The 72,089-nt window shown below is 42.2% G+C and overlaps 1 protein-coding gene and 1 long non-coding RNA gene across 2 annotated transcripts; both read right to left on the reverse strand.

Moving 5' to 3' along the window:
• Positions 1-9,383: 9,383 nt before the first annotated feature.
• On the reverse strand, positions 9,384-44,583 carry LOC146315200 (uncharacterized). The gene is made up of 3 exons (XR_014771847.1): positions 44,103-44,583; positions 10,154-10,279; positions 9,384-9,919 (listed from the first exon to the last, which is right to left on the reverse strand). It is a non-coding gene; the product is annotated as an uncharacterized LOC146315200 (long non-coding RNA).
• A 23,170-nt stretch (positions 44,584-67,753) lies between these two features.
• irf2bp2a (interferon regulatory factor 2 binding protein 2a) lies at positions 67,754-70,270 on the reverse strand. The gene is made up of 2 exons (XM_084735751.1): positions 69,160-70,270; positions 67,754-68,875 (listed from the first exon to the last, which is right to left on the reverse strand). Exons 1-2 carry the CDS (start codon positions 69,998-70,000, stop codon positions 68,157-68,159), a joined length of 1,560 nt encoding a protein of 519 aa, XP_084591877.1. The 5' UTR covers positions 70,001-70,270; the 3' UTR covers positions 67,754-68,156.
• Positions 70,271-72,089: the final 1,819 nt, after the last annotated feature.

Raw genomic sequence — 72,089 nt, forward strand, 5'->3', positions numbered from 1 at the left:
GAGTGTGCTAGCTTGAGAGATGCTAGCCACTGCATTGGTCTTTGCTGGAGCCGGGCCAATGTCATTTCACAGCGCTAAGCCTTGTAAGATAAGATGGGGGACATCAGACCCTGACCAGCTCAAATGAATGGAATGTCACTTCTGCTTAGAACCACAAGCCTTGTCCTCTACACCGGTGAGTGTGTGTGTGTGTTGTGTGCAGACTCTAAACAGAGAGGACATATCCAATCCTAAGGAAAGGGTTCCACTGTCCGTACCCCGCCTGGTGAGATGTAATAAGACGCCCCTCCCTCGCCCCCCGTGCTTGCAGAAAGAGCCAGGACATCTGCTCAATGATAGTTGATTTTTAATCTGGCCGGGGTAATTGCCCTGAAACAATGGTGCTGCCTTGCGTCCTGCAGGATTTCTGCTGCCTCGGGCGGCCGCGGGAACAGGTGGGTACGCTCTTGTGCCTTCAGAAATTGAGCGCTTCTCATTTTAGTTTTCCACAAATACATACAACTCGTTCTCTGCAGATATTTTTCTTTTTTTCCGACATCTTTTTTTATTTACAAGAAGTGTACCAAACCAGCAGCAATGCGTAAACATACAATCACAATAGAGTTTCCTTATGTCCATCATCCCTTCCCTCCAACCCCACACCAAAGTAAACAAAGGACAACAGAAAGTTTACTTAAAACTGCACTAAACAAAGAAAAGAAAAGAAGAGGAAAGAAGAGAACAAAAGCGCCAACAGAATTATACAAAGGCTCTGGGCCATAGAAGTCCAGGTCCAAAAAGTCCAGAAAAAGTCTGCAAAGCAGGAAGGTATTTGTTTTTTTCCAAAATAAAAGTATGTATTTCTCTGCAAAGTGTGTTATGGTAATTAATATTCTGGGTTTTTTTTCTTTTAGATCTAACTGGAGGTCTGGTATATTATGTAATAAATTCAAAAATGGATTTAAATTCATTCTATTTCCAGAAACTTTTCAACAGATGACACAACACACGCATGAATGTTCTTTCCTCAGCTTTGCATCTCAGACAGCATAATGTGAATTATCTTTGGGAACTTTAAATTAGTTTCCTTGACGTATAAATGGAACATGTTTACCAGGTATTTTCATCTAAAACAATCCCCGCATCTTTAAGAGAGTTGGGAAAAATTAATAGACTTCTTTGGCTAAAAATAAACACACTATTTTTAAGGGTGGTTTGATTTTCACTTTTTAATTATGCTGGAAAAATATATCTTAGAGAATCAAACTCTTGGCTATTAAACCTTATGATGAGCCAATCTCTTGGTGATTTATTTTTTTCTTAAATGTCAGCTCCATTAGTTTGAGAATCTGATGGAGTTAATGTCTTACAAATTTTTCACAGCATAGTTGTAGCAAGTAGTCATTTTATTTTCTTAAATTGCTAAGATTTCTGTTAAACTGAATCAAAATACAAATTTTTAAACCATTATTCTTATTTAGCTTTGATTTAGAAGGGTTACAGCATTCTCATATTATGGTTATACATATTATGGCACATCTGAGCATGAAAAGTACAAAGTTCACCTGTGCTTGAACAGTTTTCCCGACTTTTTAAAACCAGGAAGTGAGGCAGGGCTCCCTTGGGTACAGCTAAACCTTTTTTATGCCTGACAGAGATGACAGCTTTAAAGGCCAACATTTAAAAAAAGAATCGATTTTTAAACAAAGATGATTGCGATATCACATATTTATAACATGTTATCAGTAGGTGTTGTTAGTTTTAGATCTTTAAGACTTTAAACACATTTTTAAATTGGTTGAAGTTGTGAATTTCTGTCTGGCACATGGGGGTTTTCAGGCACAGAGCATGTTTATAAATTAAAAAATTAAAGCAGACTGAAACATGTCATAAATTAGAAAAATCCATACAGAATAGCTAAATTTTCCCCCAAAAAATTTAATTACAGTATTGGTATTAATCTTTTTTTTTTTTTTTTGATAGGACATGGTTTTGTCCCAGTTCTCAAGAGCGGGCGACAAACATTAAATAATGTGACGTGTTGTCAGAGACGTAATTAGTCATGTCGGTGGTGCCAGCTCAACCTCAGCCTGGCCACAGATCATCTAAAGGTTACCCTCCTCAGACGAGGTTGAAAGGTTGTTTATTTCAGACTGTGGGCCAGGGGTGTTGCCATGGCAACCTTTCATGGGCCTGGCACCGGCGGGCGCTGGGGCGGAGCTTGGCGTCGGCCTGGGAGGCAGCAGGCACACAGGTGCCCCGGCCCGAGCAGCTGCCTCCCCTGTCAGATAAAGAGCGGTTTGTTGTTTTCTCCCTTTTCCCCCACTCAACACGCACGTCAATCTCCTTCGCCCTTTTCACTTCTCTGTCTCCTCTCTCTTCTCTTCCCCTTTTTTCTCCTTGGCCTTTGATCAGGGATTGGATTTGCTGGTAGAATGACAGAGGCAGGAAGTGCTCCGAGGCACAGGCGGGGCCGGCGGGGGCCCCAGGGCCGGGGCCAGGGCCGTCCACAGTGCTCTCTGTTTCCCTGGGCCTGCGTCATCCATGGCCTGGCCTGGCCCCGCAGTCACAGAGCCTGGCTTTCAGCCTTGACTCTCATCATGGTCTATCTGTCAGACCGGCCCAGTCACAACAGCACAGGCCCGCTGATCACAGGGAGGACGGGGGGTGGGGGGGGTGTCGGCTGCAGATTGAAGTCCTGCCTGGATACACCCCAGGACACAATGGCATCATGCATTTACCCACAAATCACAAAGGTGACCTTATCTGTGTCCTCAGGCTGGATCGTGACCTCTGACCCCGTCCATTCTGTCCAGTGGGATCACAGGATTTCACTTCTCTGACCTCCTCTTCAACTGTCCACACCTGCCGACACAAAAACAATAAGAGGCTCTAAAATAAACACTAACAGCAGCTCGACTCGACTGTAACAGCCAGTGGCTGAACCCAAAATACTCACCAACAATTTCTGTTCTGTAAATAACTAGCAACGTCTTCCTCGATGGTCCTCTAAAAGACGTTTACAGGGATAAACTGTAATCAGGACTCTGAAAATGAGCAGCTAATCATCACATGATATTTTAAGCTAACTGCAATGAGACAGACTAAATTGCCTACTAAGTCTAGACTTTGTTGACTTGGGCGGCATGTGAGCACACACACACACACACACACACACACACACACACACCATTTCTCCTAACGTTACAGAATCTTAATTTCTTATATTCCTGCGTTTAATTGCTTTATTTAAAAGATAAAGTCTTGCCAATCACAACACAACAATTTGCTTAAAAATGCAATGATGGCATTTTGCAAAGTTGCTCCTTTTAACATTGCTAGCTGAAACCACTCACTAGAAATGGTTGTATGATATTGCTATGTAATATATACTGACATCTGGGGAATACTTTCAGTTCCTGGATGCATGCTGGGATGTGTAGTTTATGGAGATTATAATCGTTGTACCAGGGCCTTGAGTTTGACACATATGTGCTAAACAGTATAATTATTCCTTTCTGATTGAAAGAAAGTAGTTCCTACATTTAACTGTTCACAACATGGTCTGTGCATTATCTTGAGTAACCGGGTCATGACATTTTATTTTTATTTTTTACTTTTTTGAGCACCAAAACTCGAGTTGTTTAAGGCTGCAACAAATGATTATCTTCAAAGTAGATCGGTTGATTATTTTCTCAATGAATCGAGTTGTTTGGTCTATAAAATGTCAGAAAACAAAAAAGTGAAAAATGTAAATAGGACTAGAGGCCAGGGGGAAAATGTGTATTTTTGGTTTTGGGGTGACTGTCCCTTTAAGTATTATAGTGAAGCTACAGTCACTACATGTTTTTGTATTAACAAGTGCAGTTGGCACTTCTAAGAAATAAGCACACGTGTGTATGAAAGTGTAACACCACGCTGCTTGTTCAGCTTGTTTACATTACAGTACATGTGCACAGGGCCACTGACAGCAGGGTGGCTGATCTACACAAACTGGCGAGGGCGGAGCAGCACCTGAGACGCCTGAGATCTCCTGCAACGCCCTGCCCTCCTTCCACTGTTTACTGGCCAGCTTATCCTGTTTATTTGATTCAATTACAAAACACACTCTGTGACGGATCTGTTTAACGTGGCTCGCTGCCAGGGAAAATAGTCATGTTCCCAGCAGTTCTGAGAAACCTAGCGTAGTGGTCATGGAGGCCATGATGATGACATGTCAGCGCAAGGCTAACACAGCCCTTATAGTCACAACTCAGCACAAACTGCAGCCTTGACGGTTTGCACAAGCTGTACTCACATGTGCTTTCACTGATGCAAGTCAATGAGAGATAATTGGCAGGACATAAGTGGTGGATTAAGATGAAACACGTGAATGAATGAGCGACCTGCAGGACGGTAATGTCTGACCATACAGACCCACTTTGTCTAATTCTGGATTCATTTGAGCCTCACAGATTCTGGCAGCAGCAGTGTGTCTGTTTCCCTTCCCTTCCTCTGAGAGAGGGTAAAGTTCAGTTGATCTCCCCTCAAATCGCTCCAAATATCTTTGGCGCCACTTCAAAATAAGCATGAAGAATTCCTGCTCCAACATTGTAAAAATCCAAGGCAGCTGTTTTGTGCTTCTAAGGCTTATCTTCCCCATGTAAAGACATCTCCGGGCTCCCAGCAAACACAATGCTCAGCTGTGGCCAAGTCGAAATACGAAGCCACAATTTAAGATCACGAAATTACTTCTCTGTCCCCTGCAAAACTCTCCTCCAACAGAGTGAAACTATTTAGTTTATATAAACGTAACACTATAACTGCACAGTAATTTCTTTGGCAGCAGCCTGAGCTGGCGTGTTTCTGAGAGCCATCTAGCTGCTGAGGGATTACAAGCTGTTCAAAGCCTCTGTAGGTATGTGGGTTTGGACGGCTGATGTTTTTCCACAGCAGTAAATGGTATTGCAGTTAATTCTGTATTTTGGCACCGATCTGCAGCTGGAAAACAACTTCCCCGTGCCAGAAGCTGTTTATTATTGCAGAGAGCTTTTACCCAAAATGGCTATTCAGCTACTGTGGTGTCCATGTTGTTCTGACCTGGTTGCATAGTAACCAAGCAAGAACGTGGCAGACTGAAGGATAAACTGAGCACAAGCTCACACATACACACACACACACACACACACACACACACACACACAAAGTATTACAGTGTACAAACACAGCAAGTTATATGCATTAGAGAAAGTGTGAATCTTTAAAAACAGAACAGAGCTCAACTGTGACTCCAGCTCCAGTTCTGGAAGTGAATTTCCCATTGATTCCCTCCATTGACCTCTCAGATAATCCCTTTACAGAGAGTTTTAAAGGTGCTGCATATGACGTTTGCCCAGTAGAGCACCAGCATCTCAGATGAAAACAAATGCTCGTTGTGTTTACTCGATAAAGTTTGATGGGAAAAGTGTCATCTGCACAGACTCTGCTCATAAAACTCAGATCACACTATCAAACCAGGCGGTGCTGATCAAATATAGAGTAAAATGTTGTCAGAAACATATTTTAGCGACTATTTAGTTGTAAAACGAGAAAGATTATAACCAGCTGGCTGCCATTTTGTCTGTTGTTTCTAGAAGGGAAACCCAGACCTGCGAAAAATCTTGTAGGATCATTTTAACCTAATGTTTTCTGTTCCTGCCCAGATCTTAAACAAAGCATCACATTATAAAACATAATTCGTTTGTGCACAATAAACAGTTTCCAGTGGAACCTCCTGAAATTCAGGTCAGTGTTGAACAAAAATTACTCAATATTCTGTTGCTGCAGAAACATATTTTAATGTACTGTTTAGCTGCAATATGAGAAAGTAACTCACCAGGCCGCCATGTTGAAAACGGATGTGGCGAAGACATCTAAAGGTTTCCTTTATGTATAAAAAGAGACATGTACATTTTAAACTATATATAATTCTCACTGCCCACATACTTCCATGTGTCTTTTACGTTGGATGTTAAGCAATGCATCCACTAGAGGGCGCCGCTCAGAGTCAACACCGAAGAAGAGTCAAACGTTTCTGACAACAGCAAACATGGCGACGCCGGAGGAGGCTGTATGTACTGTACTGTAATGTACCTCTGGAGAAAGAGGAAAACATGCCGAGGTACAGACAGAAGGCTTCATCTGTTTCTGTGTGCAAATGTAGTGCATGAATGAGCCTTAATGAGACTGTCTTTAGCACCTTTAAGTCTGGAACCAAACCAACCAGCTACGTGGTTAATCATGACCATAAAACATTTGATTTTAATGTTGTAAAATGGGGGAAAAAAGGCAAAGGTCTGCAGTACTTTCTTTCTAAGAAACTGCTCACATCAAGGTCTGGATTATCTTGAGTAACTGGGTCATGATATATGGAAGCAGACACTGTATTTCTTGGTGCTTTGAGGACCATGAGCTCGGTGCCATTTAGTCCCATTATTTCCAAGAGCAAGCGTTTGATTTTGGGATGAACTGTCCCTTTAAGAGACGGATATGTATTTTAGCTCTATCTGACACAGCATTTTTCCAGTGAAGTCATACATGCATGAACATCCCAGCCTGCACATTAAGTAGACCACAGTTATTATCCTCAACTGCGGTGCAGCTTTTTTCACCGTGTCGTATTTGGAGCAGCTGATATTTGCGTGTATTTTTAGCCGAATCGTCTGTGCAGGCTATTTTTTTTTTTTTTTTTGCTCCCCCATTCCACACTAGAAAAGAACTAACATGGCAACTGTGCCCGGATATAGATACAAATCATCATCAAAGCGAGGTGAAAAACAGCAGGAATGTACACAATGGTGGAGCGCAGGTCCCAGGAATGGGTTAACAGTGGACTCTGGCTTTCATTTCCTCTTCTGTTCCATCTGAACAAACAAGGCGGGTGACCTGACAGAGCACAGAGGGGCGGGGCGGGTGGGGTGGAGGAAGAGAGGGGTGGTGGTGGTGGTGGTGGAGGTGGAGGGGGTGCCGTGACTGGAATATAACCAAAGAGAGGAGGAGGAAGGGGGAGGGAGAGGACAAGCAGACCACGTGATGGTGAAAAGCCTGCAGGCTGCTGTGCTGGGAAAGGCAGACAGAGACATCCCCCCATATTGACGCTGCCGTTTCACCACAACAACAGTTCTGGGAAATGGCCGCCGTCTGTACTGTAGCTACTATTTACATGGGACTGATTCAGCTCCTGCTTATCGCTTTCATCATCAGCACAGGGTGGCTGGTCTGACCCTCGTGCTCCACTCCTCCCCACTGATTCCCCTCCTCTCTCTCTCTCTCTCTCTCTCTCTTTTTTTAATCCTGCATGAATGAAAGCAGAGAAATGCAGGGCAAATAATGAGAATAAGGAAAGGGAGATAAACACAAAGCTTGTTGCAGGGTAGAAAAAAAAAAAAAAGGCTGCGGTGCTAAGCGATGATGAAGGAGGGAAGAGAGTGCAGTCTGGACCAGAAGCACTGGAGACATGAGTCATGGCGAGCAATCTCCCAGGGGGCTCGTTGGTGCAGTCTATAAATGGAAATAGCAGAAAAACAGCGGCTTCCCTCGCCCACCCAGGACTAGGTTATGCCTTATTAGAATTTGATGGCTTGTGACAGCGGCTGCTTTGTTTAGCCCCAGCCTGAACTCCATCCTCTCCGCTTTTCTTGACCTGGCAGACGCGATGGAAAAGTGAATGTAAATGAATATATAAAGTAAGCTGCTTAGTGTGAGAAAAAAAAAATCATTCTGGGGTTGCGAGAATGTGTTACTGAAAACAGGTCAGGAGGTGTTTTTCACCAGAAACGCCTTCATGCAAGTAGCCTTGCGTTATCCCCCCCCCGTCAGTAAATGCAACCTATATCTGTTAAAATAAGTTGATGAGTGACATGAACTAGTTAACTTGGCTCCTTGGTTTCCCCTTGGCTACCCTGCTGTGGAGCTGGCCTAGATCAAACATTGCCAGATATCTGGGACAACCTCTGGAAAAAAAAAAAAAAAAAAGAAGAATGTCTCGTAAAAATGACCAAGAGGGACGAATCGCCTTGAAAAATACACAGTATATGATCTTAAAGGAGAGATCTGTAATATATTTACTGTAAGTTATCATAAAATGACGATGATGTGAAACGGAGAGTTGAAATTAATGCCGAATGTTCACCAAATTAGTAAGCGTCTCTTTATGAGTAACAAGAAACCATCAGTTATCTTGTAGAAGGTGCAGATGTTTATAACGGTTAAACTGAGCAAAATGTTAATGGAGTCTGGCAGGCAGTGAGACAGGCAGCAACTGAACTTAAACTCCAAAGTAAAACTGTGTTGCATGATGGTTATGGCTGCAGGTGGGAATACAGGTGTTAATGTAATACACTGTGGGTATTTTAAACCTTTTTTTATTGGATTTACAGAGCAGTTACTGTAATATAAACCAGCACTATGGCATTTCCTATTTCCCATGAGTTTTTGTAGTTAATATTTGTAATTATTCGCATTTGCCTTAATTTTTAGCCTTTCCTTTTATTTGCAAAGCACTTTTTATTAGCTTTGTTATTAAAAGTGCTACATATATAAACTTTATTATTTTATTATTATTAATCACAACTCCTCAAATTCACCTTGTGGCTCCTTGGAGAGGCTCCGACCCCTTGGTTGGGAACCATTGGACTAAAGTACCTTACTGCAAGTAAAACTAGCTCTACCTTGAGCAGCAACAACAAGTCTACCTTTGCAAGGATGCATCTGAATATTTCTTCCCAAAAAGGGTTTTTCAGTAGCAAACAAGACGGGGACCGAACACTGCCTCCGAGATCGACAGAGATTTGACCACAGGGAATATAATACAAAGAGTCAGCTAACTTTGCTGCACAGGTAACTGAGCTAACAGCAGTTGGTGCCTGGCTACTTTAGCAATATATAAAGCTATCAGGATGCTCCGAGAAGCATCAGGAAATTCTGTGAACGATCTTGTTACTGTATTCCCTCTTCTATGGTGCAATGATTCCACCCAGAACCCTCTGTGGGAGTTCTATTTTAACCTTTCCACCTTCTCAGGGTGCTAACAAGAACTCGCCCAGGGGGTTTTACTGAGAACACTTTTTACATCTATATCCCTCTTGTCTTCTGAAGGTTCTACGAAGTGTCAGAGAATATGCAGAAGAAATAAATCTTTGACTGAGGAAGAAAGAAGAATGTTACCAATGATCGATTAAGGAAAATTCTTACAATTTGCAACATCCAAAAAAATAGTATTTGAAAACTGGGTAAATATTTGAGTATTTGTAATTGAGGATCTTTTAACATCTGTGCTTTTAACAATTCTTGTGAAACTCTCTTTCAAAAGGAGTTTTGGTGATGAAAGAAGTTCTTAATGGAACCCTTAATCTTACAAAGAACCCTTGACAAACCCTTATACCTGAGAGTGGTAATCTGTATTTTAATAATTAGGTTCTACTACAGTTAAAGGCACAATAGAAGTGCTGTGAGTAAAGGTGGTTTAACTTTAAATGCGTTTAAGAAAAAAATTAGGATTGAAAAACACAAACACAGAAGGAATTGGCAAATAGTCCAACACATTTATTGTTTTTCTGCCCACAACGTTACAACATCCACTGATGAAACAGCAGAGCTGTCTAATATCAGTCACCAGGGGAACATAAGCATCAGCTCCAGATAAACACACATTATTATGACTAAAACAACAACACCTACAACTAACACAGGGCTCGTCTTCAGCAGGGAGCCACGGCCCCTCACCTGCACCCCCCTCCTGTTCATATCAGTCCAACCTGCCTGCCGTGACTCACAAAAAAAAAAAAAAAAAAAAAAACAGCCAAAGGGCTTCGGTGTTGTTTTCAGCGAGGCACTTAAAACTACCTCTGTCACTTTACCTCTCGTTTTTACTCCACTGAGATAATGTCTTCACTGCCTCGGGGCATGATCTGGAGGATGAACCCTACAGATGAAAGAGAGCAGTGTGACGACAGGTGAAAAAAGAGAAGAGCAAACACGACCTGGCGGGGAGCTGGAGCTAAACAAAAGGCCCACAGCTACGTAGATCCCTCCCTCCTCTGGTATGGTGGCTAGGCATGCTGGAGCTCTGTCTGCGTCTGTGCTCCTGTGCAGACTAGCTCCACTTTAGCTACAGGCTAGAGGAGGGAGGAACGGTGGGCAGGGTGTGTCTGCTTACCATGGAAGCAGGTGGGCACAGAGGAGGGGAGGGGAGGGAGGTAGAGCAGGTGGTGCTATGCCTCTGGCTCGTCTCCAGCAGCCACTGTACACCAGGTTGATGTGATGAAATCACGCAGACATGTAGCTTAGCCAAGAGGAGAGACAAGGGCATGAGAATCTAGAGGGTTTACATTGTCCAAATACGTCCTTCATGCATCAGCCTTTACTTATATACCAACACCACACTGTAAAAATACTCTGCTACAAGTGAAAGCAAAGCAAGCAGAAAAATGTAATGAAATGAACACTTTTACATCACATCCCAAGTCATAATATGCACCTATTTAACAATATGTGCCAAACTGCATTTTTATATGAAAACCATGGAAAATCCATTCATTTTTTCCTTCATGTAAAACAAAATATGATGCATGCTTATGTAAGCTAGCACTAACTGATTTCAACCAATAATATCATGACAATGACCTGTCAACTGATCAATAGTTTGGGCTGGAGAAAGGTCTGGCTCCATGTGTGCACATTCTGCTACAGACCCTTTAACAGTTTGTAAACAACGAGCAAGCTGCACGCGCAGTTTGGCAACAGAAGCACTGGAAACTTGAGCAGTTTATGGCTGCGCCCTCAGATTCTGACGAATCGTACATGCAACAAACCAAATTTTGGTGAATTTGGTGCTGGTAAAACATTTAATTCAACATTTGCAGCTTGATAACCCATCCGGATGACTGGGGGAGACTGCTACTTGACAAACATCTTGGGCAGTGCTAATCCCAGGAGGCAGCGACGGTGCTGCTGCAAAACAGTGTCGAGAGGGAACTTGTTTTGGTGGAACATTTGCATGACAGGAAGCAAGTTCTGGCATTAAAATGTCAAAATCACGCCAGAAGAAAAAGTAACAGCTAGTGGCTTGTTTATGTTCGTAGCATTAGCATCTCAGGCGGTAATTTGTCATTTTGTCATAGGTTAGGCATTGTACATTTCTTTTGTACATTTTTTTAGGTGTGCCACGGCAGAGCATTGCTCAGCCTCTTTGTTGGGACTCCTGAGGGAGATGTCAATCAAAACATGATGTGCCACACCCACAAAGTCTTGAGAAAAGGTTTTAAACAACAAAATGTGTTTTTTGAACCAGGTTTTCTAATAGTTATGGCTCTTCATTTTCACTCAGATCTTTGTGGATGGAACAATAAAAACTTTATATGCATTTTCACTATTTAAAGCCACATTTCCAGGCTTTAATAAAACAAATATGTGGAATCTACTCGCCTTGTATATTCAAAACTCCTCCGATGACATCATGTTAGTTCAACACTTACAGCATCCTTCTCCAGCACTATTTGTATTATCCGGTGTAAATCTGCTGTCACCTGAGCCAATAATATGTTTTGACTGTCAAGGGTCAGAGTTAGCTCAGGGCGGTGTTGCTATGTTGCAGGGAAAAACAGGCCTCCTGTTGTCATGCAGGCCAGAGGGCTGCTGGGATGGAAAGCCAAAGCCCTGCGGTGAGATCAGTTTATGGAGGAGGACTATGTTTAAGAATGAGCCCCTGTGGGCTGTTTACGCCGTGCTGAAGCAGCACTACTCTCATTTAGCTGGAGGAAAAACAAATAAAGCTTATAAACTGAAACTAAAAAACACATTATTACTGCTGTCCTGCTACATTATTACTCGTTGCTGTCAGTTGCATCATGTACTAAAGAACTACATGCCATTTTGTATTAAGTGTGTCTGCAATATGACAAAATATGCTGCAAAATGGAGACATTTTATTGGAATTTCCTTATTGTTGAACCCTTTATTGTGATTATAGGACAAGTTTTGGGATGTATGAGAAGAGCTGAGTTTGTTTTTTGTTCATTTTAGTACAAAATTCTGTCAAAATGTATTGGAAAAAACATTTAATTATTTTTCATGTTCACTTGTTTGCAGCTCAGTTTGCTACGGTAATTTTTTTGTCACTTCTCACGTCCATTTTGACTTTTTCTCAGAGAAATATATTTGGAGGGTTCATAGGGTTCCACGGTTTGTCTCCTTTTTGGTTCCCGGTAAAACCTTTTATAAGCCGTTTCAGAGGGTTCTACTTAGCACATAGCATAAAGATTTATACCCAGAACCCACTCTGATAAGCATTTTCCACCAACATAGAACTATACTGAGCATTTCCACTAAAAATAAACTTTTTGTGAACCTGAAAAGGTGGTTCCCAGCTGGAACCAACAAATATCAGGTTTTCGTTGGGAACCAAAGTGGGCGTGTCTTATTCTACAGGTTTTTAGTGCGTTCTGCAGGTGACATCCTTAATTACAATGGTTCCACTCAGAACTTGTGGAAATGTGGGCCGGTTCACCAGTTAGCACCAAGGTCCCAAGGCTCTTGAACAGAACTGTTCAAGAACCAGGGGTGGAAAATAACCTTTCATGGGGGCTACTGGGTGAAACCTTTCACAAATGGTTCTAGCTAAAACCCCATCCTGTTAGGTTCTAGATGGAACTTCCTTAAAGGGTTTCAAGTGAAATCTTTATAAAAGGTTCTAGCAAGAACCAAAAAGGGTTTTCCTTGTTAGCACTTGTATTAGCGGGAGCAGGGAGGTTTTGTTTGAGTGGGACGACTCAGCAACTAACATGGATTTGTTTGTGGAATTAATTGCGTCATTTCATAACAAATGTCTGAGCACAAACACGCCACGATAAAACACAATACCAGGAAAGTAATTACAATAGTAAATAATAATATTTTGAATTTGGATTAAAGCTAATCTCTAACTTTTAGATGCTTACTATCACGCACATGAGACCCTAGATTACAGGGTTACAAGGCTATTGTGGATTTGAGTTTCCAGAGAATTTAGATAACAATTTTCCAGGGAGGGATGTAAACAAAAGAGCCGAGAGAGTGTGATCTCAGAGGCCGTGGGGAGAGCAGCACAACCAGACGTTTAAGTCTCATATTTCAAAGCCACGGAGACAGTTCAGGCCTCAGCTGGGCCACATCTACTGTAACTGATTCATCTTGACATCTTTGCAAGGTTAAAGACTCAGGAAAACAAATCTACAGCTCCTTACGCCCGGGCGTTATCCAGCCAATCTGTAGCCACGGGAAGATGGAGTTGTTCTTTTTCATTATCGCTGCAGGGGTTTGAGAGTCATTGTGGAAGACTTCTGGCCCACTGTGGCGCCGCTGCACCCGCATAAGTCACACAGAGACAGAATAGAAAAGAGGACAAGTAATTCACCATAATGTCCTTATCAGGGCAGGCAGGGTTACTTTAAACACGTACTCCCACACAGGTAATAATTACCTGTTACAAAATGTAATCAGTTACCTAATCCAAGCATCACAATATTAAAGTAATGTGAGTTGATTACTTTGTTACTTTTTGATTACAGTACCAAATATATTGAAATTGTTTAGCCTATTATAATGTTTAATGTTCATTGTAGGTTTATTGTTTATCCAGGTATTCCTAATTTTTGTTGTGCACAAATATACATTTAGATTCATAGTGGAAATTATGCACATTTAAATTTACTTTGCTACTTCACATTCACACACCTACTTAAAGTAAACTGCCATAAGTAGTAGTAGTACTGACAGGTTAGCTAGCTATGACTGGATTTCTGTGTGGCTAATGTTACCAGTTGGTCTGTGTAGCTAATCTTAGCGGTTGGTATGTGCGGCTAACATTAAAGGTTGGTATGTGTGGCTAACGTTAAAGGTTGTTCTGTATGGCTAACATTAGTGATTAGCGTGTAGTGAACGTTAAAGTTGGTCTGTGTAGCAGTTGGTTTTTTAAATTAGATATTGTGTCACTGTACTGTGATGTCATTCTTCTTTTCTGATCTAAAGACGAAATAACGTTGAAATTTCCACCCAGAGAAGCATTTATTTCACCAGAGGTCATGATAATGTTTTAACTGTAAGATTAGCCAGTTTCACTCAGACCAGAGTGGTGTTGTAAGACTCTGAAGTGTTGTAACATGTGCAAATTACACATGGTAGTATATTTTTCTCTATGTTGAAATGCATTTTAAAATTGTAACCCTGCTACACAATCCCCCTTTTTATTAAATGTAACTGTAATATGATTTTTTTCTGTAACTGTGATAGATTGCAGATGCCCTTTTTTGTATCCTAATTACATAATCCTGTTAAATATATATTATGATAATATGTTACTCCCCAAGTCTGGCCCTTACAACTCCTTTGACAGAGCCTGTTGTTTGTCCTCAAAGACAGCGTGCTTGTGTTTATATGCCCTCATACATATCAATTACTTTACGACTTGGGCAGTGTCGTCCTCAAGGTGCTTGAAAATTAGGTTTCAATGTCAGCTGAGAGGCACATTCCAGACAAAAATAACCGCGCTTTCACCTCCGGGCTGCATGCAGCGACTGAAACCGAAACCCTCCCATCTAAATAACACTGAAATCCAGGCTTACACAAGCAGCGTGTTCCTCTTGCATCAGCAAACGAACTTCTTTCCACATAACAGTTCAGCTGTCAGCAGCTATGGTGAGTGTTTATGAGGAAAAAAAATGGAGGAGGGGAAGTGAAACCTCTCTGTGCCTCTTTGTTGCTCGAGCACATGGAGGATTGGATTCCTGAAAACTCGGACAGCAAAAATGGCGTCACCCTCGCTCTGAGTCAGTGAGAGACACAGAGCGTGCCCTGGATGAACTTCCTGTTTCAGTCTGCCACAGATATAGGGTTTCTCCAGCCCAGCCACACACAGGAAGTGAGTCACACTTATTCACCAGTCGTCGTCGTCGTCTGCAGGCTGCAGATTCTTCCAGCCCCAGAGTGACAGGCCGTGGAGGGGGCCAAATTAGCTTCTGAAACTTTAATCTCCTGCAACTCAATTATTTAATATCTGAGCCACCCACTTCAAAGGAATACCTCAGCTGCCTCCTCCCTGGCTGCCGTGATGGAGGCTTTCATTCCCGTCTCCTGAAGGACTCACCCATTTTATATCTCTACCCCGCGGTTTGGATGACGCTTTGCTGAAATCTTACAGTGCTCCCTGAAATCAGAGATACGCTGCTCTAATAAACCGCAGTGCATTAAGAGCTGTGGGTAGCTGGAGGTGAAATTATAGTATGAAACTTCACTTTTGCCACATCCTAATTTTGGATTCCCCATCCAATTGTAAAACAATCATTTGCAGCTGCAGAACGTAATCTCTTCAGACTCAAAAAGGCAAGAGGAGGAAGCAATTACTGTGATTTGGGATGGAGCGTGAATGCAAAAAACCTAATGGAAATACACAAAACAAGCTTACGTAATAAATAGAAGATGAATTTTAATGGACGACTTTATTTGTGGGGCGAAGCCACGTTTTCCATACAACGATAAATATCCTCTAAATGTAAATGACGTCCTTGTTTACGGCGAGATTCATAACGGAGATGATGTCATCGCTGCAAAGGTAAAAGGACAGAAATAACCTTGAGGCAGGGTTCATAAATTATTTTGGAATTGGCCTTGATTTTTTGTCTCACCCAGCCACATAACACATTTCCAGACCTGCACAGCTATTGGCTCTGTGGAAAAGTGGATCAGAGAAGTGGAAAGTTAATCCCCAAGACCTTCCCAGCCAGAGACGAGAGGAGGAAGAGGAGGAGGAGGAGGAGGAGGAGGAGGAAGAGGGGGCTGCTGGCAACTGCAAAGAAGCATGGGGGCTTTGTGTCTCTGTGGAGTCACACACAAGCACACATATCCTGCTGCAGTGACACATATAGCCTCAAAAATACAGACGACACACAGACTTGCAAAGCAGCTCCTGATACGTCGACCAAACTCAACTTGACATTTGAATCTTATTTAGTATTTTTGTGAAAATATAGTGTATATCTTAGCAGCCACACATGGATGATGCACTAAAATCAACTGTATCATGCAACCAAGTCAGTCCATAATTTCAAAAGCAGACTTAGCCAAATGCACCTGTAGTGCTGCCCCCTAATAGTCAACTAAACCACCATAAATGTAAGAAAAATGTGTAAATAAAAAAGATTAGCCAAAAACAGAGCAAGGCTAGCTGTTCCATTGTTTATGCTAAGCTAACCAGTCCCTAATAACATACAGACATGAGACTGGTATCAGTCTTCTCATCTAACCCTCAGTTAACTCTCAAAAGGTTATTTTTCTGTGCAAAACTTGATATTAAACCTTGTTTGTGGGGAATAGAGCCGTTAGTTTCCTTCCTGGATCTTTTTACGGGAGGATTTTTTGGAGTATAGTCTAGCTTAACAACACATAACAACCATCTTTCAACATGGTAAACAGGAACAACCATGGCTGCCAGCATCACATCATATCTGGCACTATCCGCACGGAACAGATGGCTTTCCAGGCAGACTATATTAAATGTACCTAATGAGCCAGAGCGTGCATGATCTCATACTACCCTACTTCCATTCTTAATCTCTCTATATCATGCACGCGTGTGTGCGGGCCGTAAAGCGAGTGGTCCCGCCAGTGTGTGTGCACTAATTCAGCGGGTACAGGCATACAAATGCAGATGTGTCTGTGGCGGCGCAGGATGCAGGATATTCTCCGCTCTCTTAAAAGCCTTTTTCTAAAGTGGAATGACTCTATCAAGGGAACAATGGGTATTCTGAGCCCGGCAATGTGACAAAGGTTCACACTGACACGCTTTCCTAAATTAGGCTGTTCATGCACAGGAGGGAAGTGAGCCCTGCTCCTATTCTTCTCCTCTACTCGAAGGTCATTGTGTAGACAGGAAAGGCTGCACAGACATATGACTTGACATGCTCTCTAAAGTAGGTTAAGGGTACTCTACTTGCAAATGTGAAAAATGCAGAGGAACCCGATTTAAACCGCGCAGCCAAGGAAAAACGTGACATGTTTAAAGTCAAGATGAAATGAAAAATGCCTCTTTAACCCTTGCAGATCACAGCAACATTCATATTATGCACTTATTTACAATATATTAAAAAAAAAAAACTATTTATTTGTAATATTATATCAACAGCATGGTACGTTCTTCATGTTTGCAATGACACGTTATGCCTATCCTGTTTCATCACCTTTCAATACATATGGAATACAGATATGGAAGACAGACAGTCAAAATGGACTTTAAATGCACAGTATGTTCAATACGCTTGAACTCAACACTGTTTTTATACATTTCAATGCAGGAATGTCACATATTATAGCTAAATGCTTCTTTTATAGTCATGGATGACATCAATCCCTGTGGAGTTTGGATAAATTGAGGTTTATTGTTACAGAGGGATGTACTGTCAACAATTAAATTGACAGCTTAGACATTTAGTTGACTGAATAATCCCCAGATCACGAACAATACAGGCAATCATAAGTGTGCATCTCTCTGAGGCGAACGTCATCCATCTCTGACAGCTGGCGAAAGATCCCCTCCCACCTTAGCTTCACCTTTTCACCTCCGAACACAGAGGGACCTTCGGCGCTGGGAAAACCAGGACCTTAACTGATGTCATCATGAGATAACCTGCATTACGTCTAGGGTTGGGAGGGTTACTTAAAAATATATATTCCAATGCAGTTGCTAATTATCTATTAAAAATCTCATCAGTAACCAGGAATCACAATATTAACAAGTAATGTATCTTGATTACTTATTATTTTTAGATTACAATATCAAATATGTTGAAATTGTTTAGTCTAATATAATGTTTAATATTGATTGGTTATTAATTAGGTTTATTGAGGTTTATTATGTTAATTTAGCAGTTGGTCTGTATAGCTAACGTTAGCAGGTGGTCTGTGTAGCTAACATTAGCTGTTGGTCTGTGTAGCTAACGTTAGCAGGTGGTCTGTGTAGCTAACATTAGCTGTTGGTCTGTGTAGCTAACGTTAGCTGTTGGTCTGTGTAGCTAACGTTAGCTGTTGGTCTGTGTAGCTAACATTAGCTGTTGGTCTGTGTAGCTAACGTTAGCTGTTGGTCTGTGTAGCTAACATTAGCGGTTGGTCTGTGCAGCTAACGTTAGCTGTTGGTCTGTGTAGCTAACGTTAGTGGTTGGTCTTCCTGTAAATGTTTCTGTAAATTAGATGTTGAGTTCTTGGATGATGACAGTATTTTTACAGCTTAAGAAAGATCTGTCGCTTTACTGTGATGTTGCTCCTCTTTTCTGATATAAAGACAAAATAATGTTACAGGCAGCCAAACGTGTGCATCTGACTGAGGTGCACATCGTCATCCATCTCTGACAGCTCGAGAAAGATCCCCTCCCACCTCATCTTCACCTTTTCACCTCCGAACAGGGAGGAACATTCGGCACTGGGAAAACCAGGACCTGGACTGATGTCATTATGAGATAACCTGCATCACGTCAAACCCTGTTTTCCGACAATGCATGTTTCCCCCTTCACGTTAACACAGGCTCCTCTTGAAGATGTTGCAACATTGCGGCAGGGAGCTGCAGATGTGAACAGAGAGGCCCTTTGAAGGAGTCCTAGCCTCCTCGCGACTCCACCGCCTTCCCTCCCCCGGCCCGCACTCCCACCGCACAAGTCTGCTTCCAGGAAACCAGCTGTTGGACAGGGGAAAAGGGAGGAGGTGATATTCTATATCAGGGCTGTGAATCACAGTTCCATGCTCTGTATTTTTCCTATGGTGGTTTGGCTGCCTGGCTGGCTGGCTGGCTGAGCGGCTGGCAGGGTGCACGAGGAGGAATGTGTTGTGGAGCTGCTGGCCTCAGCGCTGAGGGACTGACTGGAAGACTGGGACAGGGGGTTGCTGGGTTATTACGTGGCCCCGGGGGTGCTTATTTAAACCAAAGTCCTGTCTGGACTATTGCACTCAAACACTGTTATTGTACTGCAGCTGCATGAGACACAAAGAGTTGGAAACAGGGAGGAGGAAGAAGAGAGGGAGTGGGAAAGAGAAGGAGAGAGTTATCGTGGGAGGGGGAGAAGCGGGAAGAGAGGAGGGAGAGAGGACGTCTGGACAATGTCATCCCTCCTTCCCTCCTTCCCAGGAAACGGCACAAACAATCAGTAAAAATGAGAGAGCCTGCGGTGGAGCAGAAGAGGGGAGCAGCACAGGGACGAGCCATAATTAGGCACCAGATGAGTAAAGTGTTGTACAGATTTAAAGGGATAATTCAGATTATTTGATGCAAGATTGCATGAGGTACTTATCAATAATCAGTGTATTGCTAGTTGAACATTTTTAGATTCATAGACTATTTTGCCTGCATTCTGGTGACTTTTAAAGAATGAAAATAACAAAATAATAATAAACATTGTTTTTGCCAACCAGTGCCTGCAGAGGACTTGGCACAATGGTACCATGGAATTTAGACTTGATTACAATAACAATAAATGAACACTTTACAAAGAGTAGATCAGGCTTTTCACAAAAAAAAAAAAATAGGTGTGAATATTTGTCATAAATCTGGAGGAATACATGAAAACTGTGACCCCAGGAGGAAATCAGGAGAGGGAATAAATAAAAAAATAAAAAAACAATAAAAAATGTGAGTCTCCTGGGGAAAAAAATCAATATCAGTTTAAGTGTACACTATATTTAGAGTATTTTCTGCGCTTTACTTTTCTGTCAGAGCATTTTTGACAAGAAACCAAATATCAACCTCTCCAAACCCACCAAACTCCTTAAAAAATAAGTAATCTTATCTCCCAGAACATCTGACTTAACTTCAGTGAATCCTAATTAATATTTTAAACACTAAATAATTCAGACAACAACACAAACAAACTAACAGAACAAAGCAGTGGGAGACAAGCAACTTCTGTGGTCTGCAAGATAAAATTGTTGATTTTGCCTCTGGGGTTTGGTTAGTTTGGAGAAAGCGATATTTGGTTTATATCACAGCAGTTTCCCGTCAGAGAAGGCTATCTGATTGCAAACTAAAGTGGCGAAAATACTCTGAATACAGAGTAAACTTTAACAGAATTAGGAGGACCTTTGTTCAAGTGGCTAAAATACCATTTGTTGCTGACTCTGTCCATACCGTGCAGCTCCCGTGCCCCTTTCTGATCCTTACATTTACAGTAGGCAATTACAAGTACCTCATCAGCCAAATTTCAAACAATCAACAGTAAAAAACAATAAACTATCCCTTTAAAACTGTAACTAGAACAAACCCACATTGTAAAAGTATCTACATGCAGACGTTGCAGGATGTAGAAGGTACAAACAAACATTGCAGCTTTGACTGAGTGTGCACTTTTAGGTGTGACACACATTTTGAAAAGCATCCGGTCTGGAAAGATTGATCATTCAGATGCAGAACAAAGAGCAACAACAGCTCGGCAATCATTTTAATGGGAGGAGATGGATCTGTTTTAGAGATGGAAAGTCGCACGTCATGCAAGACTGGGAGCTGAAAGCAGCAGTGGGGGAGATTCGTGCGAAGTGAGAGGAAAACTCAGAGAGAGTCTGGCCCATGCTGTGGAATGGCGGAAATCCTGGTCTGATTGTGCAGCAGCAGTGTTTGCTTGTGCTCAGACAGCTCCTAGGAAAGGAATGTGTGGCCTACATTCCCTCTGGAGCCCCCGCCTCTGCCTCGCCAACACCAACACTCACTGTCAGCACGGCGAAGTTTTAAGAGGCTGCACACGGAAAACAATAAAGGACGGAAACATTCAGAGCACATGGTCCTGATTTACTGGCATTTTGACAAAGATGCAGTTTATACAGGAACACGTGGCCAGGGTTGGGAGGGTTACTTTAAAAGTGTATTCCTGTATAATTACTTATTTCCTGTTAAAAATGTCAACAGAACCATAATGTTAAAGTAATGTAACTTAATTATGGACATTTAAATGTACTTTGTTACACACTACTGAAATGGCAGTAGTATTGACAGATTAACTACCTATAACTGGATTTCTGTGTAGCTAATGTTCGGGGTGCGTTTGTGTAGCTAACATTAAGGGTTGTTCTGTGTAGCTAATGTTAGCGGTTGGTCTATGTAGCTAATATAAGAAGTTGATCCGTATAACTAACGTTAGCGGTTGGTCTGTGTAGCTAATATTTGTGGTTGACTGTGTACTTAACATTAGTGGGTCGTCTCTGTAGCTAATATTAGCAGATGAGCTATAGCGCTAACTTGAGAGGTTGATCTGTTTAGCTAAAATCTGAGGTTGGTCTGTGTAGCTAACATTAGTGGTTAGTCTGTTTAGCTAACATTGGTGGTTAGTTTGCGTAGCTAACATTACTAGTTGGTCTGTGTAGCTAACAGTAGGGGTTGGTCTATGTAGCTAACACTAGTGATTGGTGTGTAGCTAATGTTAGCAGTTGATCTGTGAAGCTAACGGGAAGTTACGAGGTCTTCTGAGTACCTATTGTTAGGGGTTGGTCTGTCAAGCTAACGTTAGCAGTTGAGTGGTGTTGTGAGACTTTTGAAGTCTGCTAAATAATCCCAATTTTTACTAAATGTAAGTGAAATCTTTTTACCTATAACTGTGAATTACAGTTGCCTTTGAATTTGAATTATGTAATCCTGTTACAAGTAATCTTTTACTCGCTAAGGCTGCATGCGGCCATGATGAGACAGTGTTTACTCTGCAGGTTTGCAATGCAGTCTCTGAAGTCAGACACAGGAGGCAGGAATGGGTTAAGTCTACTGCAGAGAGAGAAAGGGGAGAGGAGTGGAGGTATGAGGAGACAGAAGGGGTGGGGGTGGGGAAGGAGTGTGTGTCTGTGTGTGTGTGTATGTGTGTGTGTTGGGGGAGGGGGGTCAGCGCTGCATTCAGATGAAATTAAATGGAGGCTAAAGTGCTGACTCATTGCGTTCAGGCCCTTTATTACCTGCTCCGTCACCCAGGCTTTATGGGGTGGGCTGCCAGAAGAAGGCTGGGGGGACGCAGAGGCAGGCAGCCCTCATTTACAGGAACCCTTCTGGAGGCAATAACACTGCAGTCAGTCAGCCAGCCAGCCAGTCAGCCCCGCGGCTCACCTGCACTCTGCAAAACTTCCCTTTAGGACAGCACCCCCCAAAAACACACACACGCACATCCCCCCACCTCTTTCATTTTTGGCTGAACAGGAGGAAGCCTGCTTTTGCTGCTAATGAGACATCAAGGGGAGCCGGGGAATCTGGGCTTGCTTTGTACAGGCTGGTCTGGTAGGCCGGGCTGTCATGCTGCGTGTGTGTGTGTGAGCAAAGAGCCTTTGTGTGTTTTTCTGTACTTCCTTGTGATGTAGTAGTGCTGTGGTTTACACCGCATGCAATGTGAGAAATTAAATGCTGAAGGTGCATTCGTCTTGTACAAAATGCTAGAAAAGTTTGGGTGTGCGTCATCACCCTCAGCCTCCAATGATGTTCTAACACTGTTAGATGTGTAAGCCATCATGGCAGTTTGCATTGCGGCTAACACTCACCTAGCATGGTGATAAGAGTTGTTAGCCATGTGAAAACAGAGGTGGAGTGGTGACACAAAACAATTCATGCTCTGTGCCTTAATATGATGTTTAAAGGCTTGGTTGTACCAACAAGGATTAATTTTTAAAACCTGATTAAATCATGCTTTAATTTGAAATTATGTTGCACAAAACTTTTAAACTAGCTAAAAACTGAAAAAGATAACATTTAAACTCCAGTTTAAACTATAAGCTATACTTAGATCCAGTATTAACTTTACTGCCTTTTAGAGATGAACTGAGAGATAAAAATCAAGTTCCTCAAGCAAAGTTAAGCAACAGACTCAACCCAGTTGAGCTTTATAATGCATTTCGTCTTTCCTTTACTTCAGGTGATAATTCAGTCAACAAGTTTTTCTCAAAGCAGAATAATTTAGCCATCCAGCATAGGCTAATTTTTACTTTACTGTAACTTGTTATACAGCTAGTAAACAATGTAATTTTTAGTTAAACTTTTAGCTAGCTACTAAACAATGTAACTTATTAAAACTTTTTATTTAGCAAGCAAATAAGGTAACATTTAGTTAGCGTTTAAGATAGCTAGCAAAGTATAACTTTTTTTTTACAATTTAGCTAGCTAGCAAACAATGTAACACTTCTTTTACTTTTTAGATAGTGAGCAATAGTGTAATGTTTGCTTAACGTTTTAGCTTGCTAGCAAACAGTGTAATGTTGATTTAGCTTGTTAGCTAAGTACTAAACAAAATGTTTTTTTTTTTTTTCAAATTGTAGCTAGCTGGCAAACAATGCAGTGTTTGATTAACTTTTAAGCTAGCAAATGATGCAGTGTTTCCAGCCCCCTTTCATACTTACTAGGTCCAGACAGCACTCAAATACATTGTTTATTTCAATTTGGGAAAACAAGCATCTCCCTATTGATTCAACATTTAATTTGATTTCGGTTTACATCACTAAACTTAGATATATTAAACTGAAATTAGCTTGTAATTGTGCAACAGAATCTAGTTTGGCTAAACTCTGATTAGAACTAATCTTAGATTGAATTAATTGTTGGTGCAACGCACTTTAAAAGATGTAGGTGCACGTTTTGAATTTCAGCGCTGGTACATCACTCAGAAAAACGTACAGTAACTTCAGGGTTGCATTTCCTGTTAGAATCTGATATTTGTGGGTCACGTCTGAAAGTCAGTGCGTGTGCATGTGCATGATGTATGGCTGCGGCTGGCCTGGAGCACTCACTGGCTGCGGAAAGCGCTTATTGCTGCTGATCAGACGAAATGGACTCCAGCACTGTGTCAGGCTCCAGTTTGTCTCAAATGGTCTGGGCAATCAGAGCATACAGCCAATAAATGGATGCATTCTCTCTGTCCTGGCTCTGCTTCTCCATCTCCCTCATTACTCTCATTACTCTGCAGCTTGTGGGTTATCTAATGCTCTCCCCATGGCTTACGGTTTGGCTGGGGATTAGACTCAGTTTTCCAAGGGCATTTTATAAACAACCCTGTGTGCCTCCCGTTCCCGTGGGCTGAGCTGATGTAGCAGCAGAATTTACGACCTCGGAGGCCTTGTGGCCTCACTCCCATTGCAATACATTATTCAAATTCATTCTCTCTCTCACACAGAGCGGAGGGCAATTATTTGAATATCCGCAGGAGTGCAGCTGGAGTGCCGCGGCTCATCTTCAACAGCAAAGACGGCGAAATTGCCTCACTCCGGCGGATCAAGGTTGTAGGCAATGAAACACTATAATTTATGACACAGTTTGATATTTCAGTGAAGTCATTGATTCCCTCGTGTCAGACCTTGGCAAGGACGGCTCCAGAATTCACAGAATGTAATTCCAATTCTGCCTCGATGAGGATTTTTTTTTTTTTTTTTACAGCACTAATTGGACACTTGGCTGGCTGCACATGCTGTAAAATGGATTTTCCCCTGAATCAACAGAAACAGCCCTCAGAAATTCAACATCGTGCCTCGGCCCTGCAAATTATTTTCAAGGCTTCTGTGCAGACTCGAGAAAACAAGAAGCAAAATTTGTGTATTTCCTCAGAAAGAAAACAGACTGACGCTGAGAGACGGCAAAAGTACACACATTAAGTAGATGTACAGATATTCATGTAAAAAAGCAATGCTGGTAAAAGCAGAATTTACTAGTACAAGTAAGAGTGGGAAAGTACAGGCTCTGAAATGTAGTCAAAGTATAAAAGTAAAGTAAGTTTTAAGCTGCAAACAAATCTTGTTACATCATTTTTCAGTTTGTTACATCTTAATCTTCTTGTTTCGTCTTTTATGTTGTTTTTTTTGTCCTGTTATTTTTTTTTTTTTTTTTGTCTTGTTACGTCATTTTTCATTTTTTATTCTTCTTATGTCTTTTACATTGTTTTCATTTGATTATGTCTTTTTTATATTGTTATGTAATGTTTCGTTTTGTTACACCACTGTCTTTTTTGTCTTGTTACATCATTTTTCATTTTGTTATGTCTTTTTTGTCTTGTCTTTTATGTAGTTTTTTTTGTCCTGTTACGTTGTTTTTTGTTGTTGTTTATGTTGTGTTTTTTGAGTCTTCTTGCGTCTGTCGTGTGTGATATCCACTCATGCATACACTAAGGAATCATCTTTTCTATGTTATTGTCTGATCTGTTTAAATAGAAGTCACACTTGATGTTGCGAAAGGCTGTGGCAATGATGCAAATAAGGATGATCAGCAATTCCCCTTGAACGCATCAAAACGAAAGTAACAAGCTTGTTTTGAAAATGTAAGGAGTATAAAGTATAAATATTTGTGTTAAAATGTAGGGAGTAAAAATAAAAATTCAAGTAAAGTACAGATACCTGAAAACTTTACTTAGGTACAGTGACAAAGTATTTGTACTTAGTTACATTCCGCTTCGGCTGATGTCACGTACGCAGTAAGTTATTGAAGCTGTCCCACTTTCAGCAGAGAACAGATGCAGTGTCCTCGTTTCTGGTGTAGCAGAGCTCCTCTCTGTCACACACCTACCTACAGCATGATGTAAGTGTTGTTCACACCACAACAACACATGCGTTCGTACCATTCACAGATTCCACTGCAGCGCCTCACAGAGACAGACTATAAGTCACACTGGATTACACACCTCCTCCTGCATGAAGACTTACTAATACTGTACATGCCTCTGACTAACAGAGAGGAAGTCGCTGCTGTAGTGTTTTACTTTTGAAATGTGGCCTCACCCTCCCAAACCTCATTCCAGTTTCCTTTCAGAGCCTCAGTCATATGATGAATGTCTGTTCATGAACAGTCAGCTGTTTCACACTCTGGATATTTCTCATTATTACGCCTGTGCCACTATGTTTTGCAATTTTTGTGTTTGTTTGTTGTGAGTTATGTTGTAGTTTTTCATATGGAGAATTTTTTTGTGTTGTCCCACAACACAACTTTTTCATCTGTTACGCCTTTTTGTCTTGTTAAGTCACTTTTTTTTTTGTCTTAACTCATTTGCGTCTTGTTACATAATTTTTTGTCTTGTTACAGCATTTTTTGTCTCATGTCTTTTACATAGTTTTTAATCTCGTTACATCTTTTTAGTCTTCCTATGAAAAGCCACCTCTATATGAGCCACATATCACTCTCTCTAAACCAACCAAACTCCATAGGCGAAAACAGTCATTTTACCTTTCAGAATACAGGTGTTGCTGATCTACTGCTGCCTTGATCTGTTAGTTAGTTTATCTTATTGTGCAACTTTAGTGTTATATAGGGTTAGTTTGGATTCACCAAAGCTAAACAATAACACAAACAAACTAAGAAACTGAGGCAGCAGTAGCCCAGCACCTCCCGTGTTATGCAAGGTAAAATGTCTGTTTTCAAACATGGAGTTTGGTTGCTTAGTAGAGAGTGATATTTTGCTACTTTCACTGTCGAAAAAGCTGTCTCATGGCAAAATAAAGCAGTAAAGGAAATAATTATGATATCAGTAAACATTTGGCAACACTTTTAGTCTTTTATCTTGGGGTCATAGATGGGCAATCTTACAGATTTGTCCAGACACAGTGTCTAATTGCTTCTTTATTTTGCCCTCGTCCTGCCACACCTGTCTGAAGTATCAGTACACATCAGGTTCAGAGGTCAAGTTCAGCCCGGGAAGTGATATGCTGTCTTTTTTCATTGTGCGCTGACATTCCTTTGTGTGTGTCTGTGTTGGAGGCAGGGATAATGTTTCCAGTAGCACATCTGCCTCAGAAAATCTCATGTGGCTGTATCCAGTTCCCGTCACTGATACCATGAAAGCAATCTCAGAGATAACAAAACCTCATTCAAACACCAAAAGCAGGACAAGGAAAGGTAAGAGCCCGTTTTCCATCTCTCCCACAAGTGCAGTTGTTGTTAAACCCCGTTGGGTGTGCCTTTGGTGTTAACTGATGAAAACCACTATGATGCAACTGCGTCTTTATTCATGACAGTACACGGTGGGAGGGTTTAGCTATGAACGCCTGCGGCTTCGTAAATAAATCATCTAAACTCACTGAAGAGAAAAGCTCCAACAATAAAAGATTTTTCTTCCCCGACGGAGAGTGAGTCACCATTCAAAGGAAAAAAGAGGCCTGGATTCTCCGCCGTCGAGCGTTCAGGCATCAATTTCACGAGTGTGAAAAGCCAGCTGACAATGGAGCTAATTGATGAGGATTATCCAGCAGAAAAAGGAGGAAGCCTGGTGACGTGACTCATCGCGGCCATCTGTGCAGAGTGTACTGTATTTTCACAACCATGCCTTCGAGAGCAGAATAACTTCCTCTTTGGCACAAAGCCCCGAGCAAACATCACTTCTACCCCGACTGGCTCTGCCCCTGCCTGGATAATACTTTAACTCGCACCTGTGCTTTAAACCGCCCTCACTGTCTGACTAGCTGCTGCTGAGGGAAGGCAAAAACACCCACTGAGTGTGATATATTGAGGGAAATGTGAGTCACAGCAAGCATCAAAACACTTCCCTCAAAATGCTGAGACCTGAAGTCACACAGTCACACACACACACACACACACACAGAGACACACACACACTCTGTGAAATTCCCAGTGAGTCGACCGGCTAATGACATTTCTCCATTACCAGCTAATCCAGACACAAAGGCACGACAGAGGGCTCTCAGGAACCTTTTTTAATTATTAGAAAGTGTCTCGGCCTCACAATTAAAACTTCGCAAGTTTACAATCATCTCGGAGCGCGGCGCAGCCAGACATCTTAAATATCAGTGACATATCAGTCGAGAGGGCAGAGCTTCTGCTAGACGCCGTTAATGAAAGTCGGATTGAACACAGAGTGTGTGGTCAAGATATGCAGCCGAGCTTAAAACTCAATCATGTTTTTGTCCCAGTGAGTTAAAGGGATAGTTTGGATCATTTGAAGGGCGGTTGTAATGAAGTTCTTATCCATGAAGGGTAGATGTCGTGAAACACGGTCGGTTCCTATACGACCGGTACCAAATCATAACGCAGATTACAGTGCCTCATATTGGTGCCACATGCCTGAGCTGTCGATTGAAATAGTTGCCCTCTGGTGCGGATGTTAGAGACACATTTACTCAGTCCACATGGCTCTGGGAAAAGGAAACGTTAGCCTACCATTAGCTAGTAACTATCTTAAACACTATCTTAAAATGCCAGGCTACAGGGTGGCAATATGGTTGCTCTCTGGTTAGAAACACATTTACTCACGCCACATGGAAGCAGGAAATATTAGCCTACCGTTAGCTAGTAGCTATTTTAAACACTGGTTAAAATGCCAGGGTAAACAGTGCAGATATAGTTGCCGTCTGGTGCACACATTAGAGAGACATTTACTCACTCCACGTGGCTCTGGCAGCAGGAAACATTAGCCTACCATTAGCTAGTGGCTATCTTAATCACTGTTAAAATGCTAGGCTGAATGGTGGCGTAGTTTTGGTTACAGCACAGTTTAGGCACCGGTACTGTTTCAGATATATCATTTTTGCACCAGTATCAGAAAAACACTATACCCTAAGCAGCAGAAATACTGGTGTAGTAAACTGAGCAATGTACTGCTATGAAGGTGAGCGACAAAACATATTATGCTATATACAGAATATTTTCATTATTTTGCTGTTAGGCAGCATTTTCTGACGAGAAGCCACTTAAAAAAAAGCTCCGTCTGAAAAAATTAATATCAGTTTAAGTCAATGCTATATTGAGAAACTGCCACTATATAAGCCAAATATCTCTCTCCAACCAACCAAACTCCATTGACGAAATAACAGATTTTACCTTGCAGAAGACAGGAGTTGCTTGTCTACCTCTGCCTGAATTGGTTAGTTTGTTTGTGCTGCTGCGTAACTGTGATGTTTCAGACGGTTAGTTCTGATTCATGAAACTAACAGATCGAGGCAGCAGTAGATCAGAAACACCGGTGTCCTGTGAGGTAAAATTACTGATTTTAGCACTGGAGTTTGGTTGGAGAGGCGAGTGTGATATTTTGCTTATATAACGAAGGTTTCCCGTCAGAAAAGGCCGACTTACGGCCAGGTAAGCAATGGAAATTTTCTTAATACGGTATACTGTTAAGCTGATATTGATTCTCTATGTCTGCAGCATTTTATTACTGGTACTCCACTTTGCTTCTTCAAACTGGGGGCGTATTGACCGTTATCTCTCAAAAAGTACCTCAGACAACGCCACTTCAAATAATCTGAATTATCCCTTTAATGCAGTTACTCTCACATGCTTTTGTTTTCATGCTTTTTCTTTCTATTTTCCTTTCATTCTTTCTGCGGGGCTGTACATGCGATCTCCATCATGACGCATTACCACAAACTGGTAACGTCTCTGTCACTGCGGTTAAATCATTTGGCTTGTGAGAGTGGTGCATCTCGGTTTCAGAAACATAAGATCATTAGGCCTTTGGATTTGTGTGTGAGTGTGCAGTTGCTAAATATGCAGCAGGCTCGGAGTGAGACATGTAGTGACACAGCTGGCTCTCCTCGCAAGGGGAAATTACAGTGTTCAGTGGGTGATTTTTCTGATTCAGTCAAAGCGAAAATACCCTTTAACTTCAAAGTTACCTTACAGGAAGATCAAACTGAAACACTGGAGGAGGATTTCATGTGTCTGAACACTATAAACAAAAAGACACATTTGCATCTTGTTTGTCTCAGTGTGAATGAGGGAAAGTGATGAAATAAGACGTTGCTCTGGCCTCCCCCCTCCACACACACATACACCTCCCTTCCCCCCAGCTGGTTCCCTTCTGACTCATGGGGGATTACTTGTCTGATCACTTTGATCTGCTTGCCGGTGCCAAAGCTATTTTCTCCACCCAGTGAGCAGCGTGCAGGCTGCTTTAGCCCACAGGCAGGAGACACACATTCAGGTTAGAGTTTCATCTGCCCACTGACACCCAGACTGCTCCTGCTAAAACCCACGCTGCTGCACAGCTTACAGCTAAACAGGAGGCGGAGTCGATTCAGAGCCAATTTCAGTTAGGATGGCCAAAAAACGGTATCTGGTTATTCGAGGATGTTGCACAACGAACGGTGATGAATAACAGTCACTTCTAACCACAAACAGTTTGCTCCTGATGCAACAGGATCTCCCACACATGATAAGTGCTCTGATATAAAAAAAGGAAGGCCAGAAAGCTGACACAGAGAGCTGCAGTGGAAAATATGGGTTGTACTGCCGCTGCCAAGCGATTGTAGAGCAAGTGGCATGACTGCAAAGGAGAGGAGGAAAGTATTCTGACACTTTGACACTTATCTGTTTGAAGAAGTGGATAAAAGAGTGCAGCAGATGGTGGCGCATGAACCTCTCTTGAAACATTTCTCTTACCCTCGCAGCCAAGGCACAAAAATTTGATGACACCTTTTTTTATGACACACGAGCAGTGGAAGATTCAGACTTCTCTGAAGAGCAGGGACGGAAAAAAAAGAGCACCAGGTGTATGTGGTGGGCACCAAAAGTTGTGGTTTTGTCCACTGGAAGCATACGCTAGAGGACACTTTCTAATGTTTTGTCCACTTTATCACATTTTGTCTACTGGAAGTTTACTCTAGAGGGAAGTCAAGCATGTTTTCTCCACTGGAAGGACGCTCTTTAGGGCACTTTGCCACATTTTCACCACTGGAAGCACACTCTAAAAGGCATTTTAGCATGTTTCGTCTAGTGGAAGCACACTCTAGAGGGCAGTTTAGCATGTTTTCTCCACTGGAAAAGCACTCTGGAGGGCACTTTACTACACTCTGCAGAGCATTTTAGCATGTTTTCCCCACTGGGGGGTCGAGGCGATTGCTCCGTGCCTCCTCTTCTGTCCACCGGTGCACATGAAAGCATGTAAATCACGCTGGCCCTGATGTGACTTCTCTGCTACGCCTCATCTGGTTCACGGTGTTCCTGTCGCTGCCTGCCTGCTTTGGTGCCAGGCAAAGCGCTCCAGCTGGGAAAGCGAGGCGAGCGGTGCCGTGGTTATGTGACTCAGTTTCTGCAAAAAATAATTGTCTTTCTCTGTAATTTCTCTCTGCAGCCCCCACCACCGCCATCAAAAACCCACCCACCCATCCATCCTTCCATCCTCCCTCTCGGAGGAGCCGGCGTTATCAGCGGGTGTCATTTCATGAGAGCCATCATCAAAGGCAGCTGCCTGGTTTCCATGGAAACAGCCCACTTCAGGGGAGGCATATCGGAGGAGGCATGTGTTAGAATGCTGCGGGTTACTATGGAGACTGGAGCGACGGCTTACATAAGTATTCAGTGTGTGCGTCTGTTGCACCAAGGCACATTCCACCATATAATTAATGCTCAGAGTGTTTGCTCGCTGCTGTCGAAAATTACAACAATGTCATTTCGAGTGGCAGGCAGCGGCGCTCGTCGGCCGCGCCGCCACAGTCAAGGTCAGGCTAATTTCCCCGCCAATTAAACCCAGCTTGTGCATGGAACAGCTGTCAACTGCCATCTCCAAGGTGACACATCAAATTATTCTTTTTTACCATCCAAAAGCCACTCATAAACACTTTACCCGTACTCCCAGATGTGCTTCATGATTGCTTTAAAGGAGCAACATGTAGCAACTGCACATGCAGAAATGAGGACTGCAGTCCAAACAGGGAGTTGGAGCCATAAACAGTATTTTAAATAGGTTGAACCCCTGTTTAAAGGAGAAATCTGTAATATATTTACTGTAATTAGTCATAAAATGGCCACAATATGTCATCAGAGTTTAAGGCTTCTTAATGGTTCTCTGACAACAACCCTCCAGCCGAGATGTCCTTTGAAACTTCTATTCTGGGCCTTAAAAACTTTTAGTTTTCCCATTTCATGTTAATTAGAGTTCAAATTAATGCTGAATGTTTGCAGAATGAGTTAGTGTCTGTCCATGAGTCGAATGAAACCATTAATACTCTTGTAGAAGGAGTAGATGTTTATAACAGTTAAATTAAGCAAAATGTTAATGGAGTTTGGCAGGCAGTGAGACAGGCAGCCACTGAACTCAGACTCTCAGAGCAGTGGGCTTTTGTTTTCAGGATAACAGGCTGACCTTTACATTGACAGACAACTGACAGTTATAAACAGCTGATCAGCTTACAGTGCAGGACTCGTCGTTGCTTCTTATTGTCAATTTACGAAGTTCGGGGAGGAGGGGATGGGGAAAACTGCCAGACTCCATTAATATATTTCTCGATTTAGCTGTTATAAGCATCTACTCCTTCTAAAAGATTATTAATGACCTTTTACAACTCATAAATAGACACTAACTCATTTACCAAACATTCTGCTTTAAATTGAACTCTAATAGGGCAAACAAAAACAATTATTCTCGCCAGGAATGGAGGTTTTAAAGGAGAACTTGCTGGTTATAGCGTTGTTGTCAGAGTAGTGAGTAGCATGTTCATTGTTAGGCATGTCCTTAATCTTTGATGACATATCATGGTCATTTTATGATTTAAAACTGTAAATATATTGCAGATTTCTCCTTTAAAGATGACCAAATACTACACAGAAGACACGCCTCATGTGTTCTCGACATAAAACGTGTTACCGGCGGTGTAATGGGAGAACATGAGCCATGAAAGGGCTCAGACTGGAGAGGAAATAGGATGCAAAGGTTGAAGTCAATGTGTTTTATTGGCCCTGAGCTATTCTGCCAATAACTAATGGATCCCCACCGATGAGAAACACTGTAGTCAAATTGCCTTGAGTGCCCGGGCTCCAAATGGAAGTAGACAAATGATGTCCATCTTATCTGAACTGTGCATAATGCATTTTCTCTGTCTCTGATTTATGCACTCATCACATCATATATTCCGCCATCTCCACCGAGCTGCTGCCTTTTAAGTCCTGATTGCAATTAGGTTCTGTATGTATGCTTCACTTTCATCTCTGCTGTGTACAGCTAACCAATGTTCTGCTGCAGCCGTCGTGACACACCAACAAAACAGGAGGCTTATTGGAACAGCGAGGAACCACGACATAAATAAATATAGCTCCTCGTCTGTATGAAGGATGAAATTAGGCCTTAATTGGTCTCGTGTGAGCTAATATTTATACTGTGTATCTGAAATGTAATGATGTAGGTTTTCTGTGACTTGTGTGGCATGAAATTAAAGGGCACATAATTAGGTTAGTTTCAGTTTCCGCTAGCTGTTATCATCATGACATACTGTACACGAATGAAAACTGGTAATTAAAGCTCTGAGCACTAAATCTCACCTTTTACCCACTTCCTCTGACTCACATGACCGTGGTAACATGAGCAGACAACCAAGCATTTGCAAATACATGGAAACAGCGTCCATGTGACTGCATGCACAATTGGTATAAAATCTGCAGGATCTTTTTTTTCATACCTTTTGCCTCATGCTCATGATTTGGCCTTGAAGAAGCTGTGTACGCTCCTCCAAAAACTAGGCTGCAGCCTGGTTGTAACCGAAACCATGTGCTGTGCACAACTTACCATGTGGTGCCTTCTTGACTGTTTCTGAGACTGTTGGAAGGCAGTGGGAGGGGGGGGGTGAAACTCACTGGTGAGGAAACCGCAACATGACAAATGTTGCACTAACAACACTGTCACAGCAGCCAGCGTCAGGCGGGGAAGACTCAGTCAGAGTGGGGTAATCGTTTGACACATAAACTACTTTATAAGGACTTCCTCTTTCTGCTGAAACTGGAGAGAAGGATAAGACGCCTGGGTGAATAAAATGTATTTTAGCCACCTAAAAGATAATATCAGTTTAAGAGTATGCTATAATTAGAATAGTTTCAGCCCTTTTGACTTCAGACAGCCTTTTCCAATGACAAATATCTAAACCAGCAACTCCCCTGTCCTGGGAGGTAAAATTACTGATTTAATCTATGGAGTTTGGCAAAGATAAAGCAGTGAAAATATTCCAAATATTACAGAAAACAATACAGGACATTTTAGCCCAATTCATAAAGGAGACAAAATAAGTGCATTTAGATGTAATGAACAGGCTGTTACTTTTCCCTTTCATCAGTAAAGCAGTTTGCACATTTTAAATACTTAATTAAATCCTAAATTTGCAGAAGTTCCTCCATAGTCTTTTATTTATTTGGAGACCCAAATAAAATCTCATGTGACCCGCCTGTGGGTCCCGACCCAGTCTTTGGGAACGACTGCCATAGAAGGTATAATGAGTTCGTATCTCAAAATGATGAGACACTTTGGCCAAATAATGGTGGGACACCGCAAAACAAGTCGCCCAAATTGCAAGCGGCAGCCTGTTAGTTATTATGACTTGCAGCTGGTGTTTTTCCATCATAACCACACTGAGGATGTTTAGTGGAGTGAGTTAAAAACAAAGATAATTTGGGCACATTTGGTATTAGGAAGATGTTGTTTTTGTGGCATCAGCAGTAACAGTAAAGCCAGAGTACAGCCTGAACCTGGGTGACTGGAATAACTATCGCATGCGACTATAATACCAGGGACAGATGGCAGGAGGGGAATGCCGTCTGACTACGGCAACCCGGAGTGTGACAGGGACACGCTCTGCTAAGTGAGAGGAATGCGTTGTGACACTCCTCCAGGGCACCTTGTGAACAGCGTGACAGTGGCATGAAAGCGTCAACATGCCAGTTTTCACAGTGCACCCCTCTCTGTGCATGCCTGCCAAGACCATAGACACTTCAGTTCAACTTCCACACCACGGGAAAGACTAGTACGACTGATGCTGCGGAAAGTGTTGCTGCGACATTTATACCATCAGGATTTGTTTTGTCTCCGTCAGTCTTGAAAAAATATGCTCCTGTGAGCAGTGGGATGGTAGATAAACTCATTAGTTGCCTGAGGTTGTTGTTGTCACTGAGGGCTGTAAATGGCTTTTATAATTCAATCATCTCCACCTTGGCTGCGCAGCAAGTCAACTCTCTGCCCTCCACAAACCGTGTCAGAGCAGCTGTTGCACCAGATCATATTCTGATGTTACGCAAAGACCGCAGCAATAATGTGACTCGCACACAATGGTATTTTTATGCTGTGCACCAACAAAACAACGATGATGACTGTGTTGGGTTGGCCCAAAACCACCCCACAAGCACAATTCCACGAAGTGTGTTCAGTCACTGGTAGCTTTCCAGGCCCGGCCCTCTGGAGTTCAAGGCTGCTTGTTTTGGCAGAGGCAGCATTTTGGCAAACAGTGACAAACCTGCTCACCTGTAATCAACCTAGAAAGGCCAACACCCTTCTTTCAAGTATCAGAGTATCAGTCTCTATCTCAGTGTGTTTGTCTGTTACGTAAGTCTACGAAAACCTTGGGAGTATATATGGAATTCTGAATACAAAACCGAGGTAACTGTACTGTACAGTTTCTTTTAGTAAAAAGTTGGAGGACTACTATTTTAAAATACATTTTAAAATGAATTATACTACAACGTGCAGTGTACAGTGTGTGTGTGTTACAACACACAAGTCTCAAGTCTAACAACACCATTCTGATCTCAGTGAAACCAGCTATATATATTCATTAAAAAATGCTTTCAATGGGTGAAAATTTCACGAATATTTGTTTCATCTACTTAGCAACTTTAGCTGCACAGACCAACTGCTAATGTTAGCTACACAAACCACCTGCTAATGTTAGCCACACAGACCACCTGCTACTGTTAGCTACACAGACCAACTGCTAACATTAGCTGCGCTACCAACTGTTAGCTGTTAACTAATCTGACAGCTGCCAATTCATCATCCCTTGTCTCAGGTAAGGCAGTTAGCAGTTAGCAAAGTAAACATTAGCTACACAGACCAATCGCTAACATTACCTACAAAGGCCAAGGGCTAACTTCAGCTACACAGACCAAACGCAAAATTCACCTACACAGATCAAACACTAACGTTACCTACACAAACAAACCGCTAACATTAGCTACAAGCTACTCTGACAGTTCCTAATTCATTATCCCTTGGAAAATTACTTTCACAAGGTGAAAATTTCAACATTATCTTGTCTCAACATCTAATTTAAAGAGACTTTTACAAGACCAACCGCTAACTTTAGCTACACAGACCAACTGTTAACATTATAGGTAATACAAAAGTAATGGAAAGTAATCAAATTATATTACTTTAATATTGTGATACCTGGATTAGATTAGAGTCTACATTTTTAACAGGTAATCAGTAATGGTCTCAGAATACATTTTTAAAGTAACCCTCTCAGCCCTGTCAGTTGTGCACTTCCTTTTCTAAGTAGGGAAACAAAATGACCATCAGTGTCATTCACAAAATAACGAGACTAGCAATTTCCTTGTTTTTTTTTCATTCCAGGGGAGTGGCTCATGAAGTAAGCCGCGTTCTCTCCAGATGAATTATTACCATTCATTCTGGTGCCCTGCAGGCGGCTTACACATCGCAGAGGCCCATATTTCTTGGCAGCAAACATATTAGAGTTTGAACCCCTGTCATGCCGACTCTGCAACCTTACTGATACTCTGCAACCACCTCCAGTCATAATCAGAGTGTCAGACTGGTGCAGGGAGGGTGAATAATTAATGCTGTGTCTTTTGGGTTTGCTTATTTCACTAAGCAAAAAAGAAGTTTCTTGCCCTCACCGCCTGCAGCCAAATACTTAGCTTGCCTGGCACAGTGCTCAGCTTCTAAAGATACAATGCCTTGCTCAGAGAGGGGTTTTTTTTTATTTTGCCAAACCATCACATAAGATTCGACACAGGAAAAACACACTTGCATGGGAATAAAACTCCGGATGAACTCCTGTAGCACTGAAAACAGCAGGGAGACATCAAAGTAAATTTTATGATGCACTACACTGCTGATAACTGCGAGGCTAAATCATGTCATTAACATGTGAGCTGACGTTTCCTTGTCAGGAGAACACACAGTTTAGTAGGTGGAGGTGGCTGTGACGCTAAAGGGTGTTGGCACAGTCCTCCATGCTGTGACACATGTTTATCCAGGTCACCAGACAGACAGACAGACAGACCGCAGATAGCGGCTCGGAGCTGAGAAGAGCGGGGGTGCCCTGTTGTTTCCATGCTGCCAGGAAACTTTGGAGTGTCCTGTGGTCCGTCCCTGTCACAGCGTCCTGCAGGCTATCTCCTTCCACTTTGGAAACAAATACACACTATTCAAACGCACACTGTCTTAGAGAGGGGAGATAAGAGGAGACATTATCCATGACTTCAACCTCTCTGATGATGGAAATGTTACAAGTGATCATTCGTTAAGCCCTGTCCCCCTCAGCTACTGTTGCTATATCCAGCTTTCTGTTTGCACACGGCACATATGCAGTTTACAGTAACAACAGTGGCAGATTAACCACACAAAGTTCTTAGGGATTTTTATTACAATGGGTCTTTGATTTCAGACAAAAGCACGCTCTCACTTCTACTCAGTTTCATTTTGCAGAAATGAAATGACTGTTGCAGGCAGAATCTGCAGACTTGTTAGCCAGCTAATATACTTTTTTCACAGCAGCCATTTTGACATGAATTAATGGTGTAAACACAGGTGCTGCAAATAACATTATTTAAGATTCCATTCAGTTCGAATCAAGCAGTTTGCTAACTGGAAAGGCTCCAGTACGCTAAACAATAAAATAAAAACAAAACACATTTAAAAGAGAACGATGTTATAAGAAGTTAAAAAAGTAAACACATTATACACACAAGGAGAGTGAAACTACAGAATTAATAAAGAGCCATTTTTAAAGTTATTTTAAAGATGTTGCCATGAGCCCTAATCGCAAAGACAAAATAAATAAAAGTAAGTACAACAGAGGGGTGAAAAGATTAACTTTCGGCTGCTTTGAATTCCTTAACAAAACGCTGTTGCACGGTTTGCTAGCTTGCTGAAAGGTTAATGAAATGTTGCATTGTGTGCTGGCTAATGTTAGCTAAAAAGTTAACAAAATGTTACAATGTTTGCTAGTTGGCTAAAAAGTTGACAAAATGTTGCATTTTTGCCAGCTAACATTAGCTAAAAAGCTGACAAAACATGACATTGCCTGCTAAAAATGTTAGCTAAAAATGTTAGCAAAGTAATATCAGGTTACTACTGTAGATAGCTAGATATCTGGACATGTTAAAAATGGCAGCCTATGATAGAGCAGACACGCTGTTAAATCAGATCTTTACACTGTCAATCTTTTTTGTTTGTTTGTTTTGGTTTTAGAAAAGCACTAGCATCAAAGCTCCATAAGTGAGAGTATTACTACAGCATCATGCACTTCTTCAACGTGCAGAGAAACTTAAATCTTAACAGTCCTGTTGTGATTAGTTGCTAAGCTGCTGGACAATTGCAGCTTCAGGGAGGAAATCAGTAAATGGTCAAATGTAGTGTCTCATAGCGACATTTTGACCTCCTGTCTAAAGCTGACATATATCCAGGGAGGGTACGTTTCGGATATCACCTCCATCTCCACGGCCGCTGTTCCCGAGCAACAGCACACAGCTTTTCTGTTCTCATGTCAGATGCTAAAGTTAGCCTCTGTAGCCTTATCTACAAACAGCACCACACCTGACTGTCTTTAGCCGGCCATATCTCCCCCTCTCTACATGATCTACAGCACCTGCTGCCTGTCACAGATAGACTCAGCCCGCACTAAATCCATCCAGACCGTCCACATTAACGCGAACACACCACAAAGTTCAGCAGCATTATGTGCTGTGGCAGGGAAATCAATGAGAAATCTCAGTTTTCATAATGAAAAATGTTCAGGGAAGTACTTACTGCAGAGCAATAATACTGAGGATGCCTTATTGTATTTTCTCTATTGATCCTGCAGATTTATGCACCCACACTTGGATTTGTTGTCTGTTGTTGAAAACAAATAAAATGTGCCTGGCATAGTGAGTGAGATATTTACACAAAGCCTCTTTAGTTCTCAGTGGGATTGATATTAGCTCTTAAAATGAAACATAAATTCACACGCATCATCGTTCTGTCACTGTCCGTCAGGGAGAGAGATCCGTGCGCTTATCTGTGTTTGCCTTACAGTCGCTAGTAAACATGAAAACACGGCCTCAGCATCAATTTGTCAGCTTGTCTGGATGGGTCTTAAAATGGTGTCATTATCACAGCGGGCGCAAATCCCCTCCCAGATTTGCCTGAGGTTGCACTGCTCAGGCCACCCAGCGACTCACAAAGCCATAAACTTATTACAAACGTGCAACAGGTTCACATCGGTCAGCGTCGAGCCGCTGCCGACCAGGAGTCTGTAGCTGTAATCGGTCACGCAGAGCGTATGAGCAGCTGCCGTCACATGATCTGCTGCAGTTTATGCTTTTGAAGGTCTAGTGTGTAAAATTTATGGAGCATAATATTTATAAGTATGTTTTCAGCAGTGTATAATCACCTGAAAATAAAAGTTTTTTTTTTTTTTGTGGGTTGGATACAGCACGCAAAGATGGCGCCCACTAGTCCAATGAAAGTTACTCACCTGGTGCATGAGCCTAAAAAGTTTTCTAGTGTTACTTCCTGGTTATACGGCCCACTAACTGTGTGCAGCAGTGTTTCCCCCCTTCACCCCTGACTACTACTACTACTACTGACTACTACTGACTACTACTTCAAAACACAAGATCTTTTAACTTGAAGTCTTTTCACTCGAAGTAATGATTTAAATGAATCTGTTTTTCGGACTGAAAAAGTTTATTTGTTTCAAATTATTACAAAATTACCTTAACTTGTCTTTTCAAAGTAAGATCAGTCAAGTTAAAACCAGGAGTGGAAGTAACAAATTCCCAATACTCAAATGATTGTAATTAAGTAGTTTTTGGGGTACTTGTACTTTTCTGAGTACATTTTCAAGTCTGTACTTTTACTTGTTCTTAAGTATGCATTATAAGATGTAATCTACTTAGTTACTTTTAAGATCATAGTCGAGTACTGAGTACAATTTGAATTAATATCCAAACCTTTAATCTGGATCTTAGTAGCCAATAAGGTGATCTGATTATAAACGGGCCAATGAAAGCCATGACATACAAATGAAAAAGAAAAAGAAAAACAAAAAGGATGTTAGTGATTAATCACTGGTTAAATGATTAACTAACTGTTTTATGGCCTGTCTGTTGTGAGATAAGAAACGCTCAGCTGATTCATCCAGCAGCGGCAGCAGAAAATGATGTCTATGGAAAAAAGACGAGCGAGTGATTGGAAACTAAACAAACTGCTTCATTCTGTAATTTCTCCTGTTACGTCAGCGGCTGAGGTGGAGTCAGCTCGCTGTCACATGACTGGTCATCTGTCAGAGATGACGCCTGCTGCAACTTGTTCAAAACACAGACTGAGTCATCAGGCAAAACATCCACGCCTAAAACAAGCCTCTGATGATGAGCTGGTGGAAATGATAAACCGTTCAGCTTTCAGCAGAAATAAAGACAGAGAGGAGATTATGTGTTTAACCTGGATTTAGTTACAGCCTCAATCAACACCTTGACGTTTCCCGCAGAAATATTCACAACGAATCACATTAATTTAAAATAATTCAGCTAATTTTAAAATAAAACTTCACATGAAATCAGTGGGAATAAACATATCTGCTTATCAGACAACTAGGGTTAACAAAACATGGTTTTATTCTGATTTTAAAAACAAACAAACAAAAAAAACAGTTATAGATATGGCAAATGGTGATTTTATTCTTATTTTCAAAATAAAATAAAAAAAATAAATAAGGGGCTGTAGCTGGGAAGTAACACTAATTCCAAATATATTTATTTATTTGCTGTTTGCCAATCAAAAAGTGAGATAACAAAATCTGAATTTATTATGATTTTCAAAGCAAAGTTTTAAAAAACTAATGAGGAGTTATAACTGGAAAGTTAACTTGATTTGAAACCTTTATTTGCCGGACAACTTCAGTTAACAAATTAGGTTGAAAATTATGATGGTTTTCAAAATAAAATAAGGATGCTTTCGTGTCATTCCAGAACATGTTTAACAAGACAGAACAAAATGAGGAGTTATAGACGGGAAAGTAACACTGACGTTTATTTATTTATTTCACAAAAAAAATAATGTTTTTCAAAATAAAAGTTCACTTTTTTGAACCACAGTGTTTGCATTTCAAACGCGCGATTTGGCGAAATTCCTCAGCACAGCGCGCTCATCATCATGTGTGTTTTTGACGCACCTTCACCAAAGTGTGCTCATGTTTCTGGAAGGCGGCGTGTGGTTCAAGACGAGGGGGGCAGCTTTGGTCTGTGTGCTTGTGTGTGTGTGGCTGTTTTTTGTGTCTGAATGAAAGAACATGGAGGAAGAAGAAAGGTTGTGGGGGGGGGATGAATAACGTGTCAGGCTTTTTAGTTGAGAGACTTCTTGTGTTGATGAATAATTGAGCTGTAGTCAGGCGGAGAGCTGCTTCATGAGCCCCTCTGTCTCCAAGTTAAAATTAGACCCTTCTCTCTATGCAGACAGTCTCTTTGAACTGCTACTGTCTCAGAGCATCACTCAGCTCTCTCTGCAGCCCACTTGGGCCTTTCAGAGCAATATGCCTCAGTAGATATGAGGAGAGACATAAACACACTTGGTGGACGAGGGGAAAATCTGCGTTATACAAGCCAAGGTGTCTTTTTTAAATTATTATACCGGTTTCTTTTTTTTAATTTAATTGTATCAATAAAAATATAAAAGCGCAAACATTTTTCTTGTGTTGATCGGGGACTCTAATTTGATATTCAAAGCTCCTCTCCGCAGCAGTTATAATGAAGTTCTGTCCCTCCTCTGTCTACCTGTCATACCGAGATCCCCCAGGCTTTCCTGTCTTCGCTTGGCCTCTGAGTACCAGCAGCCCATCTCAATCTGTCACTCCTGTCAGGCCCACAACGCCACCAAAGAACCCAGAAAGTAGGACACGGAGACTCATCACACACACACACACACACACACACACACACACACGCACACACACTGCGAGAAATGCTTTATAAAATGTAGTAAAAAATACACATTTTGCGACAGAGGCCTGAGAGTCCGTCATTGTAATATCTGCTGTTATCTCTGGGCAGCCGGCTCTAAATGGGGCATTCAGTGACTCTTCAAAGCCCCCGTTTCTGCAGGGCAACTCGGGCTGCATTGTTACTGTTTTAATTAGAACTGCTTCTTGCCTGCTCTCTGAGATCCACCCAGCCTCAACATCAAAGCGCTGCTCTGAATAATGATGTACCCCTCCATGCCTCAGGTACAGCCTGAATCTCAGAGAGCCCCCGCCGCCACCTCCTCCTCCTCCATCCCTCCCTCCACACCTCTTTGTACCTCTCTGCTTCCCAATTTACTGCTATTTCTCCGCGCGCTGACATAACACTATTTTGTGGTGTTGAGGGCAGCGAGTTGATGGTAAGCGTTCTGTGTTCGTGCTTGATGTGGATGTGGCGGCTACGACAGCCTTCAAAGGACGACTTCTTTTCATTTGTCGTCTATGTAGTCGATGGTTGCAAATCAATTTTACTGAGATCTGAACATCACAACACTCGGCTTTCCAAATGGCATCTGTGAAAGGCAGGAGCTAATAGGGTTAAAAGAGAAATATGTAATATATTTACTGTAATAAATCATGAAATTACCATTATATGTCAACAGAGATCAAGGAAACATGATAACTTGAAATACTTGCTACTGTGACCACAACGCCCCAGCTGCGACCTCCCTCTTTGGAATTCCTTTTCCAGGCCGGAATAACTTTAATTAGCTAATGTTAGCTGCCACACTGTGTGGCTAACGTTAGCAGTGCTAGCAACAGCAGCAGCCTGCTCTCCTTGCAGGTTCACGTCCACATGCCTGTGCTGAATGTGGTTGCACACTGCTGCGGTCGAGTGCTTATATACAACACAACACTTACTTTCCTTTTCTAGACCAAATTATCGGGCCACTCTCCGCTTCAATGGTTTATATCTACCCATTAGCACAGGGAAACGGGCGGAGCTGCAGCCCCAACTAGTGGCGGGCGGCTGCATAACATCTTAGACGCAACGGTTAACCAGTGCTCTACATTAATAGAATATTAACAATAGACTTGCACTGATTAATCGGCAATGCTCGGAATCGGGCCGGTTTTCACGTGACTGGCCTTGACCAGTGACTGGCCGGTCAGCGTCACAAATCCGGTTCTGTGCCCGTCAATAGGTGCGTTCGAGATGAACTGCGCCTCGCCTGGAGAGTAGACGCGATCAGGCGGCCGCAGCAGGAGGTGGAGACAAAAAGCTGCAGTCAAGTCGGACAGTTTTCAACAGACTTAGGAGAGACTAGAGGAGGAGACACGAACATCCTGTTAGATCACCTGTAGGTTACCTGTAGTCTGCAGATCATTATCATAGCTGAAGAAATAAAGTGCGTTCTTGATCGTTGATTGAAGTTAAAATAGAAGAGATCCTCCTTTTGACTCATCTGTTCTTTTATCTGCCTTGTAAAGAACTAAACTGTTCTTTTGATAAGTCATATATATAGAACCTTTATTATTATCAGACACTAAATATCTGCTTGCTGACAGATTAAAACTTCATTGCAGAACAGAAGACTGATATGTCGAGCATTAAATATTACAATTACAGAGAAAATTAGTATTTTATACAACACGTGGTGTTTGTTGTCAAAGTTAAGAACCAATCAGAGCCTGTCAGCTTGTCAATCAGGTGACAGCCAGGCGTTTACAGTCGGTGGAAAGCAGCTGCGGCGCCTGGCTCTACAAACTGCGGCCGCCTCGATCTCGTGAGGTTATCGTTGCCCACGTGTGCATGACGTCAGAGCAAGTCGGGATCAAGTCGGACACAAATCTAACCGGCATGCATTGTGCGCCGACCGCCGCTGATCGATTCTGCGCAGGCCTGGCTCATCTCGAACGCACCTATTGTCTCACACATGTTCTGCACGATGGTCACGTCATGCGCGCAGCAGACAAACTGACCGTGACGTCAACACAGCGCTGATAACAGCTACACACTCTGACACACGTCTGCTTGAAGATGGTGTCAGAGACAGATTCCAAGAACAAGATAAAGAGAAGACAGACAGTCTACAACGAGACAGAGCAGCTGACAATGTCGCAAAACAGCCGTAAACTCTCTCGCACTTCAGGCTAATGCTAGCAAGCTAGCAGCAGACTGCTGTTCACAGAGAGACAGTTAAAATCTCACCTCCTGTTCTGGCTGAAGAATAAACAACCTGTGTTGATGTGTCTCCTCAAACATTTTCTCATCCAGACTCCTTTAACTTCTGTGTCTGTTTTTCTCACGGCAAAGTTTTACTTCAAACTGTTGCACCGCGTTAGTCTCCGGTTTGTTTACATCCGCTTCCACAAAAGATCACGTGAAATCGCGTCCCACGAAATCCCGCGAGATGATATCGCGAGATCACGTTCACCCAATTCATAATCTTAATATAAAATTATAACAAGGCCTGGTTATAATCTGGATGATTTTGGAGAAAGTATTAAATTAATATTTAATAGTCAGTGTCTTATTATGAACATATTTACAAGAAAAGTTGCAAAAATGTTTGTGAATGCTGTCAATTACAGTTCTTAGAAAGACTGAAAATCGGAACCGGCCAAAATCGGAATCGGTAGGTCAGACCCCTCAATAATCGGAAATCGGAATCGGCTAAGAAAGTTGAAATTGGTGCAAGTCTAATTAACAATTAGGTTAACTGACTACTATTTCTGTTGCCGATTATGTATCTTGCACATCCCAAATACAGACTACTGATTTAATTTATCACTGTTCTGTGACTTCTTTTATTCAGTAATTTCAACGAAACACCATAAACAATCCACAAAATGGCACAGTTGCAGAATTTTCGTGTTTATGCTCTATAGGCTTAACATAAAACCTGTTAACAGATTTTAATGACAGAGAGAAGAATAATATTGCAGTTTATATCACAATAAATAAGTGTAGGAGTATACTGCAAAGGATTGAAGGATTAAGGCAAAAATAAATTAACAAATATAGCTAAAGCAATATTAACAAGCTTGAATAAATAGATTATAAAAATAAAACATAAGAGGAAGAAAAGGAAAGGAAAATGCAGTTGTAAATTAGGGTAAAAAGACATCATAATTCATTACTTTAACTCACAATAAAAGCAAAATATCACCGTTACACAGGACTGTGGAAACAGTACCAACTCAAGATCATCCTATGTGCTTTTTCCAGAGCTTTCAACCATTTTAAATGGTCCTCATCTGCAGAAAAACTGAATAAGTTAGCAGAGTTACCCTCAAAAAAGAGGCTATCAGTTGTTTTACAAAATTCATAAAGTCAAACATTGGAGGCTACTAGAGCTTAAATGTTCAGAGTTAGTGGTACATGTATTATTTTGGCTAAAGTTCAATTAGAATTATTGATTAAGCCAACTCAATTTTTTCAGTAAATGCAACTCAGGATTTTTATTCATCCCTGAATTAAGAACTGGTTATTTTTTAGTATAAAACCCCATTATTTCATGTTCAGTAAAGTTCATATCAGCTGAAAATTATGAGTTTAATAAACACAAAAGAAAAACAACTCAACATTGTTAAGTTAGTCAAACCTCTGAACAAGTTTTCACAACTTTATACAGTTTACTAATTTGGTTTTAACGGTGCAGTTGTAATGGAGATGAATCTGTCTGACTCAGTAGTTATTATGAAAACCAATTATTATCCATCAAAAAAAAAACGGCTCAGGAAAAAGCTAGTAAGTGGACCTTCAGTTGGAATTGTTTTGTCAAAAATAACTGAGAAAATATCATATAATAACATAATTCCCAATGGGAGAGATTAAACAGTCCTTTGTGTTTGAAGGAAACAGTGACGCAGACAACGTCAGCCTCATGTGCAGCTCTGTGGTGTATCAGCTCCGCCTCAGTAATAACAGAGCTGGATTTTATCCTCCAGCACCACTTAATTTCTAGGCTACCGCTGCTCTTTTATGTGCTCCACTTTTGTTTTTTTTTGTTTTTTTTTTTAGTTTGAGTTTAGTTTTTTTACATAATAAAGGCCATTACGCTGCTTCAGGGAATATTATTAGGCTCTCTTGATGCCTATTTGCATAAATTTCATTATTGTTAACAATTTATTAACAGTGCACATGGTCAAATTTAGTAAATCAACACAGAGCAAAGCTGCATGATAAAAAGGCCAACAGGCTCCATGAAGAGCTTCAGTCACAGTTTAAACTGACACATTAGGAATTTACCAGAACAGGCTGAGCCGATGACGTTAACTCTTTCTTTCAAACATCACCTTGTATAATCCAAACTCGGCCTCATGCTGACTTTCGCCGCCGTTCCTCTGTGCTGACTCACAGCTGCATTCCTCAGTAAACACTCACAAGAATGAGGCAACACCAAAGAAGTCTCATGAAATATAGAGGTTATGTAATCTTTTGAATCGTGGTGCACTCAGCTGATTATGCACTAGACGTGGCACCCATTACAGCAAATCACATTTTAATGAGTTCAAAACATAGTATTAATCTGAGGAACAATGCACAGTTATGTAATTCTCAACCTCGCCTGCATTTCATTGTGTGTCGTGTTTAAAGCAGGTCACGGACCGTCCTCCAGTCAGACGGCAGCTCATTCAGGGAGCTAATTTTAAAATCTGATTTACATAAAACTGGAAGGGTTACTTAAAATGGCACAGCCTATTTCATGCAATCCTTCGGCTGACGTGGCTCGAGTTTGCCAGACACACGGTGAAGTGAAGATATATATCAGGACGTGTCACATGCAGCTGCCACTGTTATTCATGGGGATCTGTGGCCTCCAGTCCTCATTAGCAGCATTCGAGTGTGTCAGGTGGAACATTTTACAACACAGTTACAACATTTCTACTTAGATTATTTCCTGGGTTAAGGTTGGGTTAAGGTTGTAATAGAGTTTAGCTCACTGAAAGGCAGCATTAAAATTCAATGAACTAAGCTAGCTAGCTAAAATTCAAGCAGATGTGCACAGGACTTATTTGACAAATACTTGATTAAACTACATCATAACTTTTTTGCCAACAGAAGCATGAGGAGATTGATACCACTCTCGTATCTTTACACGAAATATATGATGCTGGAGCCAGTAGATGTTAGCTTAGCTTAGCATAAAGACTGAAAGCACAGCTAGCCTGGCTCCAGAAAGTCTCCCAGCCAAGAAATACATTTTACAGTTTCTGAAGCAATTTCTGAAGAAAATCCAGTGATATGTGAACATTATAAAGTTTGAATGACCAGGTGAAAGTTCAAAAGATTTTTTTTTGGTAGAAGAACTATGATGAGAATGCGTCCACCAATTAGTGAAAATTAGAAGTGGTGGTATACTTTTTACTTTTAGAAAGCGACAGAAATGCAAAAGTTTTAGCCCCCGTTAGGTTTTTACATTATGCTAGGCTAACTGCCTCCTGGCTGTAGCTTTACATTTAAAAAATAAAAAAAAGTGTCAATCTTCTCATCTGACTCTCAGAGAGAAAGCTAATAAGCGTATTTCCCAAAATGTCCAACTAATCCTGTAAGAAAAGAAATGTCAGTTTTATAGTGTGAACATCCATCTTTCAGGTATTTTTAACCTGGAGTGTTGTATAAATTAAACCTGAGCGGCGTGGTAATAAGGCCACCTAAAAAAAACAGCATCCCATTCAGTATAAATCACATTAACAAGCATTGCAGCAGGGGGTGAAAATACACCATTTTTCCAATGTTCATATTCCACCTCTTCTTTTGTTACAGCAAGCTTAGCGGAGTAATCCCGCTTTGATCACGCTGCGTTTGAATTTTTAATCTCAGGTAAAGGCGGTGTGCAACCTCGTTTATAAGGACGGTAACTGCAGAAGTACATCCAAATTAACATCTGCCCCCCCCTGCCATCGTCATCAGGCAGTAAAGTGCCTGTTTCGTATGTTGTTTGGATAAAGGCCTCTCAACCTGTTACAAGGCCAGGATTAATTGCACCAGTTGAGGTGATCCAGGGCGCGGCTTGGTCGTGTATTGATGGGGGCCGTTTTGGCCTCTTTAGCTTGCAAGGCCTTCTGGGAGTAGAACATTCAGAGCAGCCCAAGGCCAAAGCCTGACGCATCTATCATGAGGATTACATCACTTATACTATAAAGGTCGGCTGCATTACACTTCACAGTTTCCTGCGTTGAAGAGTTGTTTCCACTCTTTCTGGAAGAAATAAATGTGCCATACGGGTTCCTCCACTACCACTAGCTTCTGAAGAACCCTTTTTTTTGAAGAAAGGTTTAGTCAAGGGTTCTTTGTAGGACTAGGGGTTCTATTAAGAACCCTTTTCATCCAAAGAACACTTTCAAGAGTCTTTCAAGGATTGTTGAAATCCTTAAATTAATAAATGTTTCATCAAGGGTTCGTGCTGCCATAACATAAAAGGGTTCTCGGTAGAAATGCCTGGGTGGGTTCTAAATGAAACCCTTAGAATATGAAAAGGTTCTTGGTAGAAACCCCAGGTTGCACAAAAAGGTTCTCAATAGAACCCCCAGATTGCATAAAAAGGTTGTCAGTGGAACCTCCAGGTTGCATTCTAGATATAACCCTTGAAATATAAAAGGGTTCTGAGTAGAACCCCATGGGTAGGTTCTCGATGAAACCCTTGGGAGTATAAAAGGGTTCTCAATAGAGCACCCAGGTTGAGTTCTAGATAGAACCCTTGGAGCATAAAAGGGTTCTCAGTAGAACAACCTTTGGTAGGTTCAAGACAAAACCTTTGAAATATAAAAAGGTTCTCAGTAGAACCTCCTGGGTGGGTTCTAGAGGGGGTTCTGAGTGAAACCTTTCACAGATAGTTGTCACCTTTTATGTTGGGTTCTTGTTAGAACTCTCTGAAAGGCTTCCGACTGGAACCATTATAAAAGGATCTACCAGGAACCAAAAAGAGTTCTCTGATGAGGACAAGCTGAAGAACACTTTACGGTTCTAGCGCCTTTATTTCTAAGAGTTTGTGCTGTTATTTGAAGAGTTAACAGCGAAATCGTCGGAGTGTTTTCTTGCAGTATAATCTGTTTTATGTGTCTCTGCCTCAGATAATGATGCACTCAGATGTTATAACACTTCATAGGGTTCTGTGTAGCTCCGGCAGCAGAGAGTCTATGTAGCACAGCCTCCCGCTGGGAAACAGAGCAGATTCAGAGAACAGTGAACTCACTGATCTATTTTTGTGATATTAGATGAACACATGCATGTTTGTGTTTGTGTACGGAGGGGGTCGGTGGGGTCGGGGGGCGGGGGGGGGCTGGGGGGGGGTCGGTGTGGTGTGTGTGGGTGCAACAGTGAAACAGAATCACTCCTCTAATTGGTGTGCACCTCCTGATGAAGCTATTTGGGAATCGTCGGCCCAGAGGTCACAGAGAGGATGAACCATGACGATGACATCAGAGCCCCGAGCGCAACAACAAACGCTGTCTTGTTTTAGTGAAAACAAAGGATGTTTGTTTGCGGTCCCTTTTTTCTCTGTCAAAATTCGTCCTGTGAGTTGAAAATGTGACGACACAGTACACTGACCTTTGTTTCTCTGGTAACAGACTCTCTCTGTGCTGCTCTGCAGAGGATTGGAGGGGGGCTGAGGCTGAGAGTGGCCCTTTGGTGTTGAGTACTGATCACATGAGCGGCTAAAATAACAAAGCAGTCTGATTCGGGCCTTTGTCTACATGCAGTCACGTGATTCAGATCTGCAAAGAACTGAAACAACGTTGACACATAATATAATAAGCAATATTGTAGCCAGAGAAGTGGCATTGAAAGCTTTGTCATCTGATTGCAGGAGAAAATTCGGCTGTATCTCCCAGTGAGGGCTGCTGAAATCACAATGCATAATGCGCTTAGTGCACACACACACGCACACACACACACCCATACACACACACACACACACACACACAGGGTTGGGAGGTTGACTTTAAAAATGCAGCTAATTACCTGTTAAAACATGAAGTCACTTTACTAGTTGTTTGTCCTGATATTCCCTCCTTTGCTATGTGTGAATTTAGATTAATAGCTGTAATTATGCACATTTAGATGTACTCTGCAAAGTAAAGCTATGCTAATAGCTCAACTTTTGACATCAACTTTTGTTTCTACCCAAACACCATCCCGGTCACCAACACCACAACCTACAATCCAAAGATTTTTGCAATAGTAGGACTGGTAGCGCTGACAGACAGCTAGATAACTGGATTTCTGTGTTGCTAACATTAGCAGTTGTTAGCAGTTTGTCCGACATTAGCGGTTGTTCCATGCAGATAATGTTAGCTTTTGGTCTGTGTAGCTAACATTAGCAAGTGGTCTGTGCAGCTAACGTTAGCACTTGTTCTGTTTAGCTAACCTTAGCAGCTAATGCGTGTAGCTAAGGTTAGTGGTGTGCAGATAACAATTGCGGTTGTTCTGTGTAGCTAATGTTAATGTTTGTAATAATCCCCATTTTCGCTAAACATATCTGTAATGCGATTACCACTTTTTATGTAACTGAATGCAATACAATTACATTTTTTACAACCACACACACACACCTACACACAGACACACAGACACACGTTCTACTCAAACAGAATCACATATCATACCTTCCATATAGCCCACGGAGGCTCCATAAAAAGAAATTGATTTGCTCCCTCAAAGCTACTATAAAATAATTCCACAGGACTCATTAATGCATTTTATTGGTGCAAAAATTAAATAAAAAATTGATCAATAAATCCTATAAAGGCCTGCTGTGGAAATTATTCCAAGTGACTCTATGGGATTTAGTTAGAGGCAGAAATTTGCATCATGACTTTGATTTTCACCTCGGCCTAAGTGCCTCTTTAATGTCCCAGATGTCGAGGATAACAACATCAGTGAGTCAGCAGCAGAGTTATCCATCCTTCTAAGGTTATTGTCAAACTCCTCTGGGTTTGACAATAACATGACAACGATCCTGCTGCCTTCACAAGTCTTCTGCCTCCTCACAGAGGTGTACACTGTTATGAGGGGAACAAGATGCAAATTGCAATGTTAGACCAAGCATGAAAATGTGGGGGGAAAATGATTTATGGAGCAATCTGCGAGTATCCCTCTTAATTAATACAGTGTCATATTGTACATGGACAAGGCTTCTCTGATGAAATACAGAACAAGGAGACGCCGGGAATCCTGGATGATTCTTAGTAAATGGCAACCAAATCAAGTATTTTCCAAGGTTTGAGCTGTGGGGAACATGTAATCAAGTAATACCATCTTTGTGTCACAAGCCAAACCAAACAGGCTGTAATATGACTGTCAGTGCTTGAAGGGTTACTTTAAAAATTATTCTAATACATATACTAATTACCTGCTAATATACTCAGTAAACTAATCCAAGTATCACAATATTAAAGTAATATAACCTGATTACTTTCTGTGACTTTTGGATTACCTCAGTAACAAATATGGTGAAATTTTTGAGCCTAATATAATGTTTTATGTTTGTTTATTGTTTTGTTCCAGCTATAGTGCTAATTATAGTGTATTTAAATATACTTTAAGGAAGCTATTCACAATTAAGACTCAAACTTAAAGTAAAGTGACAAACTTGTGGTAGTAGCAGGGCAGGTTAGCTAGCTAACTAGATTTAGGTGTAGCTAAGGTTAGCAGGTCTGTGCAACCACTGATAGCAATTGTTTTGTGTAGCTAAATTTAGTGGTTGGTCTTTGTAGCTAATGTCATCAGTTGTTCTGTGTAGATAATGTTAGCAGTTAGTCTGTGTAGCTAAGGTTAGTGGTTGGTCTATGTAGCTAACATTAGCAGGTGGTCTGTGCAGACAACATTAGTGGTTGTTCTGTGTTTAGCTGTCTGGAGCTTACTGTCATATTGCATAATTCTAATCAGGAGTGTTTTTGTTTGTTTGTTCTATTGTTCTCCTCCATGTTGGCTTAAAAGCTCATTTTCAAACTTCAAACTCCATCCGCTGACGAAGATCATGCGCTAAATGGACTACAAAATGGTCTTTGCAGCGAGTTAATTTTCTTTCCAATGACAAGACTGGCTTTGAAATTCAAGTGTCATTTGGATGAAACAAAGTGTAAAACTTGGAACCTGACAGGCCATCAGCAGCCCCTCCCTTCAAGTACAAAGGACAGCCAGAAATACCGCCAATCATCAGAGACATCCATCTTTGAGCCCGTGTCTGTGCCCATCGCTCAGCCTGGTACTGTCAGCAATTCCACACCCCCCTCAGGATTCCCACTGTGCCATGTGGCAATCAGGGTCACATTGCATTCTGGGAGAAACTCTCAGCTAAGATCCACTCTGGGCACGCCCCCCCCTCAACAATCTTGCCCGGTCTCCTCCAAAAATTCCTTGGCCTCCAGGGCACCGCACAACCCAAAATAACAGGACACATCAGCACTTTCATCTGCATCCCCGAGCAAGCTCAGACACTGCAGCAGCAGCTGTTAGACCACTCACAGGCACACATAGACTTCTGAAAAAGTACTAAGGCGCTATAGTTGGCACACCCCCTTTCCCCTCCAGTGATACGAGCACAGACGGAGCCAGACTTGGATAAGAGTGCCAGGCTAGGTGTGGCTGACAGTGATGTCCTTTAGCCGTCCTTCAGCTGAACACAAATATTCAAGTCAATGAAAAAGACACTATAATAGGCCTATGTGTATAACAGGATTTATAATTGGGATCCCAAAAAACAATTTTAAAGTACATTTTTAAATAACAAACAATATACTACTCTGCACTGTGTACACACTACAATACTTCACGAGTCTCACCACCACTCTGGTCGGATTGAAACTAGCTTATCTTACAGTCAATTCATTATCATGGCCTCTAGTGAAAAGATGCATTGCCTTCAGCTGTGAAGAATCATTCAAGAACTCAACATAAAGAAATATTTACAGGAAAGACCAACCACTAATGTTAGCTATACTGACCACCCGCTAACAGTAGCAACAGAGAACAACTGCTAACATTAGCTACACAGAACAGTCACTTGCATTGGATACACTGAATGGCTGCTATTGTTAGCTTCACTGACCAACTGCTAACGTTAGCTACACAGAACAATCATTATCATTAACTACACAGAGCCACTGCTATTGTTAGCTACAGAGACCAACCATTAATATTAGCTACACAGAACATGTTAGCTACACAGACCAGCCGCTAACTGTAGCCACACAGAACAGATGCAATAGGTTAGCTACACAGAACAACAGCTAACAGTAGTTTTACAGAACAACTGCTAATATTAGCTCCACAGAAATCCAGTTAGCTAACTAACCTGTCAATACTACCACTAAATGTGCATAACGACCACTTCATATTCTTAAACATGAATTCACACATAACTGAGCAAGAAATAGCCAAACAAACAAGTAATAAATCTACAACAAACATAAATCAAACTGTATGTACAATTTAACCATATTTACCACTGTGGTAATGCAAAAGTAACAGAAAGTAATCAAGTTACATTACTTTAATATTTTGATACTTGGTTACTGAGTACAGGTAATTAGAAATGATATTGGAATACATTTTTAAAGTAACCCTCCCAGCTCTCTGCGTATAAAAATAAATTGCCCTCAGGCACTGAGTTATTATCAACATATATTCACAACACCACATTCAGTTTATTTTGTCTTCATTCATTTATTTGTAAACATTGGCATATTAATACAAATGCACAGTATTGACAGAACTGAGAACATGCAGAGAGATAAAGGGGAGGCATTTTCTCCCTGAGGTCACTTTAGACAGCTTGTGTTACAAAGCTTTAAACTGAGTACAATACAGGCTGTTCCAGAGTGACAGATTGTATCACAGCACAAAGAAAACACTGATACAGTGTATATATATATATATTACTTTACCACTATTAGATAGAAAAAAAATAGATTTTAGTGTCTGCAGGGAGATAGAGAGGGCAGCTGTGATCAAGGTCACAGCTTGAGACAGACTGATTAGGTTGCTTTGGCACTCTGTGGCTCAACAGACTAAAACGCATGACTTATGTTGCAAGTTGTGACTTTGCAACAGAGCCGCCGCGCTGCCTGATGTATCTGAGGTCATTCTTTCACAATGCCTGATGGAGGAGTATACCCCTGCCAGTAATAACTCACAGCCAGGCTGTTTGCTGCAGGCTACAATCGCCAACCTGATAACATGCGCGGCGAGGACACACAGATTCACACACTCCGCAAAGCCCATGAAGGACACATTTTGATTTTTAAAAGAAAATTACATCCATTTATTCTCTGAAAGACATTATTATTATCTCTGCAGCTAATCTGTGAACTCTATCACTCTATTCATGCACTCATGACTGTGCACTCAAGGACCACTGTGATTCATAATTTTTGAAAACCTTGAAAACCTTTTTTTCTCAATGGCTGGAGGCGTGTGAATATGGATGAAAATTGTATAAACACTCTTTGATCATGAAGCCTGATGTTGTTGTACAAATCTCTGTTTTACACTGCAGACTGGAGTCCTTGTTAACAGCAACAAACAGCTAAATCTTTTATATGCGCACCTGCTCTTCATTGTGCTGCTGTATGCACTTTCTCTTTCTGTGGAAGCCCAATAATGAGTTATAATGTCAAAATAATAACTTTTTTTTATCTCAAATTAATGATGTAGAATTTCAAAAGAATAGGTTTATCTCAAAATAATGAATTATCGCAAAATAATGTCTTATTGTCTCGAAACGATGAGTTAGTATTTCAAAATAATGACTAAGTTTCTAAAAAATAACGAGTCATTATCTCAAAACAGTGACTTATTATCTTAAAATAATGAAAAAAACAAATAAAAACAAAAATATTCCTTTTTTTCTGTGGACTTCTATGGAATCAAAGTTTTATTTTCTGACCCTGAAATGATTAAATTCCAGGCCTGATGCTCCTGAAGGCCACATTTTTTGTTTTGTTTTTTGTTTATTTTCAATTTATCCACTACTGAGGTGTTATAAATATGTGCTACAGCTCCCAAAAGACTCCAAATCAATCCCCAGTAGTGATACTTTGGACTTGGTCATGCATTCAGTGGCCGTGTTCATCGGTGGGAAGTCAGTGAGGGATCATATGCATATTGTTGCACTACTAGCGACGCCTCCTGGTTGGCTGAGGCCCCTGTGCAATGGGGGGGGGGGTTTGGATCTGGGGGCGTTTAATGCGAACTCTGTGTACATCAGACCCTCATGGCGAAGCTTCTTGCTGGACAGGAGAGCAGCACAGTTTAATTGAGCATTTTAAATTCGAAAGAAAAGGGTGTAAAGATAAGGTTTTCTATGGACTGTGTTGCTGTGTGTGCTCTCCCTGTTTCCCTGGTAACGGACATATTGACATGCTGCAGTGCTGCTGCTGCTGCTGCTGGAGGTTGGCAGGCAGCCAGGAAGCCCCCCTGCCTGCACACAATCTCACATTCTGTCTTTTGCCAGCACTATCACTCCAGCTTCACGCAATTCCCATCTCACTTTTTTGTTCTCCATCTTGGTGGGTTTCTGAGACCAGCTGAATGCCAGTCTGAAGACTAATGACTTGGGTGGATTGTGTGTGTGTGTGTGTGTGTGTGTGTGCGTGAAGGGAAAGAAAGACGGCACGGCGGGGAGGGAGAGCGAGTACGAGCCCGAGAAAAACATGGAGGAGGGAGGGGCGAGGTCTGTGCCATGCAGTGCTCGCATGTTAAGATGAATAGAGGGAAAGGCGAGCCTCGTGTTATGTTACAAGAACATAGTAGTGGCTGGGGGGGTTGGGCTCTACATCAACAGATGGATAAACCCGGGAGAAGAATGCGTGCCAAGCGCCAAATGTATCAGCGGCTTGCTGGGGCATGAAAATGTCAGGTGTCAGCGGCGAGCCACGCGGTTGCTGCTATTCATACGATCCACCATGTGCTGGATGTACACATAAGGCCTTGTGGACGAGGATGACAGGGGGGTTAAGGGTAAGAGTATTGCCAGGCAGAGGAGGATAGATGAGCGGGTGACTCACCTCTTTATCAGCCATGGATACAGAGAGGAGCCTCCGCGGCCCTACAGTATGTGTTCAGACAGGTTGGGCAGGGAAATGTCAACAGCAGGGAGGGCTGTGCATGGCTAACAACCACATGGAGGGATAAGAGCTAGCATTATCTCATCTGCAGGGCAACACTCGCACACTGCTGGTAAAGCTGTACTTACACTGGGACAAGTGTTGACTGGCCATGTTAGAAACATGGCAACGCATACCAGCTAGAACGTGCCTTTTTAAAGGGATTGTTTGGATTATTTTGAAGCGGGCTTGTATTGATAGTCAGTGTATTAGCCACAGTAGAGGTCGCTCGACACGCCCACTGGTGAGGAGAAGCAGAAGAGAAACTAAGCAATGTAGCGCTGAAGTCCTATTTAATATACAGTTTTTGGGAAGCTCTGCAGGCTGCAGGAAGGCTGCAGGAACGCATAGATTGACAATGACTGTAAGTTGATCAGCTGTTTATAACTGTCAGTTGTCTTTCAGTGTATAGATAAGTCTATTATCCTGAAAAAAACGTCCACTGCTCTGAAAATACACACTCTAGAGTCTGAGTTCAGTGACTGCCTGTCTCACTGCCTGTCAGACTCCATCAACATATTGCTTCAAGCGTTACAAACACCTACACCTTCTAAAAGGTTATTAATGAATTCTTATGACTCATAGACAGACGGTTACTCATTTGAACTCTAATGAACATGCAACGGGAAAAATAAATAGTCTGTGGCTTCAGTGTTGTTGTCAGAAAAGCGACTATTGCAACTCTTTGACGACATTGATTTGTTACAGTGGATATACTGGAGATTTCACCTTTAAAGAAAGGTCCACCTAAAAGTAATCATATTGATTTTAAGCCAACACTATATTTTGAATTTTTTCACCACTTTACTTACTTTGGAAACCACTATTATATAAGCCAAATACCACTCACTACAAACCAACCAAACTCTATAGGTGAATTCAGTAATTTTACCTTGCAGAACATGGGAGTTGCTGGTCTACTGCTGCCTTGATGTGCATCCAAACTATCCTTTTAAAACACCGAAGCCTCAAAATAAAATAAACTAACAGACTGAGGCAGCTATTGACGAGCAACTCTTGTGTTCTGCAGGGTAAAAATATTGTGTGTGGGGTTTGGTTGGTTTGGAGAGAGCGACATTTTGCTTAAATAAAAGTGGTTTCCCATTGCGAAAGGTTGTCTGGCTGCAAGGTGAAGCAGTAAAAATATTCTGAGTACAGCATAAAATACTTTATGTTGCTGCCCCTGTCCTCAGCAGTACATTGCTTAGCTGTTATATAAGATTAATATCACTCTCTCCAAAGCAACTAAACTTTTCCTGGTCTACTGCTGCTAAACCTCTCTGCTTCTCCAAACTAAGGGGCGTGTCAGCCATCATCTACTGTATCCAACACACTGACTATGAGTAAGTACCTCATGCAACCCCACTTGAAATAATCTAAACTATTCTTTTAACTGTTTGTATTGCAGCCGATGTGTTTGCATGACGGCATGTATGACACATGCATCTTGGGGAGGAAATCTGCAGAAGTGGGTTCTTACTCTCTAATTAGTGACTGGCTGGTGAACAAGTAACCCCATCAAAACACATCAGTTGGCATTTTGTTACACAGCCTTTTCCAAAGCCCTCAGGGTCTGTGTCAACCGCGTCCTTGTCCAGACAAAGCCTCCTAAACCCGGGATTTCATTTCCACATTGTGCCCCGGTGTCCCCCTCATTGTTGATTTTTCCACTATGTGCAAGGCCAGGGCATTTGTACCAGTCTGTTAGGCCCACGTCAAAAGAAAAAGTATCCGCTGTTGACGGCTAGGCCACTCTTGTTATTCATGTCATGCCTGGTGGTTTAGTAGGGCAGGGTGCAGAATTTTCCAGAAGCAGCTGTGTGCTAGTGAAGCTGACAGTGCGCCAGCCCGAAAGGGTTTCTATCTCTCCTCTTTCTCTCTACAAAAAAAAAAAAAAAAAAAAAAAAAAAGCCCTCCCGCCCCTCCCTTCCCTTCGCCTCCATCGGCATGCTTGGCTCGGTGCCCGGACTTACTCAAACTCACACTCAACCAGAAATATCCGCTCTCCCTCCCCCTCGCTCCCTCCCTCCCCTCCCCTCCCCACCCCTGAACATATCCCTCTGGCTCAACAGAGAAGCTTCCATCACTCCGGATGACATTGGATCATTTTTCTCCCCCTGCACATTCCAGCCAAAGAGGAGGACAAGGGAGGGGAGTGGCCGCTGTTGCTGCTCTGTGATTATATCATTACAGAGCAGCAGACATGTATACAGTATATCAAGCACAACCTGTCATTAGCATACTTTATTTGATGATGGCTAAATACAAGTGTGCTTTTGTTGGACCCGACCGAGCCCCGCAGAATTAAATTCGGGAATGCGTTCTCCAGGCGCTCCAAATTTGAGATCAACCTTGAGCTATAAAAAACCCTTCTCTTATTTACTGTACCATTATCCCCCCGCGACACCTGTTGTGACATGCTCTGCCCAAGTTATCAGATACTCCGAAGGCTCTGCTCTGCGGGCTAAATAAACCTGTCCAAGCGACACAGTTGTGTAATACACTCGAAGTCGCCGGCTCCAATAATAGCACACACCTGTCAAACACAGGCCCTGCTTGTTCTCTCTGTTGACCTGACCTCCTCTCGCTCCTTAACTCCCGACTCAAATGTTCCATGGCTGGGAGACAACGTAAACACCTCTCGAGAAAATTATTTCCAACAAACGCAGACACAAAGAGCGGGAGGTAAAAAAGCAAGAGAATAGAACATTTTGACTGGCAAGGGAGAGCAAACAAAGGCGATGAAAGCTTTATTCTGCCTCTGCACAGATTGTGCAGTGGCTGCCACTATAAAGCCTTGATTGACAACAACATTAGCACTCAGAGGAGAAATAGCTCCCACTCACAGTTATGTAACATACAAAGAAACTACAGCGGGGTTGTGGATGGGTATTAGTGTGCTTATGTGTGTGTGTGGGCATGTACACACGTCGTATTCCCGGATAAAAACAAAAGTGACAGAATATCTAAGAGTTGTTCTTATCTTCTGACAACTGTATGCCTTCACGGAGATGAAAGGAGATGTACAACACACTGAGGATCTCTCGGGAATCCTGGATTTATGCGGCACATAAAAGTTGTCTCAGAGATTTTTTGTGGCGCTTTGTTGTTTGGCAAAGCGACGGTGAAAGTTTAATTGCGTGGTTGCGGTGGAGGCAGCTGATTTCGTTGCATGCAGACACAGAGCGCCGTGTCCCAGCTTGAACTGGCGATAATTGTCCATGGCCGAGGCCCGAGCGAAGAACAGACAGGGACAGGAGGAAATGAGCATCCCATAATACATCACCGCGGATCTGCCGACACGCCCCAGAAGCCGAGCCATTCATCAGCCCACCAGCCCTCATCGGGCCCTTCACAGACCAGCAAAGCAAAAACGTTCAGATGGTCGGCCAAAATATTTCACGACATCATATTGCTGTAGCTGTTTCCTTTTGATCTGAACATGAGTCTCTGTACCAGCCCATGATTTGAAACAATCTGCTTAACCTCCGCGTCGTGATTTCAGGCACATTCGGCACTTCCCTACATGGGCTTTGTGTCGTTATTCAGCTTAAAAGGCTGTGCACAGATGGCCCTCGCGAGCCATCACATCCATTTGAATCCAGGCTCTCAGCTGACTAAACAAGCACCTCGGGGGTGAAGAGGGACAGACTGTCACCTGCTACCCTCCCCACTCACCCACCCATGCCTTTACACACACACACACACACACACACACACACACGCCACAACCACCACAAAGCTGACAGCTCAGCCAAAAGCCCCGTTCGCCAGCCATACAGAGAAAGACAGCAGCAGACAGTCAATCACTGTGATTGCATCAGTGTTTTTGAAAAGGTCTGGCTCGCTGTGTTTCAGGCTACATGCTGCATGTTGATCAACTGTAATTCACTGAGAGCAGCTGGCCCAGGATCCTTCTAGAGCAGAGCTGTGCTCGCTGCTCACATGTTTACTTTTAGCACGGCTCCTATTGACAGCTACATCTAACTTTAGCTCCGAATGTCGAGGGCGGGGGGCAACGAGCATTTTACTACTGTGATGGGCATGAACCCCCCCCCACCCCCCCACCAGAGGCCCTAAATATATGTCTGGAAGGTAGAGTTCAGTCAGTGAAAGAGGGAAGTCATGACTTTTGCTGGTAGCACTTTATTTGAAGGGGTGTGCATAATACTGTCATTACTGTCACAACCATGTCATGATGACAAGATAAGATAAGATACATGTGCAATATGTCAGTATGTTTATATACTTGTGTAATATGTAGCTCTCATACAGACAGTTAATATACTTGTGCAGTAACAGTCATTTTCATTGTGAGTGTTGGTTTGGTTTTTTCAGTTATGTCATTGTTTGGCTTGTCTTTGTCATGACAACTTGACATTGTCAAACCTGAACCTTTAGCTTTACTCTTTAACACTGCATGATATTAAATGGCCAGTTATGACAGTCTTATGCACACCCCTTCAAATAAAGTGTTACCCCTTTGTTTACGTAACCGTAGCTGTTCAAATATGCAGGGATATTTTTACATTACAAATTTCACAAACGGAGTAAATTTAGAGCCCCTCGTGGGCTATATTCTGCAGCCATATTGTTATGCACCGAATATTCTCGATCACAGGAGATAACACTCCCCTCTCTCGCCTCCTATTTTTCATTTGGCACAGTAGCAGCACGCCATCTTATCAGCTGATCGTGAGCCAGAAGCTAGGAGTAGTTGCTCAGCAGAAAAAGGAGGGATTGTGCTGGGCTCGGCTATAATATTAGAAAAAGCCCAAATGCTCTTGGATCAGTCCCATGCTTTGTCCTCATCTCTCACGTTGCCTCTCTCCCTTGTTCATTTTTCATCCTCTCTGCTTTCATCTTTTTGTCCTGCGCCCCCTCTCCTTCCTCTGCATTCTGCTCACTCTCTTCCTCCACCTCTCCCTCTCTCTCTGCTCCACTTATAAGATTTGGCAGCACTCCAAGATCTGAGAAAAACATTGGAGGCATAGCCTCGTTTTGATGTCTGGAAAGAGAGGGAGGCTGAGAGTGAGAGCGCGAGAGAGACCTCATTTCCATTTCACAGACTCGATTCACAGCAACACCACAGCAGAGAGAAGGAATACAGGAATATCGAGAGTGTGAGCGTAACCGCCAGTCAGAGACAAAAGAAAGGATGGGGGGGGAAAAAGGCAGACGCAGATCTTAGATAGCGAGAAAAAAAATGGAAAATTAGGTTCAGAAAGTGTGATGATGACGCTGTGTGTTAAGAAATGCAGAGCCAAACATAAAGGGCAAAGAAAGAAGTGAAAATATCTTAAAAGCAGAGCCAGAATATGTATTTTGTTTGCGTGACCTCTAAAACAGCAGCTCTCAACCTTTTCGAGCTGCAACCCCCCCTGGAAAAATCAGGTTTGTGACCCCGCCCCCGTCTGCCCGAGACTGTTCAGGAATTACTGTAAAACACGAACGCTACCAGACACACATTGTATCAGCGGTGCAGGTGATATAATGCAAATGCTAGTTACAGAATGCAAATTAAACTTTTTGTTTTGTGTTTCTGTCTGTTCATGTTAGTGATTGTCATTTTTTATGCTGTTTATAAGTATTAATGAGGTGGCTATTACATTTCATGCCAATGTATTTTGCATATTTTTGACTGATTGCCCCCTGTAGAGTTGTGTAACCAGTAAAAAAAATTTATTTATATACATCCATGGGGTAAAAATGAACTAATTGCAAGCAGACAGCAGGTTTTTCCCTGGAGAACCAGGAATGAAAATGGTTATGCAGTGATTTTAATACAGTGAATACAGTAATATCAAGCCTAATCAGATTTTATTGTGAAAGTCACAATAACAATGATACAAACTTTGACCCCGCGTGCTCCCAAACAATGGGACGTACCTGTTTGATGACAGCGCTGTAGGCTAGTTGATAACTAAAACTGATGACACAAAGGCAAAGGCGCACCGAATTGTGGACAAAACATTGTCGAAGGGGAAGGATTTTGGTGCTGTCAGTGGCTTTACTGCTTGTAAAAAGTTTAAGATCATCATCATCACTATGGAAACAGCCGCTAGAGGAGTACAGGTGCAACGCCAGTGACTGTGTATACGTGTTTAATCATGGGTACAGGTTGGGTCGCGGGGTTTATATTGTGGGTGTGGGTGTTGGATAATTGTGGGTAATGGGTCGGTTCTGGTTTTCAGCTTTGTGGGTGTGGGCGGGGGGTGAGCTGTTATTTTATTTTATTCTTCACAACCATCTGGCGGCCCCCAGAAATGATCTCATGACCCCCGCTGCTCCAAAAGACACTGTTTTTGTTTTTAGCTGATACTCCGCACAAAGAAAGACTCAAACTCACTGAACCCGAGCAGAGAAAAACACCAAACCAACTGGGTCTCATACCAGTCTGAGAGAACACAAATTTGGCACTCAGCATTGTAATCATCTTAACTTTTGCAGGCCTTCATGGCAAACAGAGCAGTCAGATGTAAAACCCCCCTCCGCGGGCAGAGCCAAGAATCAGAAGGGAAATTTTACACATCCTGCGGATTCAGCCGTGCTCCTCCTAATTGCTGGTTGGAGCTCCAGCTTCTCCCCCGGTGCTGAGAAGAGAAACCGTCATTACTAGTCTCGCAGGAGCCCGAGCACCAACTCCAAAGGGAAACTTTGATTGATGAAAAGAAAAAAAAAAGAGGCAGATCCGAGCGTGTCCTCGATACAACATTTGCTGTGACCTTGTTTTCCCTGACAGGTCTAAAATTAACCAAGCGGATCAGTTATACTGGGAGCGCAGAAATGTGGACCAGATTCTCCTTTTGGCGCGTCCCTGTCTCTGCTCGCTTTCAGGGGATTACAGCAGCACGAGCATGCCTTTTGATTTATTGTGCTAAACATAGATTCATTAGTGAAACAGCTGGCTACATCGAGTGCTTCAAAAATGTCTCCCACACAGACCTCTCCTCCCTCCACCCACCCCACTGGACCACATTCAACGTTTTAATGTAAAATAAACGCCTTAGGATTAGATTTTATGGTGCTCTTACATGTAGATGTTGTCAGCATTAGTGTTACAGTTATTGTCTCTTTCTAGCTATGTGCTATTATTCATAGACTACCGCAGTATTTCTTCATTTTAGCAACATTAAGAGGGCACTTTTTAAGAATTTTCAAGGTGCATTTTCAAGCCTTTCCAGAACTGTACAGTTGTGGTACATATACATATTTATACACGGACACTCAAAATGATTATTTCACTTATTCATCACATTAAATCAGATGTTATTGGGCTGTATTAGCTACAGTAGATAGTGATCAGTACTTAGGAGAAGTAGAGTACTGGTAGGGAAGCTAAGCAATGAAGAAAATGTATTTTAGCCACTTAAAAGAAAGCTGAGAAACTGTGATTATATAAGCCAAATATAACTCTCTCTAAACCAACCAAACTCCATAGGCGAAATCAATAATTTTATCTTGCAGAACACAGGAGCTGCTGGTCTACCGCTGCCTCAAGCTGTTAGTTTGTTTGTGTTATTTTGTGACTATTGTGTTTTCAAAGGATAGTTCACATTCACCAGACACACAATACCACAAACAGATTGAGAGAGTAGACCGGCAACTCCTGTGTTCTGCAACATAAAATTACTGATTTTGCCTATGGAGTTTGGCACATGTGGAGAGAGCGATATCTGGCTCATATAATGGCAGCTTCTCATCGGAAAAGGCCGTCTGACGGCAAAATAAAATGGTGAAAATATTCTTTACATAGCGTAAACTTAAACTGAAACTTGAATTGTCGAGTATCCAAGCCTTTGCACGTCATGTCCTGTGGCCTTCATTCTCCGTGTGTGTTTTTCATGCTTACATGAGCCATGCCATACAAGAATAGCACTCATATCACATCCATACAGGGTTAGAAGTGTACAGCTGTTAAAAAAATAATAACATGCATGTAATTTTCAGTGCACTGGAATTGGATTCATACTTGATGGAATTAAAAAAATGTTATCGGACCATCTCTGCTAAAAGGCTAACAGTTCAGTCAGGTAGTGATTTATTCTGAAAGGAATGCAAGTGGAATTTAAAGCAGTTTCGAGCACTTAATCCACAATCCAACCACTTTGCAAAACCTTGAGAACATTACATCAAAATCAGTTTAAATCAACGCTACATTAAGAACATTTTCAGTTTTTCTTTGCCCTCAGACAGCCTTTTCTGAAAGGAAACGGCCAAATGTCACTCTCTCTAAACCAACCAAACTCCACAGGCGAAATAAGTCATTTTATCTTGCAGAACATGAGAGTTGCAGGTCTACCGCTGCCTCGTTAAAACTCAAGTATGTTCAAGGATTTCCAGCACCCGTACAGGCCCTGATCAAGGCGGTGTCATTGCACCACAAACACCAGACACATGCATATCTGATGCAAGAGAAAATGCTCCAAAGACAACAAATATGAACTCTGACCAACCCAGTTATGGCCTCACTATCACGTCAACATCTTTGTGTAACACTGCATACCAGCCTACAGTTCAGTTAACCATTAAAAGGAGAGCCATGCCTCTCCGCTTCACCTATCTGTTCTCGCCGTTCACTTAGCTTGATTAACAAGACTGTGTCAAGTAAATCAATCAAACAGCCAATGAGGGATTTTATGACCATTGATTAGGGCTGCGTGTTGCAGCAGCAGCCTGATAAAGAACGTCTGGGTTGCAGAGATATTTCACAGCTGGAGCCTCTGAGCCAACCTGCGCTGCAGCTTCAGACAAAAAGCAGCGGAAGGGAAGGAGGGGGAGTCTAGATTAATCTTTGCCCGGGGAGGTATCAGTTTCACCTGGACTTCACCTGGCTCAGCCTCAGACGACATGTCTTACAAGGCTTTCCATTAAAAAAGATAAATTTTGAAAGGTTCTAGGGAGAAACGAGCACATCAAAGTCGAACAATGTCTCATGAGCGGGAGCTCAAACATCAAAAATCCCTGAAGGTTCTCATAAGTAAACAAAATGAAAGCCTGTGAGTCATTAACCACAAATGGCTCCTGCATGCTTAGACTGAAAAGAAGAGGAGATCTTTCACTGGAGTATAAACAAAAAAATCATAAAAATTGAAGCCATCAACTCTGCGTGACCTTGCTTGCTTGTTTACTGAAACCTCCCCATAATGTTCCCCTCCATGCATATGAATCGACAGGCTGCACCGGAGCATCTGCTGTAGCACCGATTCCACTGGTAACTATGCAACACCAGAGCATTGTGTTATGACAGAGCCTCTTCCAGGGACACATTATCACTGTGTTAGATACGGCGCAGGCTATTTTAGTCAGCACTGAACAAACAGGTACTCGCTCCGCTGCGATAAATCTTTACGGTGTGCGAAAAAAAAAGAGAGGGGAATGTTCTTTTGTGTCTCGTTGCATCATCCTTCACGCCAGGTTACAAGGACCTGGGTTTCATCTCTTGGATGTCGCAATTTCAATTTGGCTCCCAGCACACCGTCAGGAAGAGCAAGTAGGTCAAAGTGCCAGCTAATACAAAGAAAAAAAAAATCTGTGAAAACAGTATGAAATATGGAGTGGGTGTGTTGCTGTAGTGTTATCAAACTGGGCTGCGTTTAAAGTCCAACTGATAAGATAGCTTTCCAAAGAACGGAAAAGGACTATAAACAAACAGCTGTCTTTGAAATGCATGAAAAACAGGTTTCTGTCAGTCAGATCACACTGTAAATGCTGTTATTTGCTCCAAGAGTTCATTTTGTCCCTTTCTCTCAATCAGGGGACAATAATTCTCCATGCTCCTCTTTTAGTTGGCTAAACAGAGGGGTGCAAAGGCCATGTTTTCATTCAACATTATGAATCAATCAGTGAAACAGGACTCCACACAGCTTATTAAATGTAGAATCAGGAGGATCTGTCTGAGCTGATAGAGTCTTGATGTCAAATGAAGACATTTTGGGTTAGTAAAGCATCTCAAGCACAGCAAAAATAATGAGAAAATAAGAAAACACGAGTCTGTACATAGTTTTGCAGGAAAATGTGGCAAATTATGCCTTTAAAGAATGGGTACTCCCTGTCAAAGACGTAACAAAATACTTTTAAAACACGTCTGTCAGTGCAATGAGGTCAATAAATTCCAAACAGATTCACCAAAGCACAATAAAGCAACATTAGAGCCATCTGTGGTGCATTTAATTACCAAAAATCTGCTGGTTTTTGGTGGGCTGCACTGACAGCTCGACAAAAGCTGTTTCCTGAGCTGCTCGTAAATGCACCAGAAAGATAGCTGAGGATGTCGAATACCAACGTTTGAGGCTGGTAAAGCGTCTCAAGCACAGCAAAATAATGAGAAAATTAGGAAATACATGAGACTGTACATAGTTTTGCAGGAAAAATGTTGCATATTATGCCTTTAAAGAGTGAGTAATCCCTGTCCAGACTTCAAGATGCTGACAAAATACATTTAAAAGACGTCTGTCAGTGCAGCGAGGTCAAAAAATCCCAAACAGGTTTGACAAAGCACAATAAAGCAACATCAGAGCCGTCTGTGGTGCATTAAATTACCAAAAATCTGCTGTTTTGGGGGTGCTGCACTGACAGCTCAACAAAAGCAGCAAGCAGATTATGTCTCAAATAATTACGCAACTGCCTACTACACCAAGTCCCCCCGTCTCTCTCTGCTAAGATATTAATCTCCATGTCAGTGTCCGCCTGCTGCAGCGTCAGCTACATGGATGGGAGTGACATTTCTTTGTCTCAAGATTGCTCCTCTCCTGCAGACACACTAACTGCAGTTTGTCTCTTAACGAGCCCATAAGCCGCTCATTGCTTTGCAGAGACGAGGTCTGGCTGCCTGCTCGCCATAACGGAGACAAGATTGCTGTTTTTATGGCCGTGCTTGCCATGAATCTGCAACAATCACATTTGCATCTGAAGAGATACACATCGAGGTTGGTATGCGAGGCAGCAGCAGCGTTATTGTTTACTCTGGAGGAGCACACGTTGCATACAGAGGCGGAAATCTGCTCCTAGCATGTGGAAGAATGCAGTAGTACAAGATGAAACGCTGAAATTGAAAGTAAAGGGGTGTTGCTGCAGTGCTAATGTGCCTAATTCCTGCCTGACATGCAGATTTTATTCATAACTTGTGAATTAAAATGACAGATTTGTCCATAATAAACACCTTTACAACCAGCCCCTTTGTATATTATTTGTTCTTCATGAGTTGCCTGGTTAAATAGAGGTAAAATAAGGAAAGAAATATGTATACAATCTGCACAAGAGCTTAAAAATATGTTGCACCAGTAGAAAATCTAAGATTGTTGGTCAGAGTGGTTAATTTCAGTAAGGGTCCTAATTTGTGGTTACACAACGTGCTTACTCTATGCTATCATGTTGACAATCATGCACTTTCTCATATTACTGACTCAACAGATTCCAGCTGACTGAACATGACTTGGCACCTATTTCTGTAACGCTGCAATCAGTTACAGTGATGCACAAACTGGAGCAAATTTAGGACAATGTGTCTGCTTTTCTCCACCACAAAAAAAAAAAAAAAAGAAGAAGAAGAAGAAGGCATGTGTGCAGGAGGGCTGCTGCTGCCGTCCTGCAGCGTGGAACAGTAGCCTACTTATGTTGTGCAGCGTAAATCAAGTCTCCTGAGCCGTCACAACAAGCCTTTGCGCATCAGAGCACGCATCATCCGCGTCCACAGTCCCGTCTGTGTGACTTTATCACTCAAATGAAGCAAGCTCAGACAATAAGTTCATACAAGATCAGAAATTGTATTTGGCAATTTTTAAACAAGTGCATACAAGTACAGCTAAAAGCATTTTCAGTTTTGCCAAGTGCTCGTAGAGTAGCATTAGTCACATTCTACGTTAAACAGGAACTGCCACCAGACCTAGAAGTACATCAAGAATTTTGTTAAACATCAACAAAGAGGAACGTAGTCCATTATAATGAGTACATACCTTTATCTTCAAAAATATAGAAACACAATGTATTCAAAAATCAAAAATTATACAACCATGTTTACGAAGTATACTCTTCCCTTGGGTCCAATATGTACAAGTCCGTTAGTTTGTTTGAATGGTATGTATGTGATATTTATATATTTATACTCATATTTTTTGCTTCCCCTCCCCAAAGAAGTGTTCAGACAAAATCAAGGGTCCCTCTCCTTTTTTACTTTGACATCTCCTGCGAGGATGGTGGCGATTTCTCCTTGCATGAAAGCCCAGGGTACGTTCGAGCCAACCAGGGGACATTTCTCTCCACTGGGACAGTACACTTCACCCGTGGCACCTTGCTGCTTTATGCTTTCCCTCGAGCACGGGAAGCAGAACTTGTGCGAGGGCACAGACGGGCACTGAACAAAGTGTGTGTCCTCCAAACGCTCGTGGCACAGCGTGCAGCACAGCGGTATGCTGCCGGGTACCGAGGAGTCCGGAATGCTTTGGGGGTGCACTTGGTCCATGCCTGGCACGTGGGGGGTGCCCGCGCCAGACGCATCTCTCTGCGCCAGCCTCCTCTGATTCATGGAGGACGGCGACAGGGGACTGCTGCTGTTCCTCCGGGTGGTGGAGTGGACCTGGTTGGCGTCCTTGGGGGAGCTGTTCCCACCTGCATTGTCTGCCGCCATGATGAGCGCCGCCATGGGGGACTGGCCGTTCTGGGCCGCCTCAGGTGGGGTGGTGCGGGAGTGGGGGGATATTGTGGAGGGGGGAGAGGCGAAGCTTGGCGGGGGAACCGGAGGCATTTTGAGTCCGTCAGTAGGCGGTGGTAACCACTGCTGTCCTTCTCCGTTGAGCTTGGCCGCCGTCCCCTCTCCCTCTGGTTCAGGCGATGCTTTTCTCTTCATGTTCCGGGGGTGTTTTCCTCTGTCTGGAGGTGGGAAAGGGTTAAACAGAGAGAGTTGAGTTGCACAGCTCACACAAGCAGCAACAATTACACTGGAATGGCGACATGCATTTTTGCTGCTCCACGCTGCACCACAGGGCACAAAACAATAACAATAAACACAACAAATGTGTAAGAATGATCATATTTTGCAGACATTTTTTTTTTATCACGTGTTCGTTATTAACTCCTGCATGCTGCTGGAATGGGTGACATAAAAATAAAAATAGCACAAATTTAAGAAAATATTCTTGATTTTAACCTCTTACCTGACTTGGACGCGGTGGCGCTGGCCTCGTATCCCATAACCCTTTGTTGCATGGCCGCATGGTCCTTCTTGAACCTGTTGTCGAAAGTGTGCAGAGCCATCAGGTCCCTCACCGTTTTGCCCTTGCCCATCCAGTCCGCGTCCGCCCTGTTTTTGTGGCTCTCGGAGATCTCCGGCGTGAGGCTGTCCGGTCTGTGCTTCTCCTTCACCTCTCTGTCGTGCTCGGTGCTCGACACCGACGCGGGTCTCTTGCCCAGGTCGGCGGGGCTACCGCCGGCCAGCGCGGGGGGAAGCCCCATCTGGCCCGGTCTGCCGTTGACGGCGTGCACCGGGGGTATGTTCCCGTTAACCAAAGGCACTAGATTCGGGGGCACCGTGCTATTCCTGCGCGGGTTGGGGCTCTGGCGGTTCAGCTCCGGAGGCTCGTCGGGCTTAGGAAATCCATTGGGGACGGGGATGCCGTTCGCCTGCCGTCCGGGCTGGTACTCCGGACCGAGCCGGGGCGGGCGGTCGGAGGAGATCGGGTAGCGGTCCAGCGGCTGCGGCGGCCGAGAGCCCGGGTCTCCCCCCGCGGCCGCAGCGTGGTTGATCGCCTGGATCTCCTTCCCGGAGAGCTGCGACTTCCCCGGCCCGGGAGACCTGCCCTCCTGAAAGCCGTGCGCCCGCTTGAGCTGCCGGGCCGTCTCGATGACAAACTCAATGCGGTCTGCTCCCTCGTAGTTGACACATCCCCTGCAGACGGGCTCGGTAAAATCCCAGATCATGGCCCACGGCATGCGGGGCAGGTCGCACAAATAACACGACTGCCTCCTGGAAGAAGCAGCGACCGCAGCGGACGACATAGCAGCGTCTCGCCTCGCTGAAAAAGAAAACCCAAAATGTGTCTTGTTCTCCTGCTTTCCTCTCGAAAAAAGCCAATAAAGAGCCAAGTTCCGTCAGTGGGGATAAAAACACCAACTTCTCCTTTTTTTTCTTTTTTTTCTTGCTCCTTCTTCTCCCGACTTTTCGAGCGACAACGTTGAAGTTTTAGAGGGAGAAGTTCATGTCGGTGTGTACTTTACTACGGCGCTCCTCTATCTATCTCCACTGACTCTCTACTACTGGCTCAATGTGGAGCAGTGACGTCACCACGCCTGCTTCCACTTCAGTTTCTATTGACTTGATTTCTTCGACAGACCCCCACCTCCTCCTCCTCCTCCTCCTCCACCACCACCTCCACCTCCTCCTCCTCCTGGTTTACTGCAGCCTCTGTCACTCACTGCTTTTTTTATTTTAATTTAATCACTTGAACCCCTGCCAAATACTGCACCCAGTCCACTGACTGACTGTCTGACTGAAGGGAAGAAGCTCCCACTGTTATTATTGTTGTTATTATCTGTATTATCATCAAACCTGCAGAAAATATCACTCCGCAGCGGAGAGAAAGAGATTTTTTTTTTTTTTTTTTTAATGTTAGGGGGATAAAAACAGAGAGTCGCCATGCAGGAGCTGCTGCTGCTGCTGCTTTGTCCTAAATTCAGAGCTTTATCCGGTGCTCGCTGCAGCTTGTTTTTCTCAATGCACAGCGCCGCGACGCCATGAGCTGCTACTACTACTGCTGCTGCTGCTGCTGCTGCTGCTGCTGCTGCTGTGCAATGAATGAGGTGGGTCGACCCGTGGAAAAACAACCAGGTTACTGTAATACAATGGCATTTTTATATAGACTCTTTTCGCAGCGCGTAAAAGGGGATGTTTTTGGGATCGTTGGAGGGATTTTACTGCACACATTTTTCCTCTGCAGCTCATTTTTGTGTGGATCCAACATGCACTGACATGGGTATTTTTTTTTTTTTTTTTTTAGTAGAGTCAAACAGATGTGTCAGTCTTATCAGGTATCGAAGTGAATATTTTAGGATCATCAGAGGGCTTTAACTGCACATTTTTTTTCTTTACAGCTCATTTTTGAGTGAACATGCACTGACTTGGATTCTTTTAGTAGATAGACAGATATATCAGCCAACCAATATTATCATCCCAATAATATTTCCTTTTTTAAGAGAATGTAAACCATATTGTTTTTATTTTTTAGCTCTGTAGGCAATATTTTATGCATACTCAATCCTTTTTTAAACTCAAATTCAAAAACGTATATGTAATATCTCAATATTTGGGGCTATTTCACCACATACAATTATCAAATGGTCTAAATGTTGGGGCTGAGCAATATGGGCAAAATCAAATATGATATTTTTGATGAAATACCTCAATATATATTGATATTGCACCAACAGTCACCCATAAAATACTGTAGCACTATCAGTATTGAGGTATTTGGTCAAATCTATTGTAATAATAATGGTTTTGAACACATATGTGTATATATTGATATATATGTATATGTGGATTTTAGTAGATCAGACCAATATTATCTGCCCCATATTCACCAGTCACAGCTATATTGGTATTATCAGTATCAGCATATATATTGTCATAATGCAGATTGTTTTTATTTTTTTTTAGCTTTAAACAAAGGCTGGTAAATATATGGATATTATACTGATATTGACACATGAGATTAGAAAAAAAAAATCAAATTATTTTGTAGTTACTTTCTGAAAAATAACAAAAAAATTAACATATTGTTTTTTTAAAGTCTAATTTTACGAAAACTGCCATAGTATAAAGACGACACAACCATATGTATAAAATTTGAGTTAAAAAATGTACTTTTCTTTGCAACCAGAACAGTAACGGTAGAACATGACACCGCCATCTAGTGGTTGGGGGTTTAAACACAAAATTAACTACCGCGATAAATCTTTGCATGCATCACGATATCACAATACAGATCATAATACTCAGGTGAATCGATATTTTCTTGTGACTCTAACAGGCTGTAGATACATATTTTTGGTTCTATTTGTATTTGATTTTATTTATAGTTATCTATCA

The sequence above is a fragment of the Lutjanus erythropterus genome, chromosome 14, assembly GCF_056507025.1.
Source record: "Lutjanus erythropterus isolate fLutEry1 chromosome 14, fLutEry1.hap2, whole genome shotgun sequence".
In the NCBI taxonomy this organism is placed as follows: Eukaryota; Metazoa; Chordata; class Actinopteri; order Lutjaniformes; family Lutjanidae; genus Lutjanus; species Lutjanus erythropterus.

Coding starts and splice junctions, on each gene's coding strand:
- irf2bp2a (XM_084735751.1), bottom strand. CDS start 70,000: ATGTCGTCCGCTGCGGTCGCTGCTTCTTCCAGGAGGCAGTCGTGTTAT. Junction 68,876..69,159: donor CGCCACCGCGTCCAAGTCAG/GTAAGAGGTTAA, acceptor TCCCACCTCCAG/ACAGAGGAAAACACCCCCGG.